The following is a 72,089-nucleotide window of genomic DNA, read 5'->3' as shown; positions in this document are numbered from 1 at the left end:
ACTTATCGTGATGGGGATGTTACGAATAAACCTTGGATAAGAGGTTTGTTCACTTACCTTTCCAAATTTCGAAATGTCTATGCACTCATCATCGCTGTTCCAACAAGGTAGTGCATCTTCGAATCCTATGCCGTATGGCTTTCGCCGGACGTACAACTGTTGCACGAAATAGCAAGGTTTAACCACCAAGAAACATGAGTACGTCATGAAAGCAAACAGAACAACAGCGGCACAGACATACCATGAAATACAGGCTGATAATGCGTACTGTATTGCTCGTTGGGTTGCTCTGAATGTAATTGACAAAATCATACATTGTCTGGTTGCACAAAGTTACGAACTTCAGAACATGCAAACCGATGACCTAGAAATTGATACTGGACAAATACTTACAAAATTACTGATAGTGTTCCCATCTGCAAATTCATCTTGCATCTGCTCGATGTCATCTACGAACTCGTCAGGGCGTTGCCGCCCACCCGAGACTGTGGATGTTGCACTGAGTGCACCATGAGCGTGGTATTCAGGATTGGACATTGAAATTATTGTCTACAGTAAACAACACTAGTCCAAATACGACATGAAAAGCCAAATGTTCCCTAAATCGCTCAGACGTTTCAAAGAATATACCTCTTAAGCGCTAGTCCTGGTACTGTGGATGTGGTTGTCTTCTTGTTCAGAGTCGTGCGTGGCCGTTTTGCTGCCATCGTCCACTCTATTGGCAACGTGCCTGGTCGTTTAGCTCCCATCCTCTTATCCGTTTGCTCCGTGCCTGGTCGTTTTTCTCCCCTCGTCCACTCCTCTGGCGCCGTGCCTGGTCGTTTTGCTACCATCGTCCTCTCTGTTGCTGCCGTGCCCGGTCGTAGTGCTCCCATCGTCTTTGGCGTCGTGCCGGGTCGTATTGCTCCACTAGTCCTCTTCTTGTCCGCCATGGTTGGTCGTACTGCTCCGATTGTCCCCTTCTTCGGCGCCATGCCTGGACGGAGATATCGATGGCACCTTTGAAACGGAGATACTGAAACGCCGTCCTCACCTACAAAGGTAAAGTCCTTTAACGTGCAGCCATTTTTTGAAAACAGCCCGCTAATTAATTGATTGCGTTTAAAAAAAATATAAATACGGCTTTTCGCATGCCGCCTTTTTTTGATAACCGCGCCAAATTAAATACTTGCGTTCGAAGTATTCAAAAATACGTCTTTCCATGCCGCTCATTAAGTTTTAAATATTCAAAAATACGTTTTCCACGTGTGATTAGACATTCGAACAATACCCACAAATCACTATGCTGCGATGCCACAGATCGCTCTCCGACTCAAAGCACGAAGCTAATTAATTGATTGCGTTTAAAAAAAATATAAATACGGTTTTTTTGTAAAAAAAATGTAGTTATTCAATCATACATATATGTGTTCTAAGGCTGTCAAAAAAAATTTATAGTGACACAATCATGCATATTTGTGTTCTAAGATTGTGATTTTTTTTTATAGTGATTCAATCATGCATATATGTGTTCTAAGGTTGCCAAAAAAAATTATAGTGATTCAATCATGCATATATGTGTTATAATGCTATAAAAAAATTCATGGTGATTCAATCATGCATATATGTGTTCTAAGGTTGTCAAAAAAAAATCATAGTGATTCAATCATGCATATATGTGTTCTAAGGCTGTCAAAAAATTTTCAATCTGCCATATATATGTTCTAAGGCTGTCAACAAAACTTCATAGTGATTCAATCACTCATATATGTGTTGTAAGGTTGTCCAAAAAATTATAGTGATTCAATCATGCATATATGTTTCCTAAGGTTGTCAAAAAAATTTCATAGTGATCCAATCATGCATATATTTTTTCAAAGGCTATCAAAAAAATTTCAATCATGCATATATATGTTCTAAGGCTGCCAAAAAAAAATCACAGTGATGCAATCAAGCATATATGTGTTATAAGGCTCTAAAAAAAAATTCACTATGATTCAATCATGCATATGTGTTCTGAGGTTATAAAAAAAAGTTCATTAAGAATCAAACATGCATATATGTGTTCTAAGGCTGACAAAAAATTCATAGTGATTCAATCATGCATATGTGTTCTAAGGCTGTAAAAAAAAGTTCATTTAGAATCAATCATGCATATATGTGTTCTAAGTTTGACAAAAAAAATTCATAGTGATTTAATCATGCATATATGTGTTCTAAGGCTGTTAAATTTTTTTTTTTGTGATTCGATCATGCATATATGTGTTCCAAGGCTTTCAAAAAAATTTCAATCTTGCACATATGTATTCTAAGGCCCTAAAAAAAATCATAGTGATTCAATCTTGCATATATATGTTCGTAGGTTGTAAAAAAAAACTCATAGTGATTCAATCATGCATATATGTGTTGTAAGTCGGTAAAAAAAAATTATGTTGATTCAATCATGCATATATGGGTTGTAATGTTGCCAAATAATTTTATAGTGACTCAATCATGCATATATGTGTTCTAACGCTGTCAATATTTTTTTATATTGATTCAATCATGAATATATGTGTTCTAAGCTTGTCAAAAAACATTATAGTGATTCACTCATGCATATATGTGTTCTATTGCTGTAAAAAAAAAATCTTAGACATTGAATCATGCATATATTTGTGATTAAATATATGTGTTCTAATGTTGTCAAAAAAATCTTAGTGATTCAATCATGCATATATGTGTTCTAAGGCTACAAAAAAAATTTCATAGTGACTCAATCTTGCATATATGTATTCTAAGGCTCTCATAAAAAAAAATCATAGTGATTCAATCATGCAAAAAAGTGTTATAAGGCTGTCAAAAAAATATCATAGTGGTTCAATATTGAATATATGTGTTCTGAGGTTGTCAAAAAAAAAAAATAATAGTGATTCAATCATGCATAAATATGTTCTAAGCTTTTGAAAAAAAAATTTATAGTGATTCAATCATGCATATATGTGTTTTACCGCTGTAAAACAATTTTATAGTGATTTAATTATGCATATATGTGTTCTAAGTTTATAAAAAAAATTATAGTGATTCAATCATGCATATATGTGTTCTACGGTTGTCAAAAAAATTCTAGTGATTCAATCTTGCATATATTTGTTCTAATGTTGTCAAAAAAAAATCATAGTGATTCAATCAAGCATATATGTCTTCTAAGGTTGTAAAAAAAATTCATAGTGATTTAATCAAGCATATATATGTTCTAAGTTTGTCAAAAAAACTTCATAGTGATTCAATCATGCATATATGTGTTCTAATGCTTTCAAATAGAGAAATGACAATAATGATTTCAAAAGGCAAGTGGAGGTGTCGGGAACGCGAAAGATTTGCTGGAGAAGAAGTTGACTGGAGGTGTATGGCGATTTGTGGTTATCGTTGAATAGCGATCTGTGGCATCGCAGCACAGTGATTGACAGTCCTACGCTGCGATGCCACACATCGCAGCACACTTGAACAATCCTTCGCATCACGCTAAGATTGACAGTCTAACAACAATCAACAACGTTCTACGCTGTGATGCCACATATCGCTATCCACGTGTGATTAGACATTCGAACAATACCCAAAAATCACTATGCTGCGATGCCACAGATCGCTCTCCGACTCAAAGCACGAAGCTAATTAATTGATTGCGTTTAAAAAAATATAAATACGGCTTTTCGCATGCCGCCTTTTTTTGATAATCGTCGCCAAATTAAATGCTTGCGTTCAAAGTATTCAAAAATACGTCTTTCCATGCCGCTCATTAAGTTTTAAATATTCAAAAATACGTTTTCCACGTGTGATTTGACATTCGAACAATACCCACAAATCACTATGCTGCGATGCCACAGATCGCTCTCCGACTCAAAGCACGATGTATCCAGCGATGGCAACAAATCCTTTCCTTATCTATTGATTATTTGCATCGCTGTAATCAGCGATGGCAAACAATCGATGTATTTGTCTTCGCCAATACTTTGTGCGCTATTCTTTCGAGGCGAAGACAAATACAACGATTGCGAAGACAAAGATCTCTGTAATAGTAATTTCAATTGTAATCATTGCATTTTTGGAAAAATGAGAAGCTTGACTTTTGAACAAAGATCTACGTTTACAAATAAATCTTTTGAACTTGTGCACTCGGATTTATGCTGCGATGCCACAGATCGCTCTCCGACTCAAAGCACGAAGTATCCAGCGATGGCAACAAATCCTTTCCTTATCTATTGATTATTTGCATCGCTGTAATCAGCGATGGCAAACAATCGCTGTATTTGTCTTCGCCAATACTTTGTGCGCTATTCTTTCGAGGACCGACACCCGTAGTATCTGAGGGAGGACTTGCTTACTATGTTATTTTTTTTATGATTATTCAAGATTTTGTTGGATATACTTCCTTAAACATAAGCATGAAGTCTTTGCATCGTTTAAGACATATCATATGATGATTAAAAATCAATTTAATGATAATTTAAAAATCTTTAGAGTTGATTCCGGAGGAGAGTATCTTTCAAATGATTTTAAAAACTATCTTGAAAACCATAGAATAGTTCATCATAGATCTTGTCCAAAAACACCACAACAAAACAGTTTAGCTGAAAGAAAACATAGGTATATTATTGAAACAACTAGAACTTTACTCATTTCTCAAAACATTCCAAAAAGTTTTTGGGCCGAGGCGGCTCTTACATCCGTTTATCTTATAAATCACTTTTCTTCAAAAAATCTAAACAAAACTTCAGCTTTTAAAATTTTATACCAAAAGGAACCCGACTAAAATAGGTTAAGAATCTTTGGATGTAAATGTTTTGTCCTTACTGACAAAACTGACAAACTCTCACCAAAAGTCATTCCTTATGCATTTCTTGGATATTCTGAAACTCAAAAAAGATTTAGATGCTATGATGTTAAGAACGACAAATTATATGTTTCTAGGAATGTGACTTTCTTAGGAAACGTTAGTGGTTTTGAGAAGGATGAATCCCATAAAGAGAATATGGATTACTCTTTCTTGTTTAAGTTACTATCTAGAAATGTTGATATTTTTAGTGATGATGAACTCAATTAGTTTAGTAAAAAAGAAAATATAGATGAAGACAACCATCCTTCTTATCAACCTACTAATCCTCCCATAGAGGAAAGTTTATTTATTACCGAGACCCAAAGTCGGGAAGATGTAATAATAAAGAATTAAACAGTAAAAGAATTTCACGTTACCGCAACTCATTATACAATTACAACAAATGTATAGCGTGAAAAAAATGAAAATCTAGGATTTATTCCGAGTCACTGGACGAATCTGATGAAATTTCATAGACTTGTCTCTCACTTTTTATTGATGGACCGTCTATCCTGGGTGGCCTCCTCGTTCCCAAACCTTGCCTAAGAAGATTGGTCATCATGTCCACCACTGCATTCAATTGGGTCCCCATAGTACTTACTTCTGTCCTTAATTTCTTATTCTCCCTCTCAATAAGTTCGAACCTTGCGGCAGAGACAGTCTTCTCTTTTGGAGCAAGAGTTCGGTCTTTCTCGTGATTTGTTACTGATGGACTAGTCGTATTAACCAGATCGAGGCGACGTTTTGGTTGTAGAGGCTGAGCTACAACATGAGAAGGGACAGTTGGGAGGCATGGGTTGACAATTTTCTCAATCTTCCGATTTCGCCGCATTGGTTCCCAATAGCTTTCGAAATAGAAGGGATCAAATTGTCGTCCTTCATGATCATACGGTACGGCAGGGAAACCACCTGAGTTCCAATTAAATAATTCGTCCCTGTACCGATCTCTCCAATTCACGTGCCTGCCCCCACCATTATTCATCTTCCTTCTCACCTCCAAAGGCTTATTTGGGATAGACTGCCCCAAGCCAGATTGTAGGAGAACTCGACTACCTTGCTGCATCTCGGCTTCAAAATTGCAGAATAGCCACAAATCGCGGCGAGACAATCTAGCAGCCTCCGCAACAACGTCTTCATCATCGTCCTCCCATCTCCATAAGGTCTCCACAAAACTTGTACATTGGTAATTCTTTTTAATAACGAATGACAAATATATTAAAATTTATTTACGCATGATATGGCAACAACGATATGCACTACGGAAGACAATCCTGCAGCGATGTATACTTAAGAATGCTGAACATTACAACGACTTATAATACTCAATGGTAAATGCTGACGCGATTGTAAACAATTTTAGAACGTTTACCTCGTTTAATTGCAGCCCATCTAAAATGGACTTAGCATTATAAACTGCGACGTTTATTCTGGCCCAGCGACCGATCTTTGGAAAACCACAAATCGGAGGGCCACACCGTGGACGCAATGGGATAATATGTTCCAATGCCCAGGCCTAACAAAAAAAATATTATTAGTAACGCCACAGACTGCAATGAGATTTGTCTACAAATACTAAGTATGTAATCAACAAATACCTGAACAAATGGCCAAAATCCGCCAACTGTTTTCGTACTATTACTCGCACGGTGGAGTTGACTGTACAGGTGTGCGAGCATAGCGGCACCCCATGCATAGTTGTCGACTTCGTCTAAGTCTGCCAGGTACTGCAGCCACATGGAACTTATTCTCGAACTAGAACAATCGGAAAATAATGTAAGAGCAAAAAAATATAGAAGGAAGTCGCGCAACTCTTGGTCAGCTGTTTCAGATGCACAAGTAGCGGAGTGGCCTTCCCATTTATTACGAAAAAACGAGACCTTCATTGATGTGGAATTGCTTCCACCAGAAATACATTGACTCTATTCGTCCATCGACATTCCTAGAAGGGCAGTGCAGTTTTCCCTTGCGTTATAGTTTAAATGCCGTAATAGGACAGCACTGCCATCGCACTTAAGGCCAGTGATCCTCGCCACATCTTCTAGAGTCATGGTGATCTCAAAAGAATCAAACTGGAATGTGTTAGTCTTATCATTCTACTTATTTACCAGGTGAGTCATGGTATTCCAGCAAGTTTCAAAATATTGCTGGTCCAAAAGGCCACCGAAGTGCATATTTCGTAGTCGGTCCTTCTGATATGCACTCAGTTGACCATACCAAGACAGAACTACAGGCCATTGACAGCGACCTCCGAGCTTTTCACCTGGTGCTCTACTTCTCCTGTGACCTCCCTGTAACACAAAATAACATATTATTCCTACAAATTAAAAATTACTTCCATTTGTACTTATAAATACTATTCTACTAACCGCTATAAATAATATCGGTTGCAGACATACTATCGCAGTAATCGCTATAAATATCAATACCTAACACAGTAATCGCTATACCAAAATCGCTAAACATATTATTAAATCTTCGCAGACAGGACGGATATATTTACCTTGGTCACTATTTTCTGCTGTTCTCGCTCCAACCTGGGACTTTCTGGTGGGTCCACTGCCTCGAACTGCCTTTCAATCTCCATCTCTACCGGCTCCACCGCTGCCTTCCTTTCTCTTGCCTTCCTTTTCTCATCCTCCTTCTGCTTCCTTTCTCTGTCCCTATTCTCCTCCTCCTCCTTCTGCTTCCTTTCTCTCTCCTTTTCCGCCTGCTTCTTCTGATTCTTTTTTCTCTCGCGTTTCTCCTCCTCCTCCTTCTCCTTCATTTCTCTCTCCCTTTTCTCTTCCTCCTCCTTCTCCTTCCTTTCTCTCTCCCTTTTCTCCTCCTCCTTCTTCTGCTTCCTTTCTCTCTGCCTTTTCTCCTCCTCCTTCTCCTTCCTTTCTCTCTCCCTTTTCTCCTCCTCCTCCTTCTGCTTCCTTTCTCTCTGCCTTTTCTCCTCCTCCTTCTCATTCCTTTCTCTCTCCCTTTTCTCCTCCTGCATCCTTTCTCTCTCCTTTTTCGCATCCTCCTCCTTCTCCTTCCTTTCTCTCTCCTTTATCTCCTCCTCCTTCTGCTTCCTTTGTCTCTCCTTTTTCGCCTCTTCCTCCTGCTTCTTCCTTTCCCTTTCCTTTTCTTCCTCCTCCTTCTCCTTCAGCCGCCTTTCTTTCTCTTCGATTTCTTGTTTCCTTCTTTGCCGCAGTTCTTCCACCTGCTTCTTCCTTTCCCTTTCTTTTTCTTCCTCCTCCTTCCGCTGCGTTTCTTTCTCTTGCAGTTGTTGTTTCCTTCTTTCCTGCAATTCTTCCTCCTGCTTCTTCCTTTCTCTTTCCTTCTCTACCTCCTCCTCCTTCTCCTTCTGTTGCCTTTCATTTTTTTCCTCATTCTCCTTCTGCAGCCTTTGCATTTCCTTAGCTTCCTCGAACTCCAACTCCCTGCTTCGCCTTTCCTTTTTTTCCTCAAACTGAGGAATATTCTGTTCCTTCTCTTCCTCCTCCTTATTCATTTGCCTTCGCCTCTCCTCCGCCTCCTTCAGTAGACTTGCCTTGTGTCGCATTGCTCTACTCTCCAAGTTTCTCCTACGAGCCTCCGCCATCATATTGCTAAAATCCCTTTCCCACTCCTCTGCCTTCTTCTTCCTCTTTTCCATCTGCTGTGCGTTAATCCTCCACCTTCTATTTATATTCTCTTCAATATTTCTGGCCTTTGCCTTCTCTTCGTCATCCTTGTTCTGCATCTTTCGTTTTTCAGAGTTCTTCCTTTGGTCTGCAGCCTCGATATCTGATGGATAATCCTCTGCAAAATACGATTCAAAGGCTTTTTCCCTGTCTTCATCGTTCTCAATCTTAAGTATATTTTGGTATCTTTCAAAAACTTTAGATAAATGGGACTGACGGATCACTTCTCTAATAGACAACCCATAGAACGACGGGGTATCTCCAATCTGATGAGGCGCAGACATTGCTAACCTGCACAACACAATACACGATCATCATCAGTAGAAATCGTCGGAATATTTGAGTTCATAGTACAAATCCTTGTATAAGAACCAATCTTCAAATTGAAGAAAGAAAACTTACACGAAACTCACTGAAACGATGGGAATTTGGATATTCCAACTGTAGAGTAAGCAACAGTAACAACTAATACGCAACAGAAGGTGGCAACGATGCTGCGACTGCGCGTAAAACGGAAACAGATGCTCTGATAAAAAGGAAAGGATGCTCCGGCAACTCGAGATGAAAGCAAAGAATCTCCGGTAGAGTGCTTAGAGCGAGAAAGGATTTTTTTGAACTATTTGTATCATAGAACATAACGCTTGCTACATACGCAATCACCTGCGGAACGTTTTCCCGCGATATCGATAGAGGGCAGTTTTGTCATTTTCACGAACCGACGATTCAGTTTTCTAGAAGAAGGGCATTTATGTCCATTCGAGGAAGAGGAACCGACGATTCGGTTTTCTAGAAGGAGGGCATTTATTTCTGTAAATTTTCAGCGATATCTATTGTCATTTCATTCCCCATTTTAACTTCAACGATACATTACAACCACCTGCGGAACGTTTTCCCGCGATATCGATGGAGGGTAGTTTTGTCATTTTCACGAACCGACGATTCAGTTTTCTAGAAGGAGGGCATTTATGTCCGTCCGAGGAAGAGGAAGCGAATGGCGGTAAAGGTTACTTAAGTCTTTGCTGCGGCACCAAATTACGATGCAATATGATGGCGAATGGCGGTATTGTTTTGTTCATTATTCTGATCAACTCACACGAGGAGTTGACAAAACCCGAGCAGGACAAGTAGCAAGCGCATTAGAAACACTGATACTGAACTCCTTCGCATATTTGTCAATATTATAATCATTTGAAGAAACAACCTGCAAATGTAAAGAGTTAGCAGCAAGAAGGACTACGGATCTTACTGGTGGAATCTCAGTAATCCAATCGAGATGAGCATGAGGGCCAGATTCTGCTTACTGAGAAGCACTTAAGCAGCAAGCAACAAACACAAACAATCAAAGCAAGAAAGAGATGGTTGATGAGCCCGAACGGGTAGCATCCTGTGAGGGCAAAGGGCCATGAACACGCTGGGAGGAGCCCTCAGACCCCCCTTCTGTAAGGGTAAAAGCTCTGAATCAGAATCCATAACTCTTCAAGTTGAATGATGCTACCCACACTGAGAGGAGCCCCCAGACCCTCCTTCTGTAAGGGTAAAAACTCTGAATCAGGCTCCACAACAGTAAATGTGCAGGTCAGTCGGTGCTTGATGGAGCAATGTAAGATCTTCTGTTGGATGTGCATAGAAGCAGAAATAGAAGGGAGAGAGAGTGTGAAAGGGTTGATGTCCAGGGGAGATATCTTTCTCGGATAATCCTGTAGTGCAGAGACTGGGTCTTAAATAATCATCTTCGGGGCACTTAAGTCTTTACAACCACTCCTTTTCAAGAACCGTCATTTTTTTTGCACTAATGGAGGAGAGGGTACTTAAGTCTTTGCAATCGCATCAGACTCCAACGCTATAGCGATTTGTAGTGTTATTCAGTAAGCAAATCGATGTACCTAACCGGAGGTCATATTCCAAATCCGTAAAAAGTGGTGTCTTCGTTATTGAGTCTAGTTTATTTTTGTAAATTTTCAGCGATTTCTATTGTCATTTCATTCTCCATTTTAACTTCAACGATACATTACAACCACAATCATCAAAAGAAAGATTGCCCAAGCTAAGAGTCTTGAGAGAGTAGAGGAGGGCCTCACCACCCACCGAATAACAAAAAATACAACGACTCAACTTCAAGTGCAGTAAGGACCCAGAGTCGAATAAATTTAGAGGCAGCTCATCAGTAAGGACCCACAACAGTCAATGTGCAGGTCAGTCGGTGCTTGATGGAGCAATGTAGGATCTTCTGATGGATGTGCACAGAAGCAGAAATAGAAGGGAGAGAGAGCGAGAGAGGGTTGATGAGCCCCGGACCCCCCTTCTGTAAGGGCAAAAGACCATGAACACGCTGGGAGGAGCCCTCAGACCCCCCTTCTGTAAGGGTAAAAGCTCTGAATCAGACTCCATAACTCTTCAAGTTGAATGATGCTACCCACACTGGGAGGAGCTCTCAGACCCCCCTTTCTGTAAGGGTAAAAACTCTAAATCAGACTCCACAACTCTTCAAGTTGAATGATGCTACCCACGCTGAGAGGAGCCCCCAAACCCTCCTCCTGTAAGGGTAAAAACTCTGAATCAGGCTCCACAACAGTAAATGTGCAGGTCAGTCGGTGCTTGATGGAGCAATGTATGATCTTCTAATGGATGTGCACAAAAGCAGAAATAGAAGGGAGAGAGAGAGAGTGAGAGTTGAATGATGCTACCCACGCTGGGATGAGCCCCCAAACCCTCCTCCTGTAAGGGTAAAAACTTTGAATCAGGCTCCACAACAGTCAATGTGCAGGTCAGTCGGTGCTTGATGGAGCAATGTATGATCTTCTAATGGATGTGCACGGTTTGCAGAAATAGAAGGGAGAGAGAGAGAGTAAGAGGGTTGATGTTCATGGCCTCCTCCAGGGGAGATTTCTTTTTCGGATAATCCTCCAGTGCAGAGACTGGGTCTTAAATAATCATCTTCGGGGCACTTAAGTCTTTACAACCACTCCTTTTCAAGAACCGTCATTTTTTTTTGCACCAATGGAGGAGAGGGTACTTAAGTCTTTGCAATCGCATCAAACTCCAACGCTAATTAATGCTGACAAACATGGGGATACGAGACACACATGCTTACATACGTGGTGCTCTTTGGGACCCCCGATCATGAGATGTAGCTAACTGCCCTATTCGGGGGGGGGGGGGGGGGGGAACATATAACCTGCTTCGCTTTCACTTGACGTAATACGGACAAGAATAACAAGAGAAGGGGAGATGATTCCCATCACACTCACAAGAGAAGGACCGTGCTGCTTTTATTTACCGTCAACTATTGGTTTTTTTTCATGGAGTGAGGACAAAGCATCGTCTGCATTTCCCTTTAAACACCGGACAGGCCGGATCCGTTACTCCTTAGGATCCAAACCCGACCTGACTGACCTTTATTGGGTTTGGTCCGTTTGGGTTTTTGATGGGGTCTTACCAGGCTCAAGTCGGATTGGACCCTTTTGAACTCAACTGGTGATTGCTATATGTTCTTTTTCTTTTTATTGGTCCTTTTCCTTCTTGAGCCGAGATAGACCTGGATCTTTTTGGGCTTGGGTCTGCACAGGTAGTTCAAACCTAACCCATCTCAGGTGGAGCAAGTTGTCCAACGCCACTCCACAGTCCACCCTATATGTGTGCGTGTGTGCACGCCCTTTATTTAAAGGGACAATACGAAAGGGACCTCACAAGTCTTTGACATTGGAAATTCAGCATGAGAACATCCATCTCTCTCTCTCTCAATATATATATATATATATATATATAATTTAATTGATATAAAATATGCTTTACCCAAAGATTTTATGACATCAAGATTGTGAAAAATCCATGGTTAACAATGCATTTAAAACTTTACAATACAAAGTATTGTGGGCTGTTGATTTTTAGTGCTTTTAAAAACACCTAAAATTCAAAAGTTGATAATATAAAAATGTTACTTATTAAATGAATAATAAAAATTTATCATGTAGAGTCCAATCGATGAAAAACTCAATTGCTAAAGAAAGAATGCCATCGATCACCCTCGGTCTGATGGATGAAAAACTCGAATGTTAGAAGAGGGACACCATCAATCATCTGTTATAGATTTTGGATCTTCTTTTGTTTGTTGCTAGTTGTCTGTAGTTTCTTTTTTCTTTAGCTTTTATTTTTCTATATTTTAGTTTTGTTTTCTATATTGTTCGGTTCATGGATTCAACATTTTGTTGATCTTCATGAGTGGTAATGTTGATCTTCTTTGGTCTCTCTCTCTCTCTCTCTCTATATATATATATATATATAAACTAAGATTTTAAAATTGTTTTTAACATTTAAATATCAACATATGTTAAAAGCAAACAGTATATTTGAAAATATCATCATATTTTCAAGGTCACATAAGCTAGCTAAAAAGAATCATTGTGTTGCTATTCCATAATGGAGAAGGGCTGAAGAGGAGAATGTGATGGATGCGGAAGTAGAACAGAAACCCTACAGGCCTCAACCTTTAGGAAAGAATTCTGTACTCTTGCTGGAGTTGAACCCACCTTAATACCTATTATAATGGGTTGCAGAGAGGAGCAGCATTCCAATCTAGTGGTAGGCAAGAAGCCATCCGGCCGGTTCTGCTTTTGACCAATCCAGACCCAACCGAGGTTCAAAACCACAAGCCCAGGCTTGGCCCAAGCAAGCTGGGTAACAGGCACCCTGCAACCTGCCTGCTCTCTTTTTAATGGCAGACTCACCGGCTGCACTGGCCCATGGTCATTTTTTATCAGGTTCACAGCTCATAGCCTACAAGCGAGCAGGCTAGACCCAAAAATAATAAAAAATATTGTGTCAATCATAATGTGACACGTGTTAAAACCATTAAAATAATATTAAAATAAAAATTTATTTTTTACTTTTTTTTTTGCATTTATTTAAAAAATAGCCGATTCAGGGTGAATCGTATCTGATTTTCTGCTGATAGGGACGATACGCACCAGTACTGATAACATTGGGCTAGACCTCCTGATCCTGATTGGACGGCCGGGATCAGCCTTGTAACAGAAAACTGTCTTAGGCACCTTAAAGAAAAAATGAATGGGCTCCTAAAACATGTAAAAAAGGACGGTCGCCATGGACCTCACAAAATTTTTTTTTATGCCGTTCGCTTTCTATATGAAAAGCATCAGCCATGAACAGTTGAAATTTGTCCAAGACAAGAAGATTTGAAAGGAGCCTACTGATCATGATCCCGATGACTAGAAAAACTGCAAGGCAATAAAAAAGTCCCAGAGGAGGGAGGGCAGTAGTACTCCATGTTGAATTATCAACTTCCACCGAGAAGGCTCATTTATCATAGCGTAAAAAGGAAGACTGGTGCAGCTTTGCTTTGAAACTAAAAGCAATCACATTCTGCTAGTGGGCCACCTTAGGTAATGTCAATTGTCGGTCCCCCCCCCTTCTATTACACTTTGTGGCACCCAGTTGCCTGCATGTCAAATCCTTCACTAGAAAATCGACGTGCCAATGCTACCGACGAAACTTCACACGATTTATTTTAGGGCATGTTTGCAAATTCCTTGTGATTTCTTGATTTTTTTTCATGATTGTATATAAATTACAATCACAACACCTTCTTCTCAAGGCTAGTAAAACACGAGAAAGTTGCACTTGCCTAATGTAACTGTTTTGCCTTAAATCTTGTGAAAATTGGTCACAAGATTGACCTGTCTCCAAAAATCACATCTTCTGCTTTCTCAGCTGTAATTCTTCATCCCCATCTGTGACCAAAGCAATCACACCTTTAAAAATGGCCCAAAATTACTGCAAGCCGAGGGAGGATAATTCATCCTCACAAAGCTGCTTCGCCATATATATATATATATAAGACAAGCACATCCGGCTCTTGTGAGGTTAACTTAATTATTTTGCGAGCGAGATACAATTCTGCATCATCACTGCATTTACAGTAAATGTGTATCGCATTGTCAAAAAAAATTAGTTCAAATGTGTGGTGGGCTGGCGAACCTCGAAACAACGACCTTCCAGTTTCTAGCCTCTTCATTCACGTGAAAATGTTAATCAGTAACAATTAACAAACATTCAACTGAAGCGAAAAGTTAATTGAGAAGAGTACGTTCCTTAAACATTTGATCTACTTTTATCTGTGGTTTCCATAAAGAGTTTCATATTATAGTGCTTTGTATTTGTATTGCTTGGTATATGATACACTAATGCTGTATCGAGTATGAATGCAACTATGACATGTAAGAAAAGAAAGGTTTGAGCCACCCAACATCAACCACCTTAGGGTGAAGATGAGATGAGGCGAGGGTGCGTGTGGGCGTTATTATTGCGTCAAAGGATGGCTTGAGGGAAAAAGAAGAAAAAAATCACAAAAGAAATATGCTGATGGTGCCCATGACCAGAAGTTCCCCTACTTTGTAGTATTCAATTGAATGTCAAGGGCCACGCATCCCACTACCTTGTGCAGTTTTTTTTTTTTTTATCAAATCCATTGGCAGCAGACTTGGTTACTGTTTTTTAATAAAAACGATAAGAGATCCCATAAATTCAGGATTCCAACAGCAGATGCAAGATTTTAGCAACAAGACAATATACGCTTATTGACTTGCTATGATGACCAAATGCCTTTCCATTTAGATATAACCAATGAATGACTTCTCTCCCACAATATATAATTGGTGATTAATTAATCATTGGATTCTCAATCTCCATTTTCTTAAAGTAATATACAAGCAGAGAGAGAGAGAGAGAGAGAGAGAGAGAGAGAGAGAGAGAGAGAGAGAGAGAGAGAGTAGTGTAGTGTAGTGTCCAAGCTAAGGTTTGAACCGTCGGTTGTTGGACTGACAAGACGATCTTTCTGCTCAGGACAAGAATATCATGCAAAGTATTTTTTTTTTTTACATATCACGGCAGTACCTTGGCATATCAGTGTGAAATGATGACCAAGAGGTCCCTCTCATCTTAAACGTCATTAAATAAGGTGAACATCAACATGATGAAGAATTGTCTTAATGGGAAAGGCTGCCGTAGGTACCATATGGGGGTGCAACGAGTTCATTATAACATGACCCCTTTCTCCACCTAAAATTCCATAACTCAAGCAAAAATAATAAAGGAATACTTAGAGACAACCACTGTTCGTCACCTGATTATGTGATGACTATGGTTCAAAACCCAAGCAAGGCATCTCTTGCTGCAAGATTGAAGCTGGAAATACTCTCCAGTGCTAGGCAGGATATCACAAGGGTTTTACTAACCAAAGGCCTGGCAATGTCCTGTATGTGATTTGTAAGGGGTGGGTTCCCTTAAGGGGTGTTTGATAGCGCGTTCTGTGTGTGCAGGATGCTGCATATAAGTGAAATGGCATTGCCATCAAACCCTGGACGCGGCGAATGTGCGAAACTGCATTCGTGGAACAATGTTTCACATTACCTCCTCTCTCTTCTTTCCTTCTCTTTCCTTCTTTGATTAGGGCTCTGAATAAGAATTTTTTTTTATTAAGGCTTTGAATCAAATTTCTTTAATTAAGTTTTTTTATATTTAGTTTGATTAGAATTTTTTTATTTGATTAGGGCCTTTTTTTCTTTGATTTTCTTTGATTAAGGCTTTGAATCAAATATCTTTAATTAGAGATTTTGATCTTTAATTTGATTAAGACTTTTTTTCTTTGCTTAGGGCTTTGAATCAAATATCTTTAATTAGGGATTTTGATATTTAATTTGATTAAAGATTTTTTCTTTGATTTTCTAGGGCTTTGAATCAAATATCTTTAATTAGGGATTTTGATATTTAATTTGATTAAAGATTTTTTCTTTGATTTTCTAGGGATTTGAATCAAAATTTTTCAATTAGGACTTCTTATAGTTAACTTGATTAGGGCCATTTTTCTTTGATTAGGGTTTTAATTAAGGATTTTTATATTTAATTTTATGTTTATTTATGGTTTCTTTGATTTTATGATTTATTTTTTTGTACTTTAGAGATTTTTGGTTTATTTATGATTTATTTTCTTGTGTTTTAGGGTTTTATGATTTATTTATAGTTTTTTATTTGTATTTAAAAAAATATGAATTCTTATTTTTTTTATCAAATTGCTCATAATTTAAACATTTTTTGGTACTTAGATCCAGTTTGAGATCCATATTCGAGCTAAAATCCACAAATTTTGATAAACATTCATAATTAGATTTAATATGACATCGATTAAAGCATATATTGCAAAACTATAGAAAAAAAATTGGGATCTGGGTCAGATCCGGATCCAGACCCGAGTTTCCTCTGTGCTTATAAATAAAGCACGAAGGGGTTTCCCTTTTATGCAAAAAGGGAAACCCCCCGACACTCTCTCCCACCATGGTCTCTCTCTCCCTGAGTTCCCCCTCTCCCGCTCTCTCTCCCTTTTTCCAGCCACCTAATGCCAACGACCCCCCGTCCGACCACCTCTCCCCCTACGGGAACCCCCTCCCCGTTCTCTCTCCCTGACTCCTCCCTCTCTCCCCCTGCGTCTCATGCTCGTTGGAGCCAGAGCACGCTATTTCTCTCCTTCCTCTCTCGCCCGACCTCCTCCCATCATCGGCGACCCTCAGGTGAGTTCCTCTTCTCTCTATCTCTCTCCCTCTTCTCTCTCAGTCTCTCTTTTCTCTGTACTCTGATGGGAGGGGCGCCGACCCTCCTGCCTCACTCCCTCTCTCAGTCTCCTCATATGCAGGGAGGGGCACTGGCCCCTCCCTGCACTCTTTCTCCCTCTGTTTGAGGCAGAAGGTAGGGTACCTCTGCCTCCCCATCTCTCGCTCTGGGTCGGGCTCGCAGGGGAGGGGTGCCACCCCCTTCCCTACTCCCTCTCTCTTTGACCTTTTAGCAAAGGAGGGGCTCGGCCCCTCCCTACTACATCTCTTAGCAGAGGAGGGGCATCACCCCTCCCTGCTCCCTCTTTTAGCAGGGGAGGGGAGACTCCCCTCCTTGCTCCCTTTTTCAGGCAAGAAAATAGGCAAGGGGCGGCGCCCCCTACCTTTTTCTTTCCCGAACAGCGGATAAGGGGTGATTCCTCTCTTTCCGGCATGAGGGCGGGGGTGCAGCCCCTGCCCCCTTCCTCATTTTGGTCATGCCGATAGGCAGGGGCTACGCCCCTTCCTCTCCTTTTGTCAGGCCAGCGGGCAGAGGCTGCACCCCTATCCCTTCTTCTGCCTCTGTCAGGTCGGCAGGCAGGGGCCCCTGCCCCCTTCCTCTTTTTCTAACTAGCCAACAGACAGGGGTGTGCCCCTTGCCCCTTTCTCTTCCTCTATTAGGTCGGCAGGAAGGGGCGCAACCCCTGCCCCCTCCTCCTTTTTCTACCGGCAGGCAGGGGCGCAACCCTGCCCCTATTTCGGGATTCGACCCTTATAATCCAAGCATTTAGTTTTTCCTATTTTATGATTTTTGCTTCATTTTGTGCAGTACCACGTATCCCATCGGTATAATAGATCCTGCATGTGCCTCGAGAACCGAGCCTTTGATCACCTGTGTCTGGAGACGTCAGCAACTCTGACAATCTCTGAGGTAGGAGAAAGTTGTGCAAAGGACAAACTAAATTAAGCATTTAACATTTAAATAAATAAATAAATAAATATATATATATATATATATATATATATATATATATATATATATATATGTGTGTGTGTGTGTGTGTGTGTACTCAAGGATGCAGTTTTGTGATCCTTGTCTTTTCTTTATGTCAATTACTTTGCCACCGCGCTTTAGTTCATAAGCTACTGCTTTCTTATTTACTGCTTTATGTCAATTACTTTCCCGTCACACTTTAGTGCACAGGTTACTGCTTTCGTATTTAATGTTTTTTGTCATTTACTTTGCGAACGCGCTTTAATGCACATGCTACTGCTTTCACATTTACTATTTTTTTGTCATTTACTTTATCGCCGTGCTTTAGTGCACAAGCTACTATTTTTGTATTTATTGTTTTCTATCATTTACTTTGCTGTCACGCTTTCGTGCACACGCTACTACTTTTGTATTTATTTAGCCGATGTACGATTTCGTACCTCATGCGCTGTTTATGCATTTATTTAGCTGGGGTACGATTTCGTACCTCATGCACTGCTTACACATTTATTTAGTCAAGGTACAATTTCGTACATCATGCATTGCTTACACATTTATTTAGTCAAGGTACAATTTTGTACCTCATGCACTGCTTACGTATCTATTTAGCCGGGGTACAGTTTCGTACCACATGCATTGCTTACACACTTATTTGCTTATATCTTTGCCATCGTGCTACAATATCACAGGCTTGCATTATAAAATCCTTACATAAATGCAACCTCGTAGGACACGCATGTGTGTATTCTTCTCTACCTGTTTCTCACTTGCCCTTTTTTCGAAAATCACAGGTTTGTACATTGGCGCTAAAGTTTTAAAGAAAAGTGATTCTTTGCGAGAATCCAACTTTCGAAATGCATATTTTTGCAAAGCAAAGTTTGCTCGCTTTTAAGTTGCGAAATTGCAACTAAGTTTTTCCAAGTCAGCACATTTGAGAGAAATGTTTTACAACTTTAGTTGGAGCTTCCGATATGACTCGGATAACACCGATGGGGGCATGAGCATGTGTTTGGGCGGGGTTCTGCTGAGAAACCCACACCTCATTTATCACACAGTATCGCAAGACATGCACAACATGCTGATACTGCGATAAATGGATGAGAGATCTGTGGCGATCTCATATCGTGCAAATTGCACAAGTATGTACAAGTGTTTTAAAAAGACTAGATTATGTCAAACTAAATATTTGTTGCATCGTTTCTTTTACGAAATAATAGAGTTGGTTTTTTTTTTGAGAAACCAATACCCCTCACATCTTAGCCATACTTTTAGACAAGCACGACATGTTAGTACTACGATGACTGGGTGAGAGGTTCGTGTAACCTCAAAGCATATGAATGGCACATTATGGAAATCATTTACATTGTGATGTCTCACCTTCACAGGCAAGATGCTCGTGTTGGTTTAAAAGACCAGAACATGTCAAATATAAACTATAATGATTACATCATTTCTTTCATAACATATTAAAGCTGGGGTTTCTTTCTGAGAAACCTATACCATTCTCATCGTAGCGGTACTTTCAAACATACACCACATGTTAGTACTACGATGATTGGATGAGAGGTTTATGATAACATTGTAACATGCAAAGGTATAATGATGAAATGAAAATCACATAAATGGTGATAATCGCCTTCATTGGCAAGATGTTTGAGTTGGTTTAAAAGACTAGAGCATGTAGAATGGGTCATTAGTTAAATAAAACCTGACACACTCATTTGTCTCTTTATTTTCATAAGAGAGAGGATGGGATGATACAAAAATTTTGATGGACAAGTTGTTAAGAACTACCCCTCGAACAAATGACTCGCCGTCCCCAGTCATCGGAGTTATGGAATAGGACTATCAAAATTTATCCTAGGTGATAGAGCCATGAACTTTTGCAGAAGTTGGATGCATCCCTTGAATGAGTGGCCTTGAAGAATTCTCTTGTGGTCATTAGCCATCCCCTTAAGAGCGAACTCAATTAGCTAGTCGGGGTATCTAAAATACATGACATAATAAACCCCCAGATTACTCTCAGTTATTTCTACGTTTTGTGTCTGTGCGTACTCGCATGACAGTTAATATTGAAACAAAGTCATTTTGCTCACATCACTTGTTAAATTGTGTATCATGTATGAATTTGATACATATGTTAGATTTGTTCACATTACTTGCTAAATTGCGTATCATGTATGAATTTGATACATATGTTAGATTTGTTAACTTTACTTGCTGAATTGTGTATCATGTATGAATTTGATATATATGTTAGATTTGTTCACATTACTTGCTGAATTGCGTATCATGTATGAATTAAATGTATATCCTAGAATTGTTTTATATTGTCTTACTTGTGCACATACCAGTTTTTCATAAAACTGAGTCATTTTATGGGTACAAGTGATGATTAGGTTTACGAGATGGGTGATGACACGATTACAAGATGGCTTCAAGATCCCACTATTTCTGTTGGGTTGTCACGTTCTGTATACATTTTGGGTTTTGTATTTTGTATAAGAATTTCCTCAAAAATTTCATTTTGTATAAACTTGAATTCTTTTCTAATGCATATGGTTTCTAAATGCTTTGCGAAGATTCAATCTATTGTGAAATGAAAGTTTTACGCTAATGTGCTCAAGGTTGTCGACTTGTCTTTTATTTTTAAAAAATTTATTTTCGCTGATTCACTAAAACAATAACTCTGAAAAAAATAAAGGATTTTCTAGTCTCTTTCAATTATTTTGAAAGGTTTACAAGTTTGAAGTTTTGGGGCGTTACAACTTAGTATCAGAGCTTTGTGAAAATAATAATTCTTGACCATCGAGCATCTGTATCGTGTTGTAAGTAAAGCCTTTCTACTTTTAATGATTTAGACTAAATGAGTTTCATATTTCTGTTTGAAGTGTTTGCTTAAGAATATGAACGCTCCTGCTAATGCCCAAAGTGGTGAAGGTAGAGGAACGCATAGGACGCGTGGTCGCTCAGTAAGGGGTAGGGGTCCTCTACTGGAAAGAGGTGGACGACCGTCAGCTTGGTCAGACTATTGGACTCGCAGGCCACCCCCACCCACGTTCACTGATGCTCGGGGCTTTGCTCTCTCTATTACCTACCAGGCACTACTAGTCGCGACTTGGGCAACTGTACACTTTTGGGAGGACGACCGTATGCTGTCACATGTTTGGGTCAACCATAACATCATAACTGGTGCATTGGAGGTGGAAGGCCCCCTGAATGCACAAGAGAAGTCTATAAACTTCTTTGCCCTTTTGCAAATAATTTTTTCTTTATGCATATCTACCAGCTTTGCTAGGATTTTGTATGCTACTTAAGGAAAATATATGAATATGAATCCTTTTGACTTCAAGTTTCTTGAATCCTGACTTGTGCATCCTTTGGATTATATAAAGGATGGTGTGGAACACAAACGATGATTTGGCCGACGAATGGTCAGAGCAATAGGGATTTGTTATGGATTCCCTTAGTACCCTGACCGAGGCAAGCCAGAGTCAGGTTTGTCCGCAGTGGGATCAAGTACCATTTGCCGAGGCAGACCATCATATGATTACGGCGTATGAGAAGTTCTTGAAGCTTGGTCCCCCGACCTTCGCTGGCAAGGTTGATCCTGAACTAGTAGAGAATTGGGTTGAAGAGATTGAGCACACTTTTCAGGTAATGTCGATACCTGAGAGGAAAAAGATGATTTTTGATACTTATTGACTCAAGGACAATGCTCACAAATGGCGGTATACAACTTGGGGCATCTGATTTCCAGGAGCAATAATTATTCATTGGAAAGCTTTACGCAATGCCTTTATAGCAAACTACTTTCCCCCACATGCACGGGACACGAAAAAGGTAGAATTTTTAGAGTTATGTCAAGGTAGCTCGAGTCTGGTGGATTACACCATAAGTTTTCAAAACTTGGAACAATACTGTCTCGGCCTGTTTGAAGATTATCGCAAGCAGGCCAAAAAATTTATTCAGGGACTGAAAGAATGACTCAGTCATTGGGTCCTAAAAGTATGTACTCAACTTTCTCTGCTGCAGTTGCGACAACCACCCTTTTGAACGATGATTTGGAACGAGTGAAGGGTGAGCAAGATAGAAAGTCTGTTGAGAATGGTGGAGGAAACAAACAACAACATACTAACGGCAAAACACAGAGCTCCTATTCAAGAAGCAAAATCAAGATTGAGGAATCGAGCCACAACAACAGCCAAATCAGATATGTCTGAAGTGCAACTACGTTCATCCTGGACAACCATATCCTCGAGACAACAAAAGTTGTCTATATTGCAGGAAGATGGGCCATTACGCCCAGAATTATTGTAAGAAGGCATCTGAATGACAAAGACGAACCACAGGAGAAGGTCAGCAACAACAATAACGACCTCAACAACAACCGTAAAGAGAAGGGTCTGGCCATGTCTATGCCACCATAACAGAACATATGGAGAATAGAGAATAGAAACTCTAATAGTTGTACGTTAAAACTTTCTGTGATTCAGTACAAATTTTGCCAGGCAAAAGTTCATTAATAAAATCACGAATAAATGTTGTTCAAACCGACTTATAGCTAAAAACTTTTCTCAAAAACTCATTATGAGTTGTCTTGATCACTTTAAAGAGCATATATGTTTGGGATCACACATACACATGTTGTGTATCCTCGTCAATACTGATCAACTTAGACTACGATATCTACATATAGCCTTTGAATAAAATTTTGAGGACAAAATTATTTTAAGGAGAGTAGGATGTAAAACCTGTAGAAAAAAAATTTGGGACCCGGGTCAGATCTGGATCCAACACTAATCCAGATGTGAGTTTTTCCTGTGCTTATAAATAAAGCACAAAGGGGTTTTTCTTTTACGCAAAAAGGGAAGCCCCCCGACTCTCTCTCCCCCCCTATGGTCTCTCTCTCCCTAAGTTCCTCGTCTCCCGCTCTCTCTCCCTTTTTTGGCCACTTGAGGTCGACGACCCCCCACCCCCCCCCCCCCACCCCCTCATTCTCTCTCCCTGACTCCTCCCCCTCTATCCCTACGTCTCATGCTCATCGGAGCCAAAGCATAGTGTTTCTCTCATTCCGCTCTTGCCCAACCTCACTGAAGCTGACCTCCTCCCATCACCGATGGCCCTCAGGTGAGTTCCTCTTCTCTCTGTCTCTCTCCCTCTTCTCTATGTCCCTCTTTGTCAATCTTTTCGTCTCTCGCTTTTCTCTGTACTCCGATGGGAGGGGAGCCAGCAGGAGGGAGTCGACCCTCCTGCCTCACCGCCTCTCTCAGTCTCCTCATATGCAGGGAGGGGCACTGCCCCCTCTCTGCACTCTTTCTCCCTCTATTTGCGATAGAGGGGAGGGTGACTCTGCCCTCCCCCTCTCTCGCTCTAGGTCAGGCTCGTAGGGGAGGGGCGTCACCCCCTTTTATGCTCCCTTTTTTAGTAAGGGAGGGGCGCCGCCTCTACCTGCTTTTTTTTTCAGGCAAGGGGCAGCGCCCCTTGTCTTTTCCTTTCCCGGCCAGCGGGCATGGGGCGATGCCCCCTACCTCCTCCCTTTTCGGCCTGAGGGCAGGGGCACAACCCCTGCCCCCTCCCTCATTTTGGTCAGGTCGGCGGGCAGGGGTTGTGCCTCTGCCCCTTCCTCTCCTTCTACCAGGTCGGTGAGCAGGGGTTGTGCCCCTTCTGCTTCCTCTGCCTTTGTCAGGTCGGCGAGTTGCCCCCTTCCTCTTTTTCCAACTGGCCAGTGGGCAGAGGTGTGCCCCCTGTGCCTTTCTCTTACTCTATTAGGTTGGTGGGCACAAGCGCAACCCCTACCCCCTCTTCCTTTTTCTGCCGACCAACAGGGGTGCAACTCTGCCCCTTTTTGCTTTATTTTGTGCAATACTGTGTATCCCATCGGTGCAATGGATCCTACACGTGCCCCAAGGCACAAGCCTTTGATCATCTATGCTCAGAGACGTCAACAACGATAATCTCAAAGATAAGGGAAGTTGCAAAAAGAAGAATAGATGAACTAAATTAGGCATTTAACATTTAAACGAAAATAAATATTATATATATATATATATATATATGCATTTTAACTCAAGGATGCGGTTTTGTGATGTTTGTCCTTTCCTTTATGTCAATTACTTTGTCATCACAATTTAGTGCACAGGCTACTGCTTTCACATTTACTGCTTTCTTTCATTTACTGTGTCACCGCGCTTTAGTGCACATGCTACGGGTTTCACATTTACTGCTTTCTGTCATTTACTTTGCCGCCACGCTTTAGTGCAAGGCTATTGCTTTCGCATTTACTATTTTTTTTGTCATTTACTTTGCCGCCGTGCTTTAGTGCACAGGCTACTATTTTTACATTTATTGTTTTCTGTCATTTACTTTATCTTCGCGCTTTAGTGTACAGGCTACGGCTTTCGCATTTATTTAGCCGAGGTATGGTTTCATACCTTGTGCTCTGTTTATGCATTTATTTAGCCAAGGTACAATTTCGTACCTCATGCACTACTTACATATTTATTTAGTCGAGGTACAATTTCGTACCTCGTGCACGGCTTATACATTTATTTAGCCGGTGTATGGTTTCGTACCACATGCATTGCTTACGCACTTATTGGCTTATATCTTTGTTGTCACGTTGTAATATGCATAAGCTTGCATTGTGAAATCCTTACATAAATGCAACCTCGTAGGACATGCATGTGTGCATTCTTTTCTACTTGTTTCCCACTTGCCTTTTTTTGAAAGTCACAGGTTTGCACATTGGCGCTAAAGTTTTAAAGAAAAGTGATTCCTTGCGAGAATCCAGCTTTTGAAATGCATATTTTTGCAAAGCAAAGTCTGATTTCTTTTAAGTTGCGAAATTGCAACTAAGTTTTCCCAAGTCGGCACATTTGGGAGAAATGTTTTACAACTTGAGTTGGAGCTTCCGATATGACTCGGATAACCTCGGTTGGGGCATGAGCATGTGTTTGGGCGGGGTTCTGCTGAGAAACCCATACCTCATTTATCGCATAGTATCGCAAGACATACACAATATGATGATACTGTGATAAATGGATGAGAGATCCATGGCAATCTCATATCATGCAAATTACACAAGGATATACAAGTGTTTTAAAAAGACTAGATCATGTCAAACTAAATATTTGTTGCATTGTTTCTTTTACAAAACAATAGAGTTGGAGTTTTTTTTGAAAAACCAATACCCCTATCATCCTAGTCATACTTTTAGACAGACACGACATGTTAGTACTACGATGATTTGATGAGAGGTTCGTGTAACTTTGAAGCATGCAAATGGTACATTATGGAAATCATTTACGTAGTGATGTTTCATCTTCACAGGCAAGATGCTCGTGTTGGTTTGAAGAACCATAACATGTTAAATGTAAACTAAAATGATTACATTGTTTCTCTCATAACACATTCAAGATGGGGTTTCTTTCTGAGAAACCTATACCCCTCTCATTGTAGCGATACTTTTAGGCATGCACAACATGTTAGTACTACGATGATTGGATGAGAGGTTTATGGTAACCTCATAATGTGCAAAGGCACAATGATGAAATGAAAATTACATAAATGGTGATAATCGCCTTCATAGGCAAGATGCTTGAGCTGGTTTGAAAGACCAGAGTATATAGAATGGGTCATCAGTTAAATAAAATTTGACTCACCAATTCATCTCTTTATTTTCATCAAGGAAGATGATGAGATGAAACAAAAACTCTTATGGACAGGTTGTTAACAATCACCCCTCAAGCAAATGACTCGGCGTCCCCAATCATCGGAGTTAGGGGACAGGGCTACCAAAATTTATCTAGGGTGGTAGACCCCATAGACTTCTGCAGAAGTTGGATGCATCTCTTAAATGAGTGACCTTTGAGAAATTCTCTCTGTCATTGTTCGTCCCCTTAGGAGCTAACTTAACTAGCTATTCGGGGTATCGAAAATACATGACATAATAAACCTTCAGACTAGTCTCAGTTGTTTCTATGTTTCGTGATTGTGCATACTCGTAGGACGGTTAATATCAAAATAAAGTTTTCTTACTCATATCACTTGTTAAATTGTGTATCATGTATGAATTTGATACATATATTAGATTTGTTCATATTACTTGTTGAATTGTGTATCATGTATGAATTTGATATATATGTTAGATTTGTTAACATTACTTGCTGAATTACGTATTTTGTATGAATTTGATACATATGTTAGATTTGTTCACATTACTTGCTGAATTGCGTATTATAAATGAATTAAATGTATATGTTAGAATTGTTCTATATTATCTTATTTGTGCACCTACCAGTTTTTCATGAAACTGACCTGTTTTATGGGTACAGGTGATGATTAGGTTTACGAGACGGACGATGGTGCGATTGCAAGATGACTTCAAGATCTCACTATTTCTGCTGACTTTCTGTGTCCTGTATACATTTTGGGTTTTGTATTTTGTATAAGGATTTTCTCGAAAATTCTATTTTGTATAAAACTTGAAATTTTCTTCTAATACATATGGTTTTTGAATGCTTTGCGAAGATTCAATCTATTGTGAAATAGAGGTTTTTATGTTAATGCGTCCAAGATTGTCAACTTGTCTTTTATTTAAAAAAAAAACGGTCTTTGTTGATTCACTAAAACAAAAACTCTGAAAAAAATAAATGACTTTTTAGTATCTTTCAATTATTTTGAAAGGTTTACAAGTTTAAAATTTTGGGGCGTTATATATATATATATATATATATATATATATAATTTTTTTTCTCAAATTGCCAAAATTTTAAATATTTTTGGTATTTAAATTTAATCCGAGATCCATATTCGATGTTAAAATCCATATAAACATGTTAAAACACTCATATGGTGCAATAGATCGAGTCATACAATCCAAAACAAAGTTATCCGACCCATTATTCATGTGTGTCTAGGCTGTCCGCACAACATAAAAATCTAACGCGGGACACAAGGAGCACAATTTCTTCTCTAATCCAAACAAACGATGAACGTAGTATAGTTGTTACTGAATGTGTTTTGTCTGTCATGTTCTATTGTTTTGTCCAATCTTGAACAAGCAATCAAAAACACCCTTATCTTGTCATCTCTTAGTGTTATTTTAAACCTTGTCCTTTTCTTTTATGTCCACATTCAAGATTGTATTTTCTTAGTAGGAGAAGTTTAGTTCCCCATTGAAGAGAGAGATCGGACTTTTTGGTTGAAAGCCCCAGGTTTGACATACGGAAAAGCCCTCTGCAAGGTTACCCTAGTTTTTTTTTTTTTGAAAGGCAAGCTGGGGGGTAGGCTGATCCCTACAAGTTATACAACGATACCATTGGGATTTGAACTTGCAACGCCCCAACACAAGGTAACGTGCACTAGCTACTACTACCAAACAAGGGGTTTCCCCGTTGGTGAGGTTACCCTAGTTGCTGGGCAGCCAAAACAAACTCAAGTCACTGACTTTGAACTAGATCACCGAACTGAAGTGAAACGGAACATAGGAACTACTTGGTAGTCCTATTAGGATGTTTGGTGATTAAGGGTATTCTTGCACGTATCCAGTACCTATTTTAGGTGTCATATATGAATACGACATCCCATATTTTGATTACCAAAAGTCCTTCCCTTGAGAAGCCATCAGGAGATTGAGACCAGTAAGAGGGTGCTGAATTTCATATAATATGGAGATTGAGACAAGCAAGAGGACACTCGCAAGTAATTAAGTTTAGCCTTGTATTTTGGAATGTGCGTCTCAGATAAGTGAGGTTGATAAGTCAAGCTTGCACATAGCGAAAAACGTACGAACGAGTTGACATGATATCTAGCTTTACAGTTCGCCACAATGGTTTAGGATGCAAGCATCCGTGCATACTTTTATATATATATATATATATATATATATATATATATATATATATATATATATATATATATATATATATATATATATATATATATTGGGTGCTCCTACTCCCACCTAATAAAAGGATTTTCAAATTTATTGATTTTTTTTTTGTTAATAAGACCCTATAGATATGATCTACAAGCATTATTGAGTAAAAAACACGTTTTGGATCATGTGCTTATAGCATGCAGATAGATTTTTTTAACACTTTTAAAAATCAACGGCTTACAATATATCAAAATTTCATGTCTTTAAAAATTTTATTTTTATATCCAAAAAACATGATCCAAAGCACATTTCCTATCAAACAAACTATTTTGAATACATCTATCTATAAGGTCTGATTGATAAGATGCAACATGCAACTATACAACTATGATTTTTAGTAGCATTACTCACATATATATTTATATTTATGAGAGAGAGAGAGAGAGAGAGAGAGAGAGAGAGAGAGTTGGAGTAAGCTTTAACAAACGAATCTGACAAACATGATGGAAATACTTGTTTTTACTTGCACATACATCAATGCACATGTACAACACAAATTTACACGTTTTTTTTATTGGCAAGCTGGGGTTAGGCAAACCCCTGCCAATTGCATCAAAAAACCAATGGCCGATCTAAGATCTACCAGATATCGGGGCTCGGGTTTCTCCTTGTAACAAAAAAAAAATGGAATCGAAAGCAATGATGAGGTTTATTTTCTGGACACGATCCTCTTAATACAGTTATAACCTGGCTATACATCTAGGAATATAATTCCTTCACAATCAGCTCGCAAGTGAAATGAGCGAAACTAAACAATAAATTTGCCGTAGATGAATGGATCACCACAGGAGCCCCATATCCTTCCAGAAATCTCCTAGTAAACACAATAATATCGCTTCTGAAAGAATCCAAATTGGCGATAGAGGACAATGCGATTTTGGCCTCTGAAAGAAGTAAAGATTCCAAATCGGCGACAGAGGACAATGTGATTTTGGTCTCTGAAAGAAGTAACAGCTAGGGGTGGGCATCGGGCCAGCCCGTTGGGAAAACCCTGGCCCACCACCTGCCCATGGGCCTAATCGGACTGGGCCTATTATATAATATATAACATATATAATGTATACAATATATATAATAACAGGCTGGACCGGGCCAGCCCGCATCGGTCTGGGCCGAGCCAGGGCCAAATATACTGACCCATGGTGGGCTGGGCCGGCCCGGCCAGTGGGATGCCCGGCCCAGTGCCCACCTCTAGTAACAGCCCCTCAATTTCTTTTAATCTCTACCCTTGCCCATGATCTTCCTAGTCCTCTAATGTTCCACGCAAGAGTCTTAATGATATTGTAGAGGGATATCAGGATTATGAGCACACACCATTACATGCACCATATCAATGTTCGGACTGCTTCCTGCTGGGGCTGAAGATAACACCCCCCCATAACATTATGTTTTTAATAAAATATTCCAGGTTTTCTTACAGAAATAATTCAATCCAAACCATGTTCTCTACTAACAAGCAATGATAATCATTTCACCAATTTGTACATTGAGCACGAACATGAACATTGCCACGCTTGGCTGAATTCTCCCTTCATAAGCTGACAATGGACAACTTTAAATGATCCGAATTTGAGTTATACAACAATGAATAATCAACCAGAGATGGACAAACTGGACCATTGGTACAACCAAGAATAATGCAGGAGAGAATGTAATGATACAAGTGCAAGGTGCCATGTTCTACCCAGAAGCACTTCAATAATAATCCTTCAGTTGCTTCCGCTGAAGAATTGGCATCCTAGTTTGACCATACATGCACTAAACCATGTCTATTACCAGTGTAGATTTCATTCCGGTCTTCATCATAAAACAATGCTGTTATGTCCTCCAATGAATCTGCAACAGTGCTCCAGATTTTGGATGCATTCGCTCGTTTTCTAGGACTAATAGTAACATTAGGATCACATGCTCGAATCTTTGCCAGACATTTGCCAGTCAAGATGTTGCTAATGTTAATGGAACCAGCTGTGAAGAAAATGATCAAAAGCAAACTGGTTAACAGATTCATGTTCTTGTGTGTGTGTTTCTGTGGTACTTGGTGACAATCAATCAACCTGTGGGAGCTTGTTTTTCCTCAAGTTCACACTTCTAGGAACTGTTTGGACCAAAATCATATTGCAATGAGTAAACTTCTATCAGCCAACAGATTTAGAGAAATGAGAGAAAATCATAATAATTTTGACCTAAGTTTACCACAGTTTTGTCACCACCTTTCTCATTCCACCAGAGAAGAAAAAAACGGGTGAAAACTGGAGAACACAATTCTAAACTGGAGAACACAATTCTTGTATATCTGGGAATCCAAATTGCCAACTATCCAAGTAGCAATATGGATTCTAACAAGGCAGGCCTTTCGTGTCTTTGACCAATTCAATTTTGAGTAACAAGATAACCGATGGAAATGGTAGACAGACAAAGAAATGTTGATGCCCAATGAGAATTATCAAGGGCAAGAACAATTGTCACATTCCCAAACAAGCTCTAAATCTGACAGTGGCTCCTATATTTCATATCATACTAGAATCACATGAAAAAAATCAGAAAATAAGGAAAACTTGCATGAAAACCCTACCATTTCCCTCAGCCCAAGAATCATCAGGATCAGCCTTGCAGTAAGAAATTATTAGGTCTTGGTCACTAGTAATATAAATGTTGTTTGTATTGCAGTTTGGATGCCACAAAAGGTGGTCATCAAATGAAGTAACCAACTCTCCTCTGAAATTCCAAACAGCCACGGTCCGGTTCCGGAATGTCAAGAACAACTGGTTTTCATATAGAAAGATGAATGCTGATGGTGTCATGAATTCTGTGCTGCTCACTTCAGTCAGCTGTGCATTTCTCACCTGAAAAAATAATTGAAATTAATAATCCTTGTAGCAAGAGGGGACACAAACACACACAAACAGATAAATCTGGGTGCCAAGGCACATGTTCTAGGTTCCTCGAAAAAGGAAAAAAAGAGGTATATTGGTCTCTCCTAGTTCCACTGGTTATTGGAGTAAACCGGTGGAAGGCATCGACGTGTATATATATATATATATATATATATATATATATATATATATATATATATATATATATATATATATATATATATATATATATATATATATATATATATATATATAGAGAGAGAGAGAGAGAGAGAGAGAGAGAGAGAGACTTACATCAAGTATCTGAAGGTTCTCATTTTCCTGTTTGACAAGAAGTTTTTCATTGAATTGCTCAATGAAGTCTACCTTCTTATTTCGATGTAGGAGATGATTGAAATATTTAAGAACTGTACCATCCTCGATTGATAGGATTTTGAGAGGGACATGGCCGCTGGCCCTTGTAAAAATTAGTAGCATAATACCCGGGCTGTTACAAAAAACAAGTGATGGACAAATCAGTAATAAAGAAGCAAGACCTCTCTCTCTCATTTATTTTTAAATGTTCCCATTGAATGTTTTCTAGATCTGACCATACCGATATGATCTTCATAGTCTCTTCAGTGGAAAACATGCATTTGACATGGATACTGATTTCTAAAGGAATAAAAAAAACAACAGCACATAATGCACCAAAACCTTACAATAGAAAACAAAGAAGAGGTCCAAAGAATGTTTTATCATAAACAAATAATGACAAACACATCTACAAGGTCTGAATGATAGTTGCTGTTAAAATGTAATGATCCTTTTATATATATATATATATATATATATATATATATATATATATATATATATATATATATATATATATATATATGGATATATATATATGTATGTATGTATATATATATATGTATGTATGTATATGTATCTATCTAAGTATATATATTAATATATTTTCAAAACCCGATGAAGGGTATTTCAGTCTTTTCTCATTTTGCGCATATTCTCATTTGAGAATATGACTGTATTTTGCTTTCTTTCAATTCTTTTTAGTTTTTTTTTTTTTTGTATTTTGTGTCACATGGGGGCCCCTCAACATAGACCTCCAACATATATGTTGGAGCCCCCCCCCTCCTCCAACATTGTATAAATAGGGGTGTTCCCCTTCTCTTTTTTCTTATGCTTTTGTAAAGCCCCTCTTGGGACCCAATATATTGAAGTTGATATTTTTATGCTCTTGTGCATTTGTATCCGTGCCTTTGTGCACTTGTGAGAGTTCTCCTTTGTGCACACTTCGTATTTTTAGCATTGTGTTTATACACAAAATCTCTTTTTATAGAGATTTTTACATGGTATCAGAGCAATGTTGCTTGGAAAGAAAAATCGTGTGATTCTTCACAATATCGAGTGCCTCGAAAAGTGTGCCTTCAATTTTTTCGAGATTGGCATGAAGACTTCTCTTCATCAAATATTTTAGAAGATTACTACAAGAGTTAAAATCTCTTTGTGGTACATATTTTTCTCCTTCGTCTTATCTCTCTAATGGGTGAAAAAGACTCTCATTTCTCTCTTGGCTTTAAGCTCAATGGTTCCAATTATCACGTATGAGCCGGTAATATAGAAGCCCATATTAAAGGAAAAGTGCTTTGGGGGTTACGTTTAAGGCTCGATTGCGGAACCGGAGCCAAAAATTACTTTGGTTGAAAGAGGAGAAATCAAAATTCTTGAGGGAGATGAAAGAATGAACGCTCTTGAAGAATATAGCAAAAAACATGAGTGGGATATAAAGAACTTCAAGATTTTGTCTTGGATTTTCTCATCCATTGAGACTAGAATCAACGCCAATAACATAAAGTTTAAAAAGGCTTCTCAAGCATGGGAGTACCTTGAGAAGATGTACACTTCTATAGACTTGTTCTATAAGTATTACCTCCAAAAAAGGGCGCTAACCCTTCTTCAAGGAGAGATGACTATAAGAGAATATTTTGCCGAGCTTTCATCAATTTGGGATGAGCTTGCTATGCTCGAACCTAAGTGGAGCAGAGAAGTCATAGAGCTTTGTCATAAGCAACTTGAAGAAGATCATTTTTTCAACTTTTTGAATGGACTAAGGCCCGAGTTTGAGCAAATTAGATATTCTCTCCTATCCTCCTTTACTTCTCCCTCTCTTGAACACGTCATTACTAAATTAAGTGGAGAGGAAACCCGTATGGGCATTAGCAAGCAAAATCCAAGTGTTCTTGCAATGCCTACAAATCAAGATGAGTGTGATGGAGCTAATGTCGTTTCTAGGCCTGGGAACAACTTAAGGACATATAAACCTCCTCATTTTAAAAGCCAAAATCAAGGTGTTCAAGGCGGAAGAAGAAGTAAAAAAAATTGCTAGCAATGGCCACCACATCTCAACCATAAAAAGACGAATATACAAATGGAGCTCTATCTCTAAATCAAAGTGTGGAAGCTCTTCAACCTCTTCTTAAGAGGGCCATTTCCGATGCCGTTGTGTCTACTCTGTCTCCTCCAAGTAAAACTTCTTGGCTTTTAGATTCCAATGCTTCATTTCATGTCTCTAAGCATTTCCTCCCTCTTCGAATATTTTGAAAGTTTGCCACAATCTTTTGTTTCAACTGCGGACGACACTTCTCTTAAAATTAAGGGAATTGAAAATTTTGAAACTCAAAACTTCTTTATTCCAAAAATTAGGTTTATATCAAAATTGAATTTGAACTTACTTTCCGTCTCTCAACTCTCGGACCTTGGGTGTGACATTTAATTCTCATCTAATAAATGTTTAATACAGGATCAGCGGTCCGGGAGGTTGATTGGGAAAGGCTCTAGGAAGGGAGACTTATACTATGTGGATTCTCTTCAATTTTCAAAAACCCCTTTTTGTAATGTGGCCCAACATAAAGACATAAATGTTTGGCACAAAAGACTTGGTCATCCCTATTAAGTATCGTGTAATGCTGGACCCAGACCCAAACTGTGATTGCGCATTGACGCGCTTATTATGGCACGAATATAAATATTGTAATTTGTTATAGGACAATCATGTTCATAGCTTTGTAACCTAATACCTAATGCTTAAATACATTAAACCAGGCCACAATAATGTAAGTTGAAGTATCGTGAACCTGTGCAACCCCATCAACAATGAGTTTTCCTCTTCTTCTACCTTTCTTCTTCTCTCTTTTCTCTGTTGAAGATCAGATTTGATGCAAACGTAACTTCTAACATGGTATCAGATCAAGGTTGGATCTAGGGCTCGGTATTGCTCCCAAAGGTACGCCCATAGAGGAAATCTGTTTCTGGTCAGGAAAATATTCTTCTCTCTCTGTTTTCGATATTTTTTCTCTTTTGCAACCTACACCATCGTGTTTTCTTCCAAAAGGACGATTCCTTTTCTTGTATCTATCCCCTCTTAAAATTGTTTTTGTGTTTTCATCCGAAACACGTGTTTCCTATTTAAAGGTCTGTCTGAAACCCTATCTGTGACCTATCTTCAAGCTCGAAAATTTTGTTTCCCCTTTGAAACCCTAATCATAACTCATCTCTTCCTCGTGATTCTCCTTTTAGAATTAAAACTCGTGATCGATATTATATCCCAATCAAAACACGTGATTCCTCTTTTAGAATTTGTTCCTGTGTCACCTTATCTCAAAACTTGTCGCTGATTCATCTCAAATCACGATTCATCGTGATCTTGGTTCACACTAATCAAATACGGCATGGTCAGGTGGCTTGATTCATTAACATCGGATTGATATTTTGAATATTTACGTGATCTGATATCTGTAAAAAAAAAAAGGGCAGCAGATCCGAATTCCGTTATAATCAGTTCTCTTTTGGGATGAATTTAGACAGTCACGTTATCCTGTAGTTTGATAGTTCATTTCATTAACCTTCTCTTAGAGTATTTTCTACCTTATATTCACGTGTCTCATAATCATGGATCCTTCTTCAACCCAGTCCGGTTTGTCATCAAATTTTCTTAGCCAACTCATTTCTGAAAAGTTAAATAATTCTAATTTCCTGACTTGGAAGACGCAGATAGTTCCCTTTATCAGGAGCCAAGATCTCTTTGGTCATCTGGATGGATCAATACCTGCCCCACCAAAGTTCATCGCAAAGGAGGAAACAGGCACACAAGGGGCTGCATCTACCAAGCTTGTTCGCAACTCAGATTATGTCTCTTGGATGAGAAAGGATCAGGCATTATTGCCTACATCACATCTACTCTATCTCAGGAAGTACTAGTTGCTATTCCCGACGACTGCACAACGATGGAATTGTAGAACAGGTTGACAAAGACATACTCTTAGATATCTGAAGCAAGAGTTTTATTTCTCAAGCGTGAATTCCAGCTTCTTAAGAAAGGTGGTCTATCTATCATGGATTACTTGAATAAGATGAAAACTATTACAGATCAACTAGCCATCATTGGATGTGAAGTGTCAGACAAGGATAAAGTGCAACAAACATTGAATGGTTTAGGCCCAGATTATCATGTATTGGTGACATCACTGTTGTGCTTGTCCATGCTTCCCACATTTGAAGACCTTCGAGCAAAACTTCTACAATACGAAATGTCATTGAAAGGATCGCTGAAGATTCTGGTGCTTAATCTAACTCCCAAGATGTCTTAGCCACTGGGTTCTCCTTTGGTCGTGGTCATGGAGGAAATGGCTTCAGAGGAGGAAGAGGTCGTGGTAGATTTGCAGGTCCAGGTTTGCTTCCTACACCCAATATGCCATTCAACTCTAATGCGAAGAACCAAACTCAAAGAATTGTCCCGACATGTTACCTGTGCAATAAAAAGGGACATATTAAGGCGCATTGCTGGTTTAATCCTCAAAATAAAGGCAAATTGTAAAACATTGAGAGCAAGAAAGAAGATAATGTTACCAAGTCTGATAGGGAGGTGAAACAACTTTTGTTGGCAGCATTGTCTGGGTTACACTTGAAACAAAATGATCAAGGATCATGGTATGTTGATTCAGGAGCAGCGACCCATGTTACAGGCGATGCTGGTAAGCTTTCAAACTCGGTTCCTTACTTTGGTAAAAATAGTATTGTTACTGGAGATGGATCTCACCATCACATTTCTCACATTGGTAATGCAATCATTCATCTGTCAAAATCGTCTCTCAATTTGTCAAATGTTGTTCATGCTCCTAACATAAAAAAGAACATCATCTCTGTGTCTAAACTTGTTGATGATACACATTCTTATGTTGAATTCACTCCCTCTTCTGTGTATGTCAAGGATCTTCAAACGAGAGAGACATTCATTAAAGGGGAGCGAAAAGGAAATATGTACATATTCAAGGAAGATCCATTTGTGCGTACCAGTTCCGTCTTGAAGCCCTTATTGAAGTCTAAGTCTTTTCAGTCTGAGTCATCTAAGTCAGGTCCTGAGTCTATTTTTAGTCTTTCCAAATGTAATAAGCCAAGTCTTTGGCATGATTGTCTTGGTCATTCCAGTTATTCTTTTCTTGAGAAACTTGTATCAAGAAAATTAATTCCTAAATCAAGTTTAACTCTTAAGAACAGTAATAAAAAGTGTCCCAATTGTCAGATGCGTAAGAGTCATGTACTTCCTTTTGATTCTATAAATAAAAGAGCTTCAAGATCCTTTGAAATTGTTTATTCAAATGTTTGGGGTCCTGTGCTCGTATGCTCTTCTTCTGGCAGCATATATTATCTCATCTTTATTGACAGCTATTCTCGTTATACTTGGATATTCTTTATGAAGCATAAGTCTCAGACTTTTCCCATATTTCGCAACTTTCATGCTTTTGTTCGAAATCATTTCTCTACCAATATTCTACATTTTCATTGTGATGGAGGTGGTGAGTATACATCAAAGGATTTTACTGATTTTCTCCAAAGTAATGGAATAAAGCGTAGAGTGTCTTGTCCACATACGCCACAACAAAATGAGGTTGCTGAAAGAAAGCATAGGCATATTGTTGAAACGGCCATGAGCATGATGCACGACAGTAATCTTCCCATTAGTCTGTGGATAGAAGCATACCATTCAACTGTCTATATTATAAATCGTCTGCCTATGACAGTTTTGCAAAATAGTTCACCATTCTCTTCTCTTTTCGGCATTCAACCCGATTATAATGCTCTGCGTGTGTTTGGATGCATTTGTTATGTTCATATTGATGATTCTCTCAGGAATAAATTTCAACCAAAGGCTTCCAAGTGTAGATTTGTGGGATATGCTGATAATTATAAAGGTTATCAGTGTTATGACCCTATGACTAAGCGTGTTAAGATTTCCAGGAATGTTGTGTTTGACGAAAATAATCTTGGAGATGTATCATTTAATACCTGTCAAAGAATTCCCAGAGAAGAAGTTTATCATCCGTGGATGAATGCAGAATTATTTGTAGATGCTTATGGTGATTGTTCACCTCAGTGTACTCAAGAAACAAACTCGGCCGACCAAAATGATATTGACTCAGGTCAAGCATGATTACCTCAATCTGGTGATCAGGTCGGTGGAGCTTCACATATTGAAGAAGGGGCAGACCCGCAATTGCATCATATTGACAAATTTAAAGGGTATGTGTATGCGCAAAGAGAAAAAGGTACTCCTCCCTGCTCCTCACACTAGATCAGATACTTATGTGCCTGTTAGAAATCTGAGGAGTTCAAGTAGAATCAAACATCCTATTGACAGGTGGGTCAGCTACAATAATTTTTCTATGGATCTTCAACTTTTTTTGTCTCAGGTTGATAAGCATGATGAACCCATAGGGTTTCATCATGCAGTGAAATCAAACAAATGGATTGAGGTCATGAATGAAGAAGTGGAAGCGCTTCATGAATGTTAGACATGGGAAATTGTTGGCAGACCTCCTAACAAAAATGTTGTTGATTCCAAATGGGTTTATAAAATCAAATACAAACCCGATGGTACTATAGAACAATACAAAGCAAGGCTTGTTGCAAAGGGGTTTACACAGGAATATGGTCAGGATTATGATGAGACTTTCAGTCCCGTGGTCAAAATGGGGACAATAAGAATTATATTGTCTTTAGCCGTCAAACATGGATGGATATTAAGTCAGTTAGATGTCAAAAATGTATTTCTTTATGAAGACTTGAAGGAATAAGTTTACATGGAACAACCTCCAGGATATGCTGAGGGAGACCCAAGCACATACGTATGCAAACTAAAAAGAGTCATATATGGTTTGAAGCAAGCCTCACGCTCGTGGTTTGAGAGTTTTTCCTTAGAAATACAGAGGCATGGGTTATGTAGATCTCTCTTAGACCACTCATTGTTTATCTTCAAGGATAAAGGCATAACCACCTTGTTGTTGATATATGTTGATGATATTATAGTTACAGGGAATTCAATGAATCACATTGAAGAAATAAAAGGACTATTAAGTCAGAGGTTTAAGATGAAAGATTTGAGAGATTTGCGTTATTTCCTTGGCATCGAGGTAGACAGGAAGGATGGTTACCTGACCTTGACACAACATAAATACACACTAGATTTATTGAAGAAATTTGGTATGCAAGATTGCAAGCCTTTGTCTACACCGAGTGTCTTACATCAAAAGCTCAGTTCACAGGATGGAGATTTGTACCCAGATCCTACAAGATATCGAAGTGTGGTTGGTATGCTTCAATATCTTACCTTTACTCGCCCTGACATTGTTTATTCTGTTAATCAAGTGTCGCAGTTCATGTATGAGCCAAGAACAGGGCATATGGATGCAGTCAAGAGAATGTTGAGATACTTAAAAGGTACCATTGGAGATGGGTTGATGTATCAGAAAAGTTGGAAAAGAGGAAGCATGCATGATGTCACGATCTACAGTGATGTGGACTGGGCAGAAGATCCTGATGAAAGGAGGACGGTTTCCGGATATTGCATCTTTCTTGGGGAAAACCTAGTATCCTGGAGCAGTAGAAAACAAAAAGAGTAGCTAGATCAAGTATTGAGGCTGAATATCGATCAATGGCTGCTGCAACTGCTGAAGCTACTTGGACAAGACATTTGTTGAATGAATTGGAGGAACAAATCTATAAATCTATCTTATTGTGTGATAATCAAAGTGCCATTAATATATCTTTTAATCATATTTTCCATAGTAAAACAAAACACATTGAGATAGATCAGCATTTCATTCAACAGAAGGTTGAAGACAAAGAGATTGAGCCTCATTTCATTCCTACAGAAGACCAGGTGGCAGATTTATTTACAAAGGGCTTGATGAAAAACAAATTTTGGTTCTTGAAGAACAAGTTGTCCATGGTTCAAGACCATGCACAACTTGAGAGAGGGTATTAAGTGTCGTGTAGTGCTGGACCCAGTTTGGGTCTGACCCAGACCCAAACTGGGATTGCGCATTGACGTGCTTATTGTGGCACGAATGTAAATATTGTATATTGTTATAGGACAATCATGTTCATAGCTTTGTAACCTAATACCTAATGCTTAAATACATTAAACTAGGCCATGATAATGTAAGTTGAAGTATCGTGAACTTGTGCAACCCCATCAACACTGAGTTTTCCTCTTCTTCTACCTTTCTTCTTCTCTCTTACTTTTCTCTGTTGAAGATCAGGTTTGATGCAAACGTAACTTCTAACAATCCCAATATCACCAAGTTGTCCTATTTGGACTTTACTAAAAATCTTTGCAAAAATACTTTATCTTGTAATGATTGCATTCTTGGAAAAATGAGAAGTACGCCATTTGAACAAAGATCTATGTTTACCACTAAGCCTTTTGAAATTGTTCATTCAGATGTTAGGGGACCAGCACCCGTTATATCAAAAGGAGGTTTTATCTATTATGTGATTTTTGTGAATAATTTTTCACGATATTCTTGGATTTATTTTCTCAAACATAAGCATGAAGTTTTTTTATGTTTTAAATCATACCATATGATGATAAAAGAGCAATTTAATAGTAATTTAAAGATATTTAGGATCGATTCCGGAGGAGAATATCTCTCTAACGAATTTAAAAAATATCTTGAAGACTATGGTATTGTCCATCAAAGATCGTGTCCTAAGACCCCACAACAAAATGGTTTGGCCTAAAAGAAGCATAGGCATATCATTGAAACCACTAGAACCCTTCTTATTTCTTAAAGTATTCCAAAAAAAAATTGGGCCGAGGCAGCTTTTGTTTTTGTTTATCTTATTAATCGTCTTCCATCCAAAAATTTAGATAAAATTTCTTTGTTTAAGGCTCTATATGAAAAAGAACCCGATTATAATAGATTAAGAGTGTTTGGTTGTAAGTGTTTGGTCCTTATAGATAAAAATGATAAACTCTCTCCAAAAGCCATTCCTTGTGATTTTCTTGGCTATTCTGAAACCCCAAAAGGGTTTCGATGTTATGATGTTAAGAATGATAAGTTATATGTCTCAAGGAATGTTACATTTTTTGAAAATGATAGTGGTTTTGAAAAGAATGAACCTCATTTAGAAAATGCCGACTATTCCTTTCTCTTTGATCTATTATCTAAAGATGATGATATCTCTAGTGATGATGAATCAACATATAACAGTGACAATGAAGTGGTTGAAATCAACAATAATTCTAACCTTACTACCTCTCAAGAAGAAGATATATCTAGAAATCCTATCACTTATACTGATAGAGATAGACACACCTTTAGAAGTGTTATTGAACGATATAGTGAACCTTGTGAATCTATCTTCACACATGATTCAAATCCTAGAAGAACCGAAAAAACTAGAAAAACTCCCTCTAGATTCGTCTTCTTTGATTCTTTCTCCTAAATATCGGGCTTGCTTAAGTGTCATTCACTCATATTTTGAACCAAATTTTTTTGAAGATAATAAACGTTGTATTGAATAGAGAGAAGCCATGGAAAGTGAACTCAAAGTACTTAGAAAAGCCAACACTTAGGAATTTCAAACGCTTCCCAATGGAAAGAAAACTATAGGATGACGATGGGTGTTTAAAGTCAAAACCAAGAGTGATGAATCTCTTTAGAGGTATAAAGCTCATCTAGTAGCTAAAGGGTATAGCCAAGAATACGAGATTGACTATGAAGAGACATTTGCTCCAGTAGCTCGTATGGTTACTGTCAGATGTCTTATAACCATTGCTTCCATTAGAAAATAGAATATTTACCAAATGAATGTCAAAAATATCGTTTTAAATGGTGATCTTAATAAAGAAGTTTACATGGATACTTCGCCTGGTATGGAAATTCTTAAAAATAAAGTTCTTCGTCTTCGTAAAGCTCTTTATGGTTTGAAACAAGCTCCCAAAGCTTGGCATGATAGGTTTAACAATGTAATGACTGAAAATGGTTTCACTTCATGCTATACTGACACTGCATTGTTTGTTAAAAAATCTGATGCAGTTATTGTTATATGTTGAAATCTGATGCAGTTATTGTTATATTATTGTTATATGTTGATGATATGTTAATAACAGGTGATCATACCAAAGGAATTAAGAGTATTAAATCTATCTTGACTTCCAAATTCGAAATGTCAGACTTGGGATTTCTGACATATTTTTTGAGAATTGAGATTGCCTACTCTCACAGAGGTTATTTTTTGTCTCAACTAAGCTTACTTATGAGATTCTTAACAGATCAGATATCACAGATGATAAGGTCTGTAAAACTCCTGAAATAGTAGGTTCGAAGATGAAGATTGATGATGGGATTCCCCTAAAAGATCCCACAACTTACAGGCAACTGGTTGGATCTTTGACGTATCTCAGCATTACGATGCCTGATATCTCTCATGCAGTACATGTTGCTAGTCAATTTCAACATGCACCTACTACAGTTCATATGAGCGCCATTCTCCGCATCATCAGATACATAAAAGGTACTGTAAACAAGGGGGTATTTCTATCTTCTTATGAATTGAATTTAATTGCTTATACTAACTCTGGGAGGAGACCGAATAATCATCACTCCACCACTGGTTTTTGCATCTTTTTAAGGAAATGTTTAATTTCTTGGAGATGCAAGAAACAACAAAAGGTCTCACTTTCATCCACAGAAGCCGAATATAGAGCCATGACATCTACCATGGAAATCGTTCGGATTCACAGCTTGCTGGAAGATATGAATGTTCAAGTTCAAGGACCCACAAAACTGTGTTGTGAAAATAAAAGTGCAATTTACATTGCCAAAAATCACACATTTCATGAGCGCACGAAGCATATTGAGATGGATTGCCACTATGTTCGTGAAGAATACTTGAGAAGAACCATAGACCTCCCATATGTTACATCAGAATACCAACTGACAGACTTTTTTACCAAAGCGTTGTGCTCACCAAGATTTAACTTCCTTCTTGGCAAACTTTCGGTTATGTCACCACCCTAAGTTTGAGGGGGGGTGTTAAAATGTAATGATCTTATATATAGAGAGAGATACATTTACATATATATATAATATATATGTATATGTATCTATCTAAGTATATATATTAATATATTTTCAAAACCCGCTAAAGGGTATTTCAGTCTTTTCTCATTTTGCGCATATTCTCATTTGAGAGTATGATTGTATTTTGCTTTCTTTCAATTCTTTATATTTTTTCTTTTCGTATTTTGTGTCACATGGGGGGGGCTCAACATAGACGTTGGAGCCTCCTCCGACGTATATGTTGGAGCCCCCCCCCCACTCCTCCGACATTGTATAAATAGGAGTGCGCCCCTTCTCTTTTTTCTTAGGCTTTTATAAAGCCCCTCTTGGGACCCAATATATTGAAGTTGATATTTTTATGCTCTTGTGCATTTGTATCCGTGCCTTTGTGCACTTGTGAGAGTTCTCCTTTGTGCCTTTGTGCACACTTCGTGTTTTTAGCATTGTGTTTATACACAAAATCTCTTTTTATAGAGATTTTTACAAGTTGCATCTATAACTTTCTACAGAGACTAAGATATCTTCAAGGCTACGTCACATAAGCCACTTCACTTACCATGTGTGACCCCTTGTCAACATGACACTAGACATGACACCATGACATTCTGCGGACATAGTCAAATATGTGTGAAGCATGGTCAACAGCGTCCTGAAGTATATACATCTTAAAATTCGTCATTGATTGTATTACATTTCAATTTTCAACTTATATTTATTAATATAATGTTGTAGAATTGTTGTTCAATAATTTGTACTTAAGATTAGTACTAGACAGTGGACTGCCTGACCCAATCAGTTTTTGGCCAAGCTTGACTGGGTCATTGATGAGCTGGACTCTGTCAAGTCCAGTTCAGGTTGGGCCCACGCCTAGTGCCTGGCCCATGGGCCTAAACTGGGTTGGGCTAGCACACAGATCTATATGGAAAAGGAGCCAGGCTGGGACTTGTCAATCCTGGTCCATCAAGAGCCCCAGCCTAAGCTTGGCTTGGGCCTGGCCACAGACCTGATCACTGTTTACAAGAAAAATATATGGGTCGGGCCAAGTAAGCCCAGCCCTGACTTTTTTTGTTGGGCCAGGCTTAAGCCTACTTCGAGCTGGCTCGAAGAGGAGGCTCAGGCCCAGTTCGATGTCCACCCTTAATTCATAAGTGCCTCAGGTTCAGTTGAACCCATCCTTCATCAAAAGAATAATTGTTAATCTACTTTAGGAAAGAGTATCTTTTTTGTGTCTATGGCTTGTCATGCGTTTGTCACCTGGGTATGGGTGCGGGTACAGAGGGTACAACACGACAATTCCAAAAAAGGTGGGTCCGGGGACATGGCTAAATATATACTGAAAAATATATATTATATATCTAAAATATATACTGAAAATATATATTATATATTGAAAATATATAATATAATATAATATAATGTAGGGCACACAAAATGGTGTGTTCGGTACCTGCACCCGTGAAAATGGCGTGTTTGGTACCCGTACCTGTGTCGACACGGGTACACCACCCAAAGTGCCGTGTTGTGGTATCTCAGGTTTGTATGCTTGTAGCTATCTTGCTTCAAGTTTTCATTTGCCCCCTATTCTCATTTTTTATTTTTGCTTTTTTTCTCTCCTCATTTTTAGTACCATTCACCTTCCTTTCATGAAAAACAAATCACATAGTTCAGACTTCCAACAAAAAACGTAGGGTAGGCCTTTTGAGAAATCGCTAAAGGCTACTATTGACTAACATAATTTTTCTCTTTTAATTCATCAAAGCATGGAACTTGAAATTGCTAAGATAACCAAAATAACCCACATACACACACACATGGGGGAGAGGGGGAGGGAGATTTGCACCTGATTTTAATTTCTTGGACATGCTCATCTGATATAGAGTACAATAGCTTATAGTTTTTGAGGTCAAACACCTTGTATATGCTAAAATAACCAGAAAAAGAAAAAAGGATGAGGGCTCAAGCATACATGCAACGAAAAAGCATCCAAATTCTGAAAGATAGATACCTGTTCTGTGCAGAATAAGTAAGAACCTTTCCATTTACATCATCAAACTCAACAAATCCTGGCCATTTCAAGGACTCGGACTCGAAAAGTGGAAACCCAGCATCAGGTTTACCACGTTTGATATACCTAAAGGAAATTTTCACATAAATTTCAACAAACCATATCCAAGAAGGGAACCGGGCATATTGCATGAGTCAAAAGACTCAAAACCCATACTCACTCAATCTTGGTTGTTCTGCACTTCAGAGAGCTAAAGTTATCAGAAGCATAAACCGAAACTGTAATAAGTGACTTGTTATTCTTGTTGTAAAATAAGCTCCGGATAACTTCATCAGGGCTCACATTCAAAAAGCATATTCGCTTGTTAGTCTCTGTACATGACAAACATAAATAGGTCAAATATGCTTTCATGAAAATGAAAACTAAAAATAAAGATCCCATCTGAATAATTTTTATTTTTTAGGATGCATAACCATCCAAACCTCTGCTAAATGCTGCACATACACCAGACTGTGTGAGAGCAAAAACAATGTCGTGGGCAGCAACTATTTCATTTATTGTAGACCTCTTTTTCAGAAAGTGAAGTTGCAAGAACCAGTCAGCTTTGGGATCATGTGTATCAAACTCTTCCTGTAGGAAAGTTCATTAAACTCATGACAAATGCCAGCAAAGAGAAAAAACATACTCTTGAAATTATAGATAGCTCATTTACCCAATTGAAAACATTATCCATAGCTCTAGGAATTGTCAACACAAAAAAATTTGTTTCTGAAAGTTTTTCAACATGAAAACCTCATGCAGAATAAGAAAAAGAAAATAATGCAAATAAATTTCTTCGTTTCATGCATGCACCTATGTATGCTAAGTAGTATATATGACATTCACTTTTTCACAAAAAACCAAAATTCACCCACTTTCGCTTTTCTTTATTTTTTAGCACACTATGGTCTTATGTAAGTGGGTGAAATTCCCATGCATTGCAATTGTAGCAATCTATGAGCCTCAGGGCGGTGGCCTGTGGCCCTTAGGATTCTGAGTGAATCGGTCCTGAATCAACTGATGCCATTGGCACAACTGTTTCTGCCTCTAACAGGCTTTAAATCACTCAGGATGCTCTGTAGCAATTATATATCATCCAATTTCATAATTAATTGATAGATTTGATGCATGCTATTGTTAAATTATGTAATGTTATATATGTATATGTATCTACTTATTATATATATATATATAATATTTCTAATTGTTTAGCCATAGGGGTAGTTTAGTCTTTTTACACATTCTTTTCGGAATATGTTTTGTAATTCTTTTTTTTTTCTTTTTCTTTTTATTATTTATTTTTTGTTTTTTTTTTGTAAAAGGTGAAAAGTACCTTGGAGGGGCCCACCATCTAGTCGTTGGGCCCCTTCCAACAGTTACATTTGTGACAGTTGGAGGGGCTCCAACGGCTAGAGGTGGAGCCTCTCCAAGGACTCCACCTCCTCTATTTAAAAGGGCTCTCCCCTTGTGTATTCTTATGCTTTTGGGATTATAGCCCAAGCACTTCTTCAATCTTATGACTCTTGGGTATGCTTTTGCGCATTTGTGAGTTTGTGTTGTGCTTTGTGTGCACAAGTGTTTCAAGTGTTCTTGGTGTGCGTACGTGTACGCATTTGTCTCCAAGAATATTGCAATACTGCTATTGGTATCTTGTTAAAGATACTTTTATATGGTATCAGAGCTTGGTTGAAGGAGGTTCGTGCTTCTATTTATTTTTCGAGTGCCTCGAAAAACGTGCCTTCAAGTTATTAGCATTTGAAGTGGATAACCTTCTTCGAGCAATATTTTGAGAGTCTCTTTTGTTAAGGAAGGCGTGAAAGTTTCTTGAAGTACGTTTTATTTTTCAACTTCTATCCTCTCTAATGGGCGAAAAAGACTCTCATTTCTCTCTTGACTTCAAATTGAATGGCTCAAACTATCATGTTTGGGCCGGAAACATAGAAGCTCAAATAAAAGGTAAGGGTCTTTGGGGATACGTTCTTGGTTCTATACCGGAACCCGAACCAAAAATTACTTTGGTAGAAAAAGGTGAAATCAAAATTCTCAAAGGAGAAGAGAGGAACAAAGCTCTTGAGGAATACTCCAAGAAACATAAAGAATGGGAAATGAAAAATTTTAAGATTCTTTCTTGAATGTTTTCATCGGTTGAAACAAAGATAAATGCCAACATTATTAAATTCAAGAAAACATCGGAAGCTTGGCATTATCTAGAAAAAATGTACACGTCAAGAGACTTGTCACACAAGTATTATCTCCAAAAAAGGGCTTTGACCCTTCAACAAAATGAGATGTCCATAAGGGAATACTTTGCGGAATTGTCGTCCACATAGAATGAACTCGCAATGCTTGAGCCTAAGTGGAGTGGAGAAGCTATTGAGCTTAGATACAAACAATTGGAAGAGGACCATTTTTTTAATTTTTTGAATGGTCTTAGACCCGAGTTCGAGCAAATTTGGTCCTCTCTCCTTTCCTCCTTCGTTTCCCCCTCTCTTGAAGATGTCATTACAAAGCTAAGTGGGGAGAAAACTCGTATGAACTTTAGCAAAAACAATTCAAGTGTTCTTGCTAATTCAAGTAATGAAGAAAATGAAGGCGCTAATGCCGTATCAAGACCGGAGAGCAATTTGAAAACTTAAAAGCCTCCTCACTTCAAGAATCAAAATTCAATTGGTCAAGGTGCAAAGAAGGACTATAGCAAGCTTACATGTTATTTTTATAAAGAACCGGGGCACATTAAACCTATATGCCCAAAATGGAAGAAAATACTTGCTATGGCCATGACATCTCAACAAGAGGAACGGCCATCATCGTCAAATGGGTCTCTCTCTCTTTATCAAATTGTAGAAGCTTTGCAACCTCTTCTCAAGGGAGGAATTTCCGGAGTCGCTATGTCTACCTCTTCACCTTCCGGTAAGATATCTTGGCTTTTAGATTCCGGCGCATCTTTTCATATGACTCCAAGTGTTTGCTCCCTTTCCATGCGATGTAAAATTCACTTCTGATAAATGTTGGATTCGGGATCGCCAATCCGGGAAATTGATTGGGGAAGGCTCTAGGAGAGGCGAACTCTACTACATTGACTTTCTTCAAGTTCCCAAGAATCAATTTTGTAATGTTGTTCAAAACAAAGATATTCATGTATGGCATAAAAGACTAGGACATCCCAACATTGTTAAAATCTTTTATTTGCCTTTTATTAAACATCATTGTAAAGGAGATTTTGTTTGTAATGATTGTATTCTTGGGAAAATGAAAAGTCTACCTTTTTTTCAAAGATCCATGTTTTCAACAAAGCCCTTTGAAATTGTTCATTCCGATATATGGGGACCCGCTCCTGTGATATCTAAATGAAGATTCTCGTATTATGTTATTTTCGTGGATGATTACACTAGGTTTTGTTGGATATACTTTCTTAAACATAAACATGAAGTTTTTTCAATGTTTAAAATGTTTCATATGATGATTTTAAATCAATTTAACGGAAGTTTAAAAATTCTTAGGTCTGACTCTGGTGGTGAATACCTTTCAAATGAATTCAAGAGTTACCTTGAAAGTTATGGTATTATCCATCAGAAATCTTGCCTGAAAACCCCACAACAAAATGGGTTAGACGAATGAAAGCATAGGCATATTATTGAAACAACTAGAACCTTGCTCATTTCACAAAACATTCCAAAGAAACTATAGGCTGAAGCCGCCCTTACTTCGGTATATCTCATAAACAGAGTTCCATCAAAGAATTTGAGTAAAAATTCTCCTTTTGAAAAGTTGTATGAAAAAGAACCTGATTACAGCAGGTTAAGGGTGTTTGGATGTAAGTGCTTTGTCCTTAAAGATAAAAATGATAAGCTTTTCCCAAAGGCCATTCCACGTGCCTTTCTTGGTTATTCTGAAACCCATAAGGGTTTTCGATGTTATGACATTAAAAATGACAAACTTTATATTTTCAGAAATGTGAGTTTTTTGGAAAATCCTAGTGGTTTTGAAAGTCCAGAATTACATAATGAAAATGTTGATTATTCTTTTTTGTTTGAACTATTAGCCAAAGATGATGATTCTAGTGATGATGAGTCAAATCAGAATAACTCAAGTGATATTGATATTGAGGAAATCATTTCTCCGCTTCACTCATCTCACCAACCTATTAATGAAGGGCCATCTAAAGATCCCATCACCTATACTCATAGAGATAGAAGCACTTTTAGAAGTGCTCTTGAAAGATATGATGATAGTCAGACTATTCCTCAAGGTGAGAAAAATCTTCGTAGAACTGAAAGACACAGAAAAGCTCCCTCTAGGTTCATATCATATAATTCTTTTTCACCTAGATATAAAGCATGTTTTAGTGTCATTCACTCCTACGTAGAACCAAGAAACTTTGCGGAAGCTAGTAAAAGTCCTAAATGGATAGTTGCGATGGAAAATGAACTCAGAGCTCTAAAAAAAGCTAAGATATGAGAATTTCAAGTTCTTCCTAAGGGTAAGAAAACAATAGGGTGTATATGGGTTTTTAAAGTTAAAACTAAGAGCGATGAATCTCTTGAGAGTGCCAAGAGTTATATTCAAGAGTATGGGATTGACTATGAAGAAACTTTTGCGCTTGTGGCCCGAATGGTCACTGTTCGATGTCTCATCATTGTAGCATCAATTTACAATTGGAACATCTATCAAATGGATGCTAAGAGTGCCTTTCTGAATGGTGATTTGAATGAGGAAGTTTATATGGATGCTCCACCTGGAATGGAGACTCTCAAAGGAAAAATGCTTCGTCTTAGAAAAACGCTCTATGGCCTAAAACAAGCTCCTAAGGCTTGGTATGATAGGTTTAACTCAGTAATGTTAGAAAATGGTTTTTCTTCTTGCTTTACTGACACTGCTTTGTTTGTTAGAAAATCCAATGCAGGAATTGTGATTTTGCTGTTGTATGTGGATGATATGCTCATCACCGGAAGTTATTCTAATGGGGTTAAGGATATAAAATCAATTTTAAAAGATAAATTTGAAATGTCTGACTTGAGTTTTCTAACTTATTTTTGGGAATTGAAGTAGCATACTTTCATAGAGAGTATTTTTTATCTCAAACTAAGCTTGCTTCTGAGATCATTGACAGGTCAGGTATTACAGATGAAAAGGTTTGTGAAACTCTTGCTATAGTGGGAACCAAATTGAAGATTGATGATGGTGTTCCTCTTTCGAATTCTGCTCCCTACAGACAGCTTGTAGGATCATTAATGTATCTGAGTATTACCAAACCAGCTATCTCTCATGCAGTGCATACTGCAAGTCAGTTTCCGCATGCACCAACATTTGTCCATATGAGTGTTATCTTACGAGTCGTAAGATACATTAAGGGTACTATAAACAAAAGAGTTTTTCTATCTTCTTCGTCTGATTTAAAGTTAATTGCTTATACTAACTCTGATTAGAGAGATGACCCAAATAACCGTCATTCCACCATTGATTTTTGTGTGTTTTTAGGAGATTCGCTAATTTCATGGAGATGAAAGAAGCAGCAAAAAGTGTCTCTATCATCAACTGAAGCCGAATATCGTGTCATGGCAACTACTACCATGGAAATTGTATGGATTCATCAGTTGCTGGAAGATATGGAGATCACAATCGAAGGACCTACCAAGCTATGCTGTGACAACAAAAGTTCAATTTATATTGCTAAGAATCACACTTTTCATGAGCGGACCAAACACATAGAGATGGATTGTTACTATGTTCGTGACACGTACTTCAAAGGAGTCATTGACCTTCCATATGTCACGTCAGAATATCAGTTGACAGATTTCTTCACCAAAGCTTTGTGTGCTTCGTGCTTCAACTTCCTTCTTGGCAAACTCTCGATCATAATGCCCTAAGTTTGAGTGGGGGTGTTAAATTATGTAATCAATCATGTAATGATATATATATATATAAGGTAATACATATCCATATATTAATATATATATATATGTATCTACTTATTATATATATAAAATATATATTTCTAATTGTTTAGCTGTAGGGGTAGTTCAGCCTTTTTCACATATTCTTTTCGGAATATGTTTTGTAATTCTTTTTCTTTTTCTTTTTCTTTTTATTATTTATTTTTTGTTTTTTTTTTGTAAAAGGTGAAAAGTACCTTGGAGGGGCCCACCATCTAGTCATCGGGCCCCTTCCAACGGTCACATTTGTGACCATTGGAGGGGCTCCAACGGCTAGAGGTGGAGCCTCTCCAAGGACTCCACCTCCTCTATTTAAAGGGGCTCTCCCCTTGTGTATTCTTATGCTTTTGGGATTATAGCCCAAGCACTTCTTCAATCTTATGACTCTTAGGTATGCTTTTGCGCATTTGTGACTTTGTGTTGTGCTTTGCGTGCACAAGTGTTTCAAGTGTTCTTGGTGTGCGTACGTGTACGCATTTGTCTCCAAGAATATTGTAATATTGCTATTAGTATCTTGTTAAAGATATTTTTACAGCTATTAGCACTATCACGACACACTGTCAAATCAGCAGATATATGTGATTATTTAACATGCATTCCTTTACAAACCATGAAGATGATCAATGTCACTGTAGGCAAACAAACATGACCAAAGCTGCAATCAGCTCTCTCCCCTATTACTTATTGATCTTGTTAGGGGAACTTATTGTTAAGCTTGTAAGCTGCATTAATAGCATCTAGTTGAGAACAATTGGAAGGTCAAGATATTTACTACATATAGAAGAGACCAGGACTTGCTTATTTCGGCTCATGGGTCATGGCATGAACCAAACATGGATTCTCCACCACAATTAGATGAGAGCATCTGTGTTTCAGGAATTGAGACAAAGTACAAAACCATGGGAATCTTAAGTCCAAGCATAACTCTGTCTACAATGAGTCTGCATTCAGATGCCAATGTTTTCCCCATCTGGTTGCCTTAGTTGTTCCACCACTTTGCATATTGGGGTCCACACATTCAAGAGTCTGAAATTGGCTATGTCTAGTTTTCAGTAATGGACTAAATACCCAAATTATTATTCGCTATTTTGGTCAAACATTCAGCCTAGGCACCCTCTACAGGGCTAGTGTATATAAGCTTAACAACTTGATCTGTATGGACTTTGGTCAAGGGGTCAAAGGAGTTGGACACTATTGCTGATACATAACTACAAACTTGTAGACACTGCCAACGCTGTTATATTGGCGATTTGTTTTCAATTGAAATGAAACAACAAGAAGAAAATTCACGAAACACAACATTCATATTATCCATCATCTTAACTGAGAACGAAAGAAATAAAAGTTGGGAAATTGAAAGAAAGAAAAGGACTTAACCCAGTAAGGAAAAAAAAAGGAACAAAGCACCAAGATTCGAAAATAGTATAGCACAATGTGATTAGGGGCATTGTCAAATATAAAGTTTCGCATCTCCAACAGGGGCCCTCTTGTTTCTCCAGGCCCACCGTAGAGAACGGTACCTCTGAACAAAAAAAATGAGAACATCGCAACTTTCAAATTTGAATAACTTTCAACTCATCCACGAACTATCCCAGTAAAGTTTCCACTTTTCAGATTAAAATCGAAAGCAAATAAACAACAAAAAACTGGCAAAGCAGTAACAACGCTAACAACACTGTCCCAAAAAAGTCGGGGGGGGGGGGGGGGGGGAGGAAAAACCTAAAAAGGGAAAGTAGGAAGAAGGGGAAGATGGTGTTGGTGGGAAGCATAGAAATGCTGACCTGCAACTGGATGTTCCTAAATCGCTCTTGAGAACTGTTCTTGTTGAAGAGACGGCTTCCCTTGGCAGAGATCTCCCGCCGCTGCAGCTTCTTCACGCTGTTGACGACGTCGTCCGAATGCGGCCTCTTCTCCGCGAGGATCCGGCGGCCGCTGCAAGGACTGGGTCGGACGGACACCTTTCTCCCACCCATCACCACCACACAACAAACCAACCCTCCCAACACCACCCAACAAGCACAAGCAAGCTATCCTCCTCTCCTACCCCTCCCGTTGGTACACCCACCCGCAGATCGAAGGGGTTTGGCATCTCAGGTTCGATTGCGAGAACGAACCATCAATCTCGCCGCCCTTCCGCATGAACATACCTCTCTCCCTCAAAAATCCTAGAGACGCCCCACCCCTGGTCCAGTCTGTCTCTCTCTCTTCGGTGACTGACACAGTGGGTGGGTGTCCCTCTCTCTCTCTCTCTCTAGTCCGAGAGGGTAGGAGAAGATCGGAGAGGGACGAGGGAAGGGAAAGGGGAGAGAGAGAAGCGAGGAAGAAGGCACCCGATGGTTTCTGTCGGATTTGACCACCCTTTTGAATACCGCTTCTATCGTCGCCGTCTTTTCAAATTTACAATATTTGAAACAAAAACAAATTAAAGAATTGAAAATGTGCACGTGATCCCTAAATTTCCGATATAAGAAATAAAAAGAGTGGAAAGGAAAAGAAATGAGTTGTGATGCAGCTGATGCTCATGTATTTTGCATTATCAACTTGGTACTATTAAATTTACACAAATGTTTTTTTTCTTTCTAAATCTAAAAGATTAGCTGCAACTTAAAAGTATAATTAAATCAATGCACATTTTAAGGTGCCACTTGTTCTCATACGTTAACCTAAGATAGGAGAATTAGAGATACGCGCCATATATATATATATATATATAGATCTATGAATCCCTACTAAAATTCAAATCCGGATTTTGGTTCTCAAAAGCTACCTTGTGGTTATATATCAATTTTATTAATCCATTTTGGATTGAATATGATCTGCTGAGAAATTGACCAGCCTAATTAGTTGACTTATTTAACCAATTAATCAGCCGACTTGTGAATTTTTCATGGTTTCCAGGTCAACCCACGAAATTATAGTGACGAAAGAGTGAACTTAGAAATCAAGACGGCGTTCTCTTCCACTGTCGTGTGTACACAACCTGATGGCAATTTGATTTATTTTTTTAATTGGAAAGATGGTGGGCTTTTTTTGGTAGGAGCTGTTAGTGCACGTCACCATGTGTTGGGACGTTGCAAGTTCAAAACCCGATGATACGTTGTATTACCCAGCTGGGCTATCAAAACAAAAAAAGATGGTGGGCTTTTTGGAAAAGCAAGCAATCACAATTGACTGTTATGGGGCTGTGTTTTTGCAATCGCATATTCCTGGCTTAGCCCCCTGTGTGGCACCCCATGACCATTCTTGGCAATTTGAAAACGAGTCCAAAAGTTCCCATAAAAGTGGAGTTGGGTTAAGGTTGAAAAGAAACGGCAGCTCACTACTCCTGAAAGCTAAAGGTGGGCACTGGGCCGGTTAGCCCACAGGCAGGCCTGCCATGGGTAGTGCCTGGGCCAGTATATTTGGCCCTAGCCCAGCCTGACCCGACACAAGCTGGGCAGGGCTGGGCTACGGGCCGGCCCATTATTTTGTTTTGTTTTGTTTTTGTATTGTGTTCAAGTTTCCGCGTACGTAGGGTTTCAGGTTTCTCATGCAGGTTAGTTTTCACAATATCACATGCACAACGTCCTTCATCCGTTCCCCACCCACCCACGATCGGTGACCGGATATCTACGAGTCTAGCAAGCATGTTGTTTTTAGTTTTCTTCTTCTTTAGCATATGATATGACGTTGCTGCGTTTTATCTTTCACATTTCAACTACTTGATCCAAGTATGCATACTTGTTTTTAGGTTGTTAGTGGTCTCGCGGGCAAAGGCATCCATAAACATCTTAAATATATGAGGTTACAAGGTTAACGGTTTACAATAGTAAAAATGATAATTAATATAAAGATAGAATTCCATATCTTCACAAACTACAAGTTATTCTCTCATGAGATGAAAACTGTTGAGACGTGTCTTGAATTCCATGTCGCTTGAAGAAAAGCATATTGAGAAAATTTTGGAAAGTCTGTGGTGGTAGCGGCAAGACCGGGCTGATTGTAACAAGGTCCTATAAATACTCTTTTAGGGTTTTCTTGATGATAACTTATTTTGTGATCATGTGGGTTTCATGTGGTTTTAGGGTTTTTTTCAAGAAGAGAGCTATCATCTACTTTTGTAATCTTTTTGACATAGTAAAATTCTCTGCTCCTCGACTCCACTGTAAGCCTTTGGCTAAACCACATAAATTAATCATGCGTTGTTGTGTGTGCTTCTCTCTCTTTTGTTTATTTTGATGCCAATCTTTCTAACAAAAACTATCCCAGTTAGTCTAATTGTGTCCATCTTTAAATGCATCGTCTAGAGGTTTCTAGAATTCGTTTTGTCATCTATCTCAACATATGCACGGGAGTCAGTCACCATTATGAATGTAAATTTGGAAAAAAAAAAAAGTTCAGCCCGACCTGGACCGCCCAATAGGCCCATGAGCCAATGGGCAGAGTCGTGGATAATGGGGCGGCCCGAACCGGGATGTTTGGCCCAATTCATCAATTGACAGGCTGGGCTTTGACTGGGCTTGCCCAATCTGCAGCCCGATCCATTAGCGGGGTGTGGAGGGCCAGCCCCTTGACCACCCCTACTGACAGCCACTCCATAAAATAGCTTTACCCCTCTTTGACCACTCTGGGATGACAATTATATATGTAATCTTCATAGCAACTTACATTCTATTTGACCCAAGCGGCTAGCGTAATTGACAATTACCCTCCTTGCAATAGCTGAAAGCTGGTGGCTCCCTGGAGTAGAGGGGTGCGCCCGGGTTTGCACCCGTCTGGGGTGGTTTTCCTGTACACACGAAAGAAAAAGAAATACTTTAAAGACTAGTTTCAGCAGTCAACAAGCTTATCACATTTATGTAAAGACATTCATAAGCCGGCCATAGAAAAACTAGAAGTATGATGTCCAATCTCAGCAGGTTAGCTGCCTATCACTATGCGGATAGAAGAAATTTGATCTCTGACTCAATAGAAAGATATAAGAGTCAATCACACTTGTAGATTATTTCCTTTGAATGTTGGTGTGAAGCACGTCATCCTGTTAAACTATGTTGTACAATCCATCATACAAGAATAGATAAGAAGAAAAGTAAGCAAAACACAAGAGATAACGTGGTTCGGTCATAGAGACCTACATCCACGAGAGAACACCGATCAGTCTGTATCCATTACCTCAAGGATGTGTTACAAATAGTGCTAGATCCACAAATCGTGGCAACCAAAAAAGGAAGATAATCATCCAGACGAATACAGTCCTTAAGAGAAGGAAAGAGCAAATATTTTAGGAAAGGAGAAACTGTCGATGCCCCAAACATCCTTATCGTCAACACTTCCCCTCAAGCTAAGGGGCGAATATATCATGAGTTCCCAACTTGTCAAGAACTCTATATAGATTATCTTTGGGCACGGCTTTAGTAAAAATATCTGCAAGTTGATCTATACTGGCTATAAACGGAGTTGATATTTCTTTGCTTTGCACTTTATCTCTGATAAAGTGACAATCTATTTCTATGTGTTTCGTTCTTTCATGAAACACTGAATTTGCAGCTATATGTATTGCTGCCTGGTTGTCGCAATACATAGGCATCAGAGTTTGGACTTTGAATCCCATCTCTTCAATAAGTGCTTTAGTCCAGGTTAATTCACAAGTTGTGGTAGCCACAGCCCTGTATTCTGCTTCAACACTAGAACGAGCAACAACCTTCTGTTTTTTACTTTACCAGGATACCAAATTACCACCCACAAATATGCAAAAACCGATAGTGGATTTTCTATCGAGGGCACTGCCAGCCCAATCAGCGTTCGTGTAGCCACAAATATCCGTATTCTCATTTCTCTTGTACCAAATACCACGTCCTGGAGATTTTTTTAAGTATCATAGAATGCGATCAACAACATCTTTATGAGATTTTTGAGGGTTGTGCATGAATTTACTAACTTCCCCCACAACATAAGCAATATCTGGAAGAGTAACGATCAAATAAATAAGTTTTCCCACAAGCTTTTGATACTGCTTAATATCTTGGATTGGTTCTGATTCAGCTTTTTCAAGTTTATGATTCACTTCCATAGGCGTGTCAACAGGTTTAATGCCCAGCTTTCCGGTTTCTGTCAACAAGTCAATAGTGTACTTCCTTTGAGAGAGATATAATCTCTTTCTTGAATGCCCAATCTCAATTCCAAGGAAATATCTTAATTTTCCCAAATCCTTAATATCGAAAACTTTATGTAAGTATTCCTTGACATTATTTATATCACTCATGTTATCACCTGTCACAATTATATCATCCACATACACCAATATAATATTGATGTATTTGCCACTTTTCTTGATAAAAAGAGATTTATCAGAAATGCACCTCTTGAAGCCATTTTCTTCTAAAGCCTAACTCAACTTGGTGTACCATGCTCGGGGTGATTGCTTAAGACCATAGATAGATTTTTTAAGTCTGCAAGCAATACTAGAGTCATTCCAACTGGGGTGTCCAGGGGGAACCTTCACGAAGACTTCCTCAGTAAAATCTTCTTGTAAAAAAACATTTTTAACATCTAATTGGAATAGGTTCCAATTTTTATTACATGCAATAGATAATAAAATTCTGAGAGAATTCATTTTTGCTACTGGAGCAAATGTTTCTGTGTAGTCAATTCCTTCAGTTTGAGAAAACCCCTTAGCAAAAAGTCTCGCTTTGAACCTTTCTACTGATCCATCGCTTTTATACTTGACCTTGTAGACCCATTTACACCCAACAATGTTTTTTCCTTTTGGTGTTGGAACAATCTCCCATGTTCTATTTTTTTCCATGGCCTCAAGTTCTTCCCTTATTGCATCACACCATAGCTTCTGTTTGCAGGCTTCATCATACGAACTTGGTTCATGATGTTTGGAGATTTTAGCAAGATATGCAACATAGTTTTTTGAGATGTTCTCATATTGAATTTGATTTTCAATAGGATAAATAGTAGCAATATATGTAACAAAATCTTGCAGTCTACTGGGCATCCGAGTGATTCTTTCAGATCGACGAGGAACAATTCCTTCTTCATTCTGACTAAAGTTATCCTTAATTGGCTGAACCGAACTAGTCAGATTTGGCACATCATTATCTAAAGGAACACTATCAAGGGTGATGATGGGCAGAACATGATCATTCTTAGGTCGTTGCTCCCCCTTGCTACCATTTTCCTTATTCTCGAAATATGTTGTGCTTTCATCAAAAGAAACATCCCGTGAAACATAAAATTTATGATTTTTAGCATCATAGCATCGATATCCTTTTTTAGAATGTGAATAGCCAAGAAACACACATTTGACGGCTCTTTGTTGAAGTTTGCTCCTAAACATAGGATGTTTCCAAACATATGCAATGCAGCCAAAAGTTTTTAAATGAGAAATAGAGTGCTCTCTCTCTTTGAGAACCTCAATGGGAGACTTAAAATTCAAATTTCGGGTAGGAAGACGATTTATAATATAGCTCGTGGTGCTAACTGCATCATTCCAAAATTTTTCAGGAACATTCATTTGAAACAGCAAAGCCCTAGTGATCTCAAGAAGATGACAATTTTTTCTTTCGGCGACACCGTTCTGTTGAGGTGTTCCGACACATGAGGTTTCATGTTCCATGCCCTTTTTTATACGAAAATCAACAAACTTGTCATTTATATATTCAGTCCCATTATCGGTTCTCAAAATTTTGATATTGCAATTGTATTGAGTCTGAATCATAGTGTAGAAATCGACAAATGTATCAAACACTTCATCTTTAGTTTTGAGAAAATAAACCCATGTAACTTTGGAAAAATCATCAATGAAAGTCAGGTAATATTTGTAACCCTTATGAGATAGAACGGGGGAAGGTCCCCAAACGTCCGAGTGAACAATATCAAACTTTTGTGATGAAACTCTTTCAGACAAGGGAAAGGGTAGATGAGTCATTTTAGCAAATCGACATGTCTCACATTTATTGCAGTCAAAGTCTAAACTGGGCTTCAATTTTTTTAGCATCTTGCTGGAAGGATGACCTAACCTGATATGCCACATTCTTCCTTCACCATTCGTTTGTGCCACCAATGCTTTATTTGGGTTGTCAAGAATGTAAAGACCACGAAATTCAGTTCCTCTACCAATTGTCCTCCTTGTCCTCTTGTCCTGAAATAATACCTCAGTAGGAGTGAAAATAACATAACAATTTAAGGATCTGGTAATTTTGCTGACAGACAACAAATTAGATGTTAATGTCGGCATATAAAGCGCATTGTCTTTTTGACCAAAAAAACTAACTTTTTCTTTTCCTTCGACATTCATAAGAGAACCATTTGCAGCAGAAACAAATTTAGAATTAATATTAGATATGATGTTTTCTAAATAAGAAGTCTGCCCTGTCATATGGTCAGAAGCACCAGAATCGATAATCCCAGCATAACTGTTAGACTGATGCGTAGCAAAGCAAGAGCAAGATTCATTAGGTATACCTGAATCTTTGGAAGCAAAGGCAGCCATATTGTTTTTTGCGAACCCTTGAAGAATCTGGGCGAGTTTTTCAACCGTTAAGATTTCCTCATTTGATTGAGATTGAGCAACATGAGCTTGTTGTTTTTCTTTGAATGCATTTGGCCGTTTATTGAGCTTCCAGCACCAGTCTCGAGAATGGTTGTCTCTCTTACAAAAGGTACAAAATAATTTCTTCTCTTTGAATTTTTGTATTTCGGCATCTTGAGAGAATTTTGATGGTTGTTCATTCTGTTTGGTTATGAGTGCAACTCTGCTTTCATCGACTTCTTTATTTTTTGCATTCATAACCCTTCGACGAGACTCCTCACGCATGACAGTGGCACAAGCCACATTGAGGGAGGGTAATTCAGAGGACATTAAGATTTGACTTCTAAGTTGTTCATACGCCGGTCCCAGCCCAACAAGCATTTGAAATAGTTTTTCGTGATCTCTCCACTTTTTGAAAGACTCTGCATCAATAATAGGAGGAATATAAGAATCAAATTCGTCCCACATACCTCTCAACCGCCCTAAATATTCGTTGAAGGGCATATCGTCAAACTTCAAACTATGATATCTTGAGCTAATTGGTAGCTCTTAGCCAGATTATACTGTTGGCCGTAAAGATCCTTAGCTGCATCCCAAATAGCCTTAGCCGAATCAAGAAACAGAAATCCTTCAGAAATACATGGCTCCATGGAATTTAGAAGTCATGCCATGACCATATGATCGCTTGACTCCCATTCTTCAAAACTGGAATCGATTTCAGCTGGCTTGGGTTTTTTTCTAGTAACATGTCCCAACTTAGATTTTCCGCTGAGAACAAGAGCGGCAGACTTTGCCCATGCTGTGTAGTTGTAACCATTAAGCGGGACAATAGTGATTTTCAGATAGGTACTTATCTGCTCTTGACTGACGATGATAGTAGCATATTCTGTAATTTGGCTATTGTTAGCCATAGGAACAGAGAAGCACTACAACACCATTGCTTACGATACAGATAACCTGCAAAGAATGTAGGCCCCAATTCAGAAATGTGAGGCTGCACAGGGATCAACAGTTGAACACAGATGCAGAAAACCACTTTGATGTGAGGTTGCACAGGAATCAACAACTGAACAAAGGTGCGAAAACCACTTTGATGTGAGGTTGCACAGGGATCAGGGATCAACAACTGAACACAGATGTAGAAAACCACCACACGAGATGCACAGCCAGATTTAGCACACAATGATGTTGAAGAACCCCACCTTGGTGAAGGGAACCAACTACACAAACTTGGGCTCTGATACCATGTTAAACTATGTTGTGCAATCCATCATACGAGAATAGATAAGAAGAAAAGTAAGCAAAACACAAGAGATAACGTGGTTCGGTCATAGAGACCTACATCCATAAGAGAACACCGATCAGTCTGTATCCATTACCTCAAGGATGTGTTACAAATAGTGCTAGATCCACAAATCGTGGCAACCAAAAAAGAAAGATAATCATCCAGCCGAATACAGTCCTTAAGAGAAGGAAAGAGCAGATATTTTAGGAAAGGAGAAACCGTCGATGCCCCAAACATCCTTATCGTCAACACATCCACTAACTATTTTCTTTCATCAAACGGTATCAATGAGATCATCATCGTCTTCGCCAAGGATGCCAGGTAGCCTGGGCTTGTTTTGGTCACGTTCCAGCATGTCCAACTCTATCTATAACTACTTATCTATTCACTTCATTCAGAAACTGGTTCCAGGTAGGTACTAAACTGAGTAATATATAATCCACATTAGCACAAAGTTTAACCTTTCAAACCAACAGGGGCTCCGCGTGGATGATAGGAGCTGTCAGTGCAAAGTCTCCTTGTGGTGGGACGTTGCAGGTTCAAACCTCAGTGGTACCTTGAATAATAACTGGTGGGGTCTGCTTAACCTTAGCTTGCCTTTAAAAAAAAAAGTTATAACATTTCAAACTTGTTAACTTATTTTCTTTTTGAGGTTGGACCTATGCTAAGCTATACATACCTCAATCTTGCTTTGCTTGCACTCAAATCTCAACCAGCATCACCTGAACAAGTTAATGTACCAAATGGTAGTCCTTGTGTCTCATGAAAAAATGTTGGGTTAGCTAGCCCCACAAGAGGCCTTGACCAATAGAAAAGAGGTGGGGGAGGAGATCCCCTCCCACCTCACGTCTGCCTACTTTCCTTTTTGTGAAGGAAATAAGAGTGCATTGAAATGATGCGGAAGAGGAAGCCCCGGCACCTCTTCCGCAGAAAGAGAATCAGACCTTCCCCCCAAAGGGAACACTTTTTCACGGAAAGGGGGTTTCAGCGTTGAATCTGGGGCCCCTTTTTGTGTGGAAAGAGGAGCCACAGTTTGTTTTGTCACTATGCGCCCTGCAGAAATGCACACCCGTTTCTGCGAAAAAAGACCCATTTTTTGTGACATGCAGAAGGGTCCTAAGTAAAAGAAAGAGACCACATTGAGGTCTCTTGGTGGGTGTGCGTTGACAAAAAGATAAAAGAGAGAGGGAAAGAGATAAAACATAGAGAATAAGAGAAAAATGAGGGAAAAAGGCATCAGTTAAGGGTGGGCATCGGGCTGGCCCATGCCGGGAGATGGCTTGACCCATTTATTAATAGGCCAAGTTTTGCCCTGATTCTTGACGGGTTTGGATTTGAAGAGCTGCCTATGACCCGGCCCATTGGCCAATGTTCATCAGGTCAATCTAGCCGGACCCAAACTCATTTGTAAGTTATTTTTTGAATGAAGTTTATAAATTAATTTTTATAATACCAAAAATAATTAATTAAATGAAAGATTAATATACCCATTTAATTATCTTTTTATTTCTCATATAATCAATGCAACTAATTATGTAAATACTAATAGTTACCTAGTAACTATGAAACCGATTACTAAATTTTTTTTAAGTAGCTTAGGCCCATTGGGTCGGCCCAATGGGCCAACCCAAGCCTAGACCATGTATATAAAGGGTTGGGTTTTGGCCCAGTAGATAACGGGCTAGGGCCTAAAACCTTGACCCAAACCCGACCCATAGTGAGTTCGGTCGGCTTGGCCCATCAAACTGCTGGGCCCATTGTCCACCCCTAGCATCAGTGTCTCTAGGCTTCCTTGGCCACACTCCTTTTCTTTATCATTTGTAGTCTTGATACCGATCTTTGGCTGAGACATAGGTGCATTTTATGAATCTTGTGATTTCATATTGCTCTTTAAGAGAGAACTGTACTTATTGATTGTAGATTGCATAATCGATCAAATTATCCTACAGCTCGATGGGCCATTATAGGTCTCGCTTTACAAGATCGGGTGCTCATTTGCATTAACTTATAAAGTGTTTGGCCCTAAACACAACACCATGCATCAGTCTATTGACATGCCCCTTTTATCATTTATTTTCAAACTCTTTCATTAGTGGTCTTGCCTAGGGATGGCAGTGGACCGGGGGAAAGCGGGGCCCCACCCCGCCTCACCCCGTTTGGACCGGGGATGAAGGGTATGAAACGGGGATGGAGGCGGGGACGAAGGTTAAAATCCATCCCCGTCCGGGGGTGGAGGATAAAATCTTGAGGCGGGGCGGGGGTGGAGACCTTGTCCCCCGCCCCGCCCCACTGCCATCCCTAGTCTTGCCGAACAAGGTCGGTGCCACTATAAAAAAGAGAAAGAATTGAGATGTAGAGACTGTTATGGGTCTCATCAAACAACATCAGGTCAGTTCAAGAACCATTTTATTTGTAGTAAATAGAGAAAATGTTGGACTTCACACAGGGATAACACAAGATGAACCACTTTATCCTTTTATACTTTTTAGTTTCATTTTGATTTTTGATGATTTTATGAATGATTTTCTTTTTGAGAATTTGTAGGGCATGGATCATAAAGCTTTAGGGCATATGTGTCCTTAGGATGATCAATTTAATTAGAAATGAGACTTTTTGTCCCGGTTGTAGCAATGAGAGACTTGTTCTCAAGGATTCTTTTGAGAACAAAATGATCTGCCTTTTTGTATTTGCTTATCATATAAAGAAAGGTGATCTCGGTATTCACAAATTGAAAGGCTTCAAAACTTGTCTGAACAAGTTGCTGAACTTGATTATCAAAAAAATAAAAAAAAAATTGCTAAACTTGATAGGGTCATTTGGAGGAAGGAAACCCCTAGGATTTGAAATCCTTTTTGTGGGATTTAATGCTGTTGTCTAGAAAGGTCTCAAGTTTTAAATCTACAGTGGATACCATAGAGGACTTTTGCCTCTAAAAAAAATCCGGACCAAAGAGCAAGGATTTCCCTAATTGGGACTTGTGAACAGAATAATCAGTTGAACACCAGGCCTACCCGAATATCCACTCTCTGAAGGGAGATGACTTTCATTGGCATCAAATGCCTTTCCTAGTCAAAATGCTCTTTGTCTCGCTAGTGAGAAAAATCTAGATTATTGTAATTCTTGCATTATACTCTATATGCTAATATTATCGTAGAAAATCATACTCTTCAGGAAGGATGCCAAGCTTGCGATGCATTTCCAAGAAGAATCTTCAGGAAAAAAAATAGCAGAAAGTATACAACAACAACAACTACGCCTTCATCCCAAAACAATTGGGGTCGGCGATATGAACCAACAAAGAAAATCATTATGGGTCTTTCACATGAATCCTTCTCCTCCATTCATTTTTATCCAATGCCATGTCCTCGGTGAGGTTCAAAGCATTCATATCCTTTCTTATCACCTCCATTCATGTCTTCCTAGGCCTACCCCGACCTCTTTTAACTAATATATTTTCCCATTTCTCCATCCTTCTAACTGGAGCATCATTAGGCCTTCGTCGAATATGTCCAAACCACCGTAAACGATTCTCTCTCATCTTATTTTCAATGGGTGCAACGCCTACCTTCTTATGTATCTCCTCGTTCTGAATCTTATCTTTTATTGTATTTCCACACATCCATCTCACGGAGATAAATAGCTAAGGATGTCCTAAATGCTTAGTGAATTACCTTTTAAATATCAAAAGATCACTAATTTAGTTCAGATATTCAACTGAAAGAGATTAAGGCCACCAAAATATTAAACCGGACAGCCCACATCTTTCAAATTTTATTGACAACCAACTATAAGTAACTTTGGATACAAGGTAAAAAAAAAGTTGCAGGAATATTAGAGGCAGAATAATAAGAGGGGAACATTGAAAAGCCTGTTTAAGGGCCGGGAGCTTCAATAGAAAGGTTTGGTGTAGGACTAGGCAACTATATCACCATCATCAAAATAGGTTTCCAGATGCCACGAATTAGTTCTGCAGAAAAGCAGCTAATTGTGGGGCAAGAGCAGCCAGGAGAAGCTCCACAAGTCCCTTGAGGCTTTAGAATAAGAAGAGGCTGTAACTGAGAAGATTAAACTAATTTATAAAACAATGATAACTAGTCTTTGATAATAGAACAACATAATGACAAATTCAAGAAGTAAAACAATAAGAAGGGAATGCACTAAGCATAAGTCAAATTTTAGATTCGTACATTTCTACTTATAATCTTCTTTATTGCCAGGAAATCTCTATGAATTTGGCAAGAACAAGGCTAAAACATTTTTAAGAGCAAGCATAAATCAGATAACAACAGTAAAAATAGCGGATATGGCTTTACAAGTGAAGCCATAAGATGTTAGAAGATAGAGGTCTAACATGATAAAATCATCTGTGCCAGTACTGCCTTCAATGAAGAGGAACACTCCTCAGTCACCAGTGAGCGTTGAACTACTTTCATAAATTCAACTAGATTTCTCAGTATCTGGTATTTCATTAAACAATACCAAGAAATGCAGACAATAAACAAGCTTAAAGAAAAGTCGATTCAATTAATTTTTTTAATATTTTTAAGGGGGTTAAACAAATTTTTTAATGATGTGTGTTATCTGATGGTAAAAAAGGGGCTGATTCAAGAAAGATTTGATTCAATTCATTTTTTCCACTTTAACAACATTGCTCTGTTGTCCAAAAACATGGCCATAAAGCACACTTAAAACTAACATGTAGCCAAATCGCGAGAGGAAACCGTCCAATGAGAACGTTCAATTGAAATAGATTGTGCCTTTGTAGCAAATAACAGGATACAAACGGACTGTGCATGATTTAGTTCTGACATTTGAGGCAGAACATAGGTTCAATGGTAGCAATAATTCTAAATTTTAGGTTAACATGATTTTACAACCTATAGTCTGTTTTTTACCGTATAAATTCTTCTAAAAATGATCGTACTGTCCACATTCTCACAAAACCAACAAATTTTCCTCAAATCCAACGCATGCCCAAAATCACCGCCCCATTCCAAACTTAAAATCATTTTACCATTCACATGTAATTTGCAGGAACCTCCAAATATTATAAAGTCACCGAGGAGATTCACAATATATTTGTGCGAACCTTCAGACGTTCACACAAATGTATTGTGAACCTTCGAATATGGTTAAAATGACTGAGAATAATCACAAATATTTGTGCGGACCTCCTTATGTTCGGACAAATATATTGTGAACCTTCGAATATTGTTAAAATCATTGAGAAGATTCACAATATATTTGTGCGGACCTCCTTATATGTTTGCATACATATATTGTAAACCTTCGAGTATGGTTAAATCATCTAGAAGATTATGGTTAAAAATCATCCAAGAGGTTCTCAATATATTTGTGTGAACCTCTTGACATTTATATTGTGAACATCCGTCGAGGAGATATACAACATATATGTGAGGACCTTTTGGCATTCACACAAATATGTTGTGAACATTCAAATATGGATAAATCATTGATGATATTATGATTAAAAATCATCCAAGAGATTCACAACATATATGTGCCGACTTTTTGATGTTTGCACAAATATATTGTAAACCTCTAAATATATATGGCTAAAATCATCAAGGACATTCACAACATATTTGTGCAGACATCCTAACTTTCACACAAATACATTGCAAACATATGATTAAAATAACAAAAAGATTTGCATGATCTTTGTACAAACCTTTAGCATTAGCACAAATATATTGTGAACGATCAAAATAACTTTCATCAATAAAGCTACTTACAAGTATTGGAGATTGGTCAGCTGAGCAAGTCGAGGGACCAACTGACCAGATAATGCGGGATTTCCAGATCACAAAAACAAGCAAATATGTTAATCTAGCATTTTACCAGATACCAAAACAATTACCAGATATCAGCATTCACCGCATTATCAGTGACCGATTTCTAAGTCATTTTTCGATTGAGTCCAGTAAATCTATCCTGTAGAGGTATGCAAATGTTGAGAGGTCTGCACAGATGTCATGCAAATATCCCCAGTGATTTTAACTACATAAATTATGATTTGGAACTTCATGTTAACAACCTTAGAAGATGCGTACAACAGAGTATCTAGTGGGGTGTGGGTACAAATATGGTTAACTTAAATAGCTTCATGTTAATATCCCCAGAAATACAGACGTGGCCACAAATATTGTTCATTAAAATAAATGGTAATCGATCCCATTCTCCTCTATTTCTAATCGTAGTCAACCATACCGTGACAGCCATAAACAGAAATCAAGCAAAATAACTAGAAAAAACTAAAGAAAAATATGAGTTTGTATAACTGAAACAAAGGAAAAGAGAAATCAGGCATAGCGGCAACCTATTTCATCTAGCATGCGTACAAAAAAAAAAAACACTTATTTTGCTGGTCCTCTATTTTTTCATCTTGAATGCAGTTGAAAGGGGTTCAGGAGGGCTCCCCAGTGATGAGGGAGGAGAAAGAAAAGGGCAGAGGAATGGTATGCGATGGTGGGAGTGAGGAGGAGGAAGAAGGGTACGGCTGTCAGGCGGTGAAAACAGAAGGATTAGGAGAGAAGGGCCTGGGCCAGAAAGAGGGAAGAAAAAGGAAAGAAGCATGCCTTTTTTTTTTGGTTTTTGAACTTGTTTGGAAGCAAGAAAAACTCTAATAGAAAAAAGCAAATTTGCTTATTAAAAGTTTTGTTATGATAATTTTTTTAAATGAAGATTTTTACTTGTTTGGTAATATGAGAAATATAAAATGAAAAATCTTAAAAAAATAAGAGAGACGAGGAGGGAGGGGGGGGCGGGAAGCTTCATGGATACAGTTTTTTGGGAGGCAGGTGTTGCTGGGTAGTGGTGGTGGTGACATGGATGGTGGTAATAGATGGTAGAAAATCATCATAGACAGAGTGGTTTTTATAGAGGTAGGTGATGGTGGGTTGTTTTAGGGGTGAGATGGATGGTGGTGATGAAAAATCATTACGGAGGGTGATTGAAGCTTCTTGATGCATTCTTTGAGGAGGTGAGTGACTGTGGGTAATTATAATTTTCTTTTAGTTGAAAACATTCTTTTATTTATTTTTTGAGAAATGTTTACCATTAAAAGTGTACATTTTAGAAAAACTCGAGAACGATAAAAAAATCAAATGGTTTATTTCGCCTTGTATCATTTTTCCTTTCCTGCATCTTTCTCACTTTCAATTATCCTTTGTCATTCTCGGTTAATGTTGCCCCCTCCGTTGGATTCAACGGCTACCATTTTTATGGTTCAAGGGATGGATCCTACGTCAGTAAGATAGGATTCTTTTTCTGTATAAAATAACAAGAGGGAAGGAACACACTGAGCATTTAGTTTGCTGCAGGCTTTATCGTGTTTTCGTCCAAAAAGAAAAACAGGCTTTATCCTGTTCCAAACCGTGTTCCGTCGTTTTTACTACTTATTCAACTATATTTTTGACCTTTTTGGTGAACTGCAGTCCAAAAACCCCTGGACTAAGATATAACCAGTCTACTGGTTCACATTTTATGCACCGTCCACCTCTGGGGGCCAGCGAACCGGTGTGTATTGCCGGGTAACACCCAAGAAAAACAAAAAAAAAAAAGAGTGGAAATTTTAAGGTACCGTCCACCTCTCTTGCAATTGCATGAATGCCTTTCACATCCTCATGGCTCCTTCTCTTGTGGTCCATTCTAAATCCTAACCTGAGCATCATCATCACCCACCAATAGTACCTCTGAAAAAACACCTCTAGCCCACCCTAAGTATGCCGAAGCCAAGACCTTCCTCCTCTCACAGGCAGAATCCATCGGTCTTGATACCCTCAAATTCGTGCTTGCTCATCTCCAACCCAATCTCTGCACCATTATCCTGAACTCCAACCTCGCCCCACAAGTGGTGGCACAACCCCTTCACTGCCCGGCGGGTTCCTCCCTTGCCACACTATTCATCCCTGAAGAAGAGGCGAGCAGCCATGATAAGGTGAAGTGGCTTGCTGAGGCAAAAATGTAGGCATTGTTTTTGGATGAGGATTTTGTTGAAAAAAATAGCGTAGGCCTACACACACGATGAATCACACACTATATATAGACTGTCTTAGGTTCAAGCTCACTTTAACGTGATCCGATTTGGTTGGGTCATGTGATATCTCATATGGTATGATATTCCTATGTGAAGAGACATGTTCTGTCGGTCTCCAACTCTATTATGGCTGAATTCGAGACAGATTCTCAATTGAATTCAAATTAGGTTATGGTCTTCAAACCATACATAGTGGCCCTTTCTTCAAACTTTTCATTATCAACAAAAGAAATCAGTCATTCTTTCATAAGGCTTAGAGAAAGAGAAAAAAAGCTACATATATAAGTTCTGGAAGATCATACAGGTCAATGATCTACCAAAATGCCAATGAATTTAAGTACGCTTCCGCATTAAGATTCTGTTTGTGTTTTTATTTTGAACGATTTAGCATGAACATGAACATCGGTCCTTTTAGTTTTTCGATAAAATTTAAAATTCAACAATTGGTATCAGAGCTACTGTTTCTGTTGAATCATTAAAAATATGATTTTATTGCATAAATATTTTTTTTTGTTGTGCCGATCTGGTACAATCGATGGCTGGGCTTTTCTGTGGCACCCAATTGAGTGGAAAGGGCCCTTCGGCCCTTTTGCTTTAGGAATACCTGATTGCACAGACCGAAAGGGCCGTTGGGATCTTTTCTTATTTAGACAACCAGACCGGAAAGGACCGTCGGGCCCTTCTCTGTTGCTGGTGATCAGACAGAAGGGTCGTTCAGCCCTTCCCTGATTTACCTTCGCCCGGACGGATGGCGTACGTCAGGGGCTTTCCCCTATTCAAATCTTTAGACAACAGAGGGTTTCCCCTCTTCTGATCACCAATAAGGGGTTCCCTTCTCAGTTCGTCGATTGGGCATTCACCTTCTCAGACCGCCGGATGGCTGAGGCAGGCTGTCGTCCGACCATGGAGCTGTTGGGTTCGGTGGTTACACAAACCCTCTTTTTTTATCAACACCGGTGATGCTCTTAGACTCGCATTTTTTTTGTGTGGTTTGTTTTAATCCTTCGTCGGCGAACATTGGCATCCGGATCCACCATCTGCCGACAAAATTTGGCATAAGGATCGACCTTCAGACGCATAAATCGACCTATAACCCACAACCGATTCACGTGCCAACTTGTATGTCATCCCAGACCAGTTCGATCATTTGTTGAAGGATGTCATAGGACTGACTGTTGTGATTTATTGGCTTAACGTTTAGATGATACAGCATATCTCAGGCCGGTTCGAATCTCAGCCGAACTGGCGACCCGGGTAATTTAGCACTACATCAATATGTGAGCTGGTTCAGCACACTGTCAGGCGACTCGACCGAGCAAATTGATTTTGTTGACTGTCCCAGGCCAGTTTGACTATATGGTATGGGACAGTTCAACAGTCTTCACCTGGAACCGTTGCCTGGGCCAATTTTGGTCACCTACGCAGGACTGATTCGGTCACGGTGCATGTTGAGTATAGGCTTCACCAGCACAGGACTGGTTCTGTAGCCAGTTTAGGGCTGAGCTGGTCGAATTATCATGTTAAGGATGGGAGCCTGCTGACTAGGTTCAGCCTTATTTAGTTTAGGGGCTGAACCGAGTCAGGTGGGGGTCTGAGACCGATTCAGTCATTATTTGAATTTAGAGGGGGCTGAACTGGGTTAGACCATGTTTTATCTTGGGTTAGGCTTGACAAGACCCGACCCATTGGATGGTAACTCACCAGGTTGTCGTATGATGGGTCTGACCCGATCCGGGTCAGATAAATCTTTGGACCCATAGGTGGGTCTGGCCAGGTCCGATGGGTCGGACCCGTGCACAAGCTTTATAATAATAATATTAATTTTTTTTTTGAGGATTTTATTATAAGGCTATTTGGCATGCAATGTGAGGACACTTTAGATGGCAAGTTTCGGTTACTTTTCGACCCATGGATATTATAATTGCATTCTTTTTATGTTCATGTGCATAGATCATTATATTTAAACCTTGGTATTCTTTTGATTATGTGTCCGATATTTTGAATTAAATTGATTGAATCAATATGTTGCCAAAGTAACCTCTATTGTGTAGATTAGTTCATTTTGAAATATTATGATATTTATATGTTTGTAGTTCATGCGAATAGTGATCGGCCCAAAGAAAGATTAATATTTGGCGGAACTCAAATATATATATATATATATATATATATATATATATATATATATATATATATATATATATATAGTAATAAATGCGCGACAATTATACAGTTTCCATGTGAATAACGAGTCAGTCTAAAGAAAGACTCATTTATTGACAAGATTAATTATCCATGTTTGATTACTGTTTTGAGAGTACCACTTACAAGTTGATATGTTTGTCCAAAGACTAAATGTCAATGTTATGCTGAGTATCTTATAATAGGGATTACCACTGTTTAAATATATTATTTATGTTAATGCATGCAAAATGTATGTTAATTGTGAGCTTGTTTTATTTTTTATTTAGCTTATACATCTGCTTCTACGATATTTGCAAATATTAATTCTATCTCTGTTTTGAGTGGTTCCAATTTCAAAAACTGGAAAGAGAATGTTATGATCGTTCTTGGATATATGGATTTTGATCTTGCACTACTAGAAGATCAATCACCTCCTCTTACGGATAGGAGTTCTGCTGAAGATAAAATGAACTCCAAGCAGTGAGATCAAACTAATCGCATGAGTCTCATGATCATGAAATGTGCAATTCCTAAATCCTTTAGGGGCAGTAAGTCCGAAGAGGTAAATGCCAAAAGGTTCCTTCAAGAAATAGAAAAATATTTTGCAAAAAATGAAAAGGCTGAGACAAGTACTCTCATTTCGAGTCTTGTTTCTATGAGGTATAAGGAAAAAAAAAATTAGGGAGTACATTATGAAAATGTCTCATCTTGCTTCAAAACTAAAGGCACTAAAGTTAGAGTTGTTTGAGGACTTCCTCGTACACTTAGTTTTGATATCCCTTCCTACACAATACAGTCAGTTTGATGTCAGTTGTAACTGCCAAAAGGAAAAATAGACTCTTAATGAGCTCATTTCACACTGTGTGCAAGAAGATGATAGGATGAAGCAAGAGAAGACTAAGAGTGCTCATTTGGTAGTGACCTCTAAGGACAAGTTTAAGAAAAAAAAAGACTAAGAAAGCTACAATGGACCCTCAGTCGCAGAAGAAACATAAAAGACATCAGGACCCAAAGTCTAGTTGTTTCTTTTGCAAATGAAAGAGTCACATAAAGAATGATATATCAAGTATCATGCCTGGCATGAGAAGAAAGATATGCCCCTTACTTTGTTTTATTCTGGAGTTAATTTAACTTCTATGACCGAACACACTTGGTGGATGAATTCTGGTGCTACCACTCACATAAGTGTGTCTATAAAGGGTTGCCTAAGATGTCGACCGTCAATTGATGCTGAAAGATTCATCTATGCGAACGATAAAAAAATAGTTAACATTGAGACAATAGAAACATTTAGGTTGCTTTTAAAGACTGAAAATTATTTAGATTTAAAAGAAATATTTATTTTGCCATCTTTTAGGCAGAATTTGGTTTCTATTTTCACTTTAGACAAATATGGTTATTCTTGTTTATTTGGAAATAATGAATTTAAATTATTTCTTGATTTAAATCTTATTGGGACTGGTTCTTTATCTACGGTTGATAACTTTTATTTGCTTAATATTGTTGCCTCATATAATTAAACCTTGCATTTAAGTTCTCATGGTATAAAACGAAAATCAACAAATAAGAATTCTGCTTTATTATGGCATAAGTGCTTAGGTCATATTTCTAAACATAAAATTGAAAGACTTGTGTCAAGTGAGATTTTTTATTCTCTTGATTTCACAGACTTTCAGGTTTGTGTTGAGTGCATAAAAAAGAAATAAACAAACATAAGAAAATTAGGTGTCGAAAGGAGAACAAACGTCTTAGAACTAATTTATA

General features: G+C 38.5%; 1 protein-coding gene and 1 long non-coding RNA gene across 2 annotated transcripts; one reads left to right on the top strand and one right to left on the bottom strand.

The window, feature by feature from the left end:
- The first annotated feature begins 16,816 nt into the window (after positions 1-16,816).
- Positions 16,817-26,566, top strand: LOC149844325 (uncharacterized). The gene is made up of 3 exons (XR_016431191.1): positions 16,817-17,063; positions 17,911-18,012; positions 26,412-26,566. It is a non-coding gene; the product is annotated as an uncharacterized LOC149844325 (long non-coding RNA).
- A 2,798-nt stretch (positions 26,567-29,364) lies between these two features.
- LOC149844324 (uncharacterized) lies at positions 29,365-52,606 on the bottom strand. Its single transcript, XM_090000505.1, has 8 exons — positions 52,061-52,606; positions 44,790-44,937; positions 44,528-44,678; positions 44,308-44,433; positions 44,143-44,223; positions 31,186-31,378; positions 30,591-30,861; positions 29,365-29,983 (listed from the first exon to the last, which is right to left on the bottom strand). Exons 1-8 carry the CDS (start codon positions 52,250-52,252, stop codon positions 29,757-29,759), a joined length of 1,389 nt encoding a protein of 462 aa, XP_089856631.1. The 5' UTR covers positions 52,253-52,606; the 3' UTR covers positions 29,365-29,756.
- Positions 52,607-72,089: the final 19,483 nt, after the last annotated feature.

The sequence above is a fragment of the Nuphar pumila genome, chromosome 3, assembly GCF_984573655.1.
Source record: "Nuphar pumila chromosome 3, dmNupPumi1.hap1.1, whole genome shotgun sequence".
Taxonomy (NCBI): Eukaryota; Viridiplantae; Streptophyta; class Magnoliopsida; order Nymphaeales; family Nymphaeaceae; genus Nuphar; species Nuphar pumila.
Note: the sequence above shows the minus strand (reverse complement) of the source record. Positions and strands in the feature narration are given on the sequence as shown.

Bases quoted from the DNA above. Each gene is read 5' to 3' on its own strand.
- LOC149844324 (XM_090000505.1), bottom strand. From the start codon at position 52,252: ATGGGTGGGAGAAAGGTGTCCGTCCGACCCAGTCCTTGCAGCGGCCGC. The intron at 44,679-44,789 runs GTTTGGATGGTT...TGTCATGTACAG, and splicing joins ATGTGCAGCATTTAGCAGAG to AGACTAACAAGCGAATATGC. The intron at 44,224-44,307 runs GTATCTATCTTT...TGGTTATTTTAG, and splicing joins ACTTATTCTGCACAGAACAG to CATATACAAGGTGTTTGACC.